This window comes from Triticum aestivum, chromosome 6A (assembly GCF_018294505.1).
Source record: "Triticum aestivum cultivar Chinese Spring chromosome 6A, IWGSC CS RefSeq v2.1, whole genome shotgun sequence".
Classification (NCBI taxonomy): Eukaryota; Viridiplantae; Streptophyta; class Magnoliopsida; order Poales; family Poaceae; genus Triticum; species Triticum aestivum.
The window spans coordinates 75,277,973-75,349,095 of NC_057809.1; the positions used below are offsets into that span (position 1 = coordinate 75,277,973).

Here is a 71,123-nt window from a genome sequence, read left to right on the forward strand (position 1 = left end):
CCACTCTGGTGCGGATCTCACTCTGGTTGATCTACGTGGTTCAGTAGTATCTTGTCCTGAAGTTTCATGATCATCATCATTAGCTTCCTCACTAATTGGTATAGGTGTCGCAGAAACAGTTTTCTGTGATGTACTATTTCCAATAAGGGAGCAGGTACAGTTACCTCGTCAAGTTCTACTTTCTCCCACTCACTTCTTTCGAGAGAAACTCCGTCTCTAGAAAGTTTCCGAACTTAGCAACAAAAGTCTTGCCTTCGGATCTGTGATAGAAGGTGTATCCAATAGTTTCCTTTGGATATCCTATGAAGACACATTTCTCCGATTTGGGTTCGAGCTTTATCAGGTTGAAGCTTTTTCACATAAGCATCGCAGCCCCAAACTTTAAGAAACGACAACTTTGGTTTCTTGCCAAACCATAGTTCATAAGGCGTCGTCTCGACGGATATAGATGGTGCCCCTTTTTAACGTGAATGCAGCTGTCTCTAATGCATGACCCCAAAACGATAGTGGTAGATCGGTAAGAGACATCATAGATCGCACCATATCTAATAAAGTACGGTTATGACGTTCGGACACACCATTACATTGTGGTGTTCCAAGTGGCGTGAGTAGTGAAACTATTTCACATTGTTTTAACTGAAGCCAAACTCGTAACTCAAATACTTTACTCTACGATCAGATCGTAGAAACTTTATTTTCTTGTTACGATGATTTTTCACTTCACTCTGAAATTCTTTGAACTTTTCAAATGTTTCAGACTTATGTTTCATCAAGTAGATATACTCATATCTGCTCAAATCATCTGTGAAGATCAGAAAATAATGATACTTGTCGCGAGCCTCAATATTCATCGGACGCATACATCAGTATGTATGATTTCCAACAAATCTGTTGCTCGCTCCATTGTTCCGAAGAACGGAGTCTTAGTCATCTTGCCCATGAGGCATGGTTCGCAAGCATCAACTGATTCATAATCAAGTGATTCCAAAAGCCCATCGACATGGAGTTTCTTCATGCGCTTTACACCAATATGACCTAAACGGCAGTGCCACAAATAAGTTGCACTATCATTATTAACTTTGCATCTTTTGGTTTCTATGATTATGTGTATCACTACGATCGAGATCCAATGAACTATTTTCATTGGGTGTGTAACCATATAAGGTTTTATTCATGTAAACAGAACAACAATTTATTCTCTTACTTAAATGAATAACCATATTACAATAAACATGATCAAATCATATTCATGCTGAACGCAAACACCAAATAACACTTATTTAGGTTCAACACTAATCCCGAAATTATAGGGAGTGTGCGATGATGATCATATCAATCTTGGAACCACTTCCAACACACATCGTCACTTCACCCTTAACTAGTCTCTGTTTATTCTGCAACTCCCGTTTCGAGTTACTAATCTTAGCAACTGAACTAGTATCAAATACTGAGGGGTTGCTATAAACACTAGTAAAGTACACATCAATAACATGTATATCAAATATACTTATGTTCACTTTGCCATCCTTCTTATCCGCCAATCACTTGGGGTAGTTCCGCTTCCAGTGACCAGTCCCTTTGCAGTAGAAGCACTTAGTCTCAGGCTTAGGACCAGACTTGGGCTTCTTCACTTGAGCAGCAACTTGCTTGCCGTTCTTCTTGAAGTTCCCCTTCTTCCCTTTGCCCTTTTCTTGAAACTAGTGGTCTTGTTAACCATCAACACTTGATGTTTTTCTTGATTTCTACCTTCGTCGATTTCAGCATCACGAAGAGCTTGGGAATTGTTTCGTTATCCCTTGCATATTATAGTTCATCACGAAGTTCTACTAACTTGGTGATGGTGACTAGAGAATTCTGTCAATCACTATCTTATCTGGAAGATTAACTCCCACTTGATTCAAGCGATTGTAGTACCCAGACAATCTGAGCACATGCTCACTAGTTGAGCGATTCTCCTCCATCTTTTAGCTATAGAACTTGTTGGAGACTTCATATCTCTCAACTCGGGTATTTGCTTGAAATATTAACTTCAACTCCTGGAACATCTCATATGGTCCATGACGTTCAAAACGTCTTTGAAGTCCCGATTCTAAGCCGTTAAGCATGGTGCACTAAACTATCAAGTAGTCATCATATTGAGCTAGCCAAACGTTCATAACGTCTGCATCTGCTCCTGCAATAGGTCTGTCACCTAGCGGTGCATCAAGGACATAATTCTTCTGTGCAGCAATGAGGATAAACCTCAGATCACGGATCCAATCCGCATCATTGCTACTAACATCTTTCAACACAATTTTCTCTAGGAACATATCAAAATAAACACAGGGAAGCAACAACGAGCTATTGATCTACAACATAATTTGCAAAATACTACCAGGACTAAGTTCATGATAAATTTAAGTTCAATTAATCATATTACTTAAGAACTCCCACTTAGATAGACATCCCTCTAATCCTCTAAGTGATCACGTGATCCAAATCAACTAAACCATGTCCGATCATCACGTGAGATGGAGTAGTTTCAATGGTGAACATCGTTATGTTGATCATATCTACTATATGATTCACGCTCGACCTTTCGGTCTCCGTGTTCCGAGGCCATATCTGTATATGCTTGGCTCGTCAAGTATAACCTGAGTATTCTGCGTGTGCAACTGTTTTGCACCCGTTGTATTTGAACGTAGAGCTTATCACACCCGATCATCACGTGGTGTCTGGGCACGAAGAACTTTGGTAACGGTGCATACTCAGGGAGAACACTTCTTGATAATTTAGTGAGAGATCATCTTATAATGCTACCGTCAATCAAAGCAAGATAAGATGCATAAAAAGATAAACATCACATGTAATCAATATAAGTGATATGATATGGCCATCATCATCTTGTGCTTGTGATCTCCATCTCCGAAGTACTGTCATGATCTATATCGTCACCGGCATGACACCATGATCTCCATCATCTTGATCTATATCAATGTGTCGTCACGTGGTCGTCTCGCCAACACTTGCTCTTGCAACTATTGCTATCGCATAGCGATAAAGTACAGCAATCATTGGGCGCTTGCATCTTATGCAATATATAGACAACCATAAGGCTTTCGCCAGTTGCCAATAACTTCAACGAAACATGATCATCTTATACAACAACTTATAACTCATCACATTTTGACCATATCACATCACAACATGCCCTGCAAAAACAAGTTAGACGTCCTCTACTTTGTTGTTGCAAATTTTACGTGGCTGCTACGGGCTTTAGCAAGAACCAATCTTACCTACGCATCAAAACCACAACGATAGTTTGTCAAATAGACTCCGTTTTAACCTTCGCAAGGACCGGGCGTAGCCACACTCGGTTCAACTAAAGTTGGAGAAACAGTCACCCGCAAGTCATCTATGTGCAAAGCACGTCGGGGAAACCGGTCTCGCGTAAGCGTACGCGTAATGTCGGTCCGGGCCGCTTCATCCAACAATACCGCCGAACCAAAGTATGACATGCTGGTAGGCAGTATGACTTATATCGCCCACAACTCACTTGTGTTCTACTCGTGCATATAACATCAACCATAAAACCTAGGCTCGGATGCCACTGTTGGGGAACGCAGTAATTTCGAAAATTTTCCTACGCACACGCAAGATCATGGTGATGCACAGCAACGAGAGGGAGAGTGTTGTCTACGTACCAACGCAGACCGACTGCGGAAGCAATCACACAACGTAGAGGAAGTAGTCGTACGTCTTCTTCCTGATCCGACCAATCCAAGCACCGTTACTCCGGCACCTCCGAGTTCTTAGCACACGTTCAGCTCGATGACGATCCTCGGGCTCCGATCCAGCAAAGCGTTGAGGAAGAGTTCCGTCAGCACGACGGCGTGATGACGATCTTGATGTACTACCGACGCAGGGCTTCGCCTAAGCACTACAACGGTATGATCGAGGTGGAATTTGGTGGCAGGGGGCACCGTACACGGCTAAGGAACGATCTCAAGGATCAACTTGTGTGTCTTGGGGTGTCCCCTGCCCCCGTATATAAAGGTTGGAGGGGGGAGGCTGGCCGGCCAAAGGAGGGAGGCAGGAGGAGTCCTACTCCTACCGGGAGTAGGACTCCCCCCTCCAATCCTAGTCCAACTAGGAATCCTTTAAAGGGGAGAGAGAGAGAGGTGGCCGGCCCCTCTCCTAGTCCTAATAGGACTAGGGAGAGGGGGGGAGGCGCAGCCCTATGTGGGCTGCCCTCTCACCTTTCCACTAAGGCCCATGTTGGCCCATTTGGCTCCCGGGGGGTTCTGGTAACCCTCCCGGTAATCCGGTAAAATCCCGATTTCACCCGGAACACTTCCGATGTCCAAACATAGGCTTCCAATATATCAATCTTTACGTCTCGACCATTTCGAGACTCCTCGTCATGTCCGTGATCTCATCCGGGACTCCGAACAACCTTCGGTACATCAAAATGCATAAACTCATAATAACTGTCATCGTAACGTTAAGCGTGCGGACCCTACGGTTCGAGAACAATGTAGACATGACCGAGACACGTCTCCGGTCAATAACAAATAGCGGGACCTGGATGCCCATATTGGCTCCTACATATTCTACGAAGATCTTTATCGGTCAGACCGCATAACAACATACGTTGTTCCCTTTGTCATCGGTATGTTACTTGCCCGAGATTCGATCGTCGGTATCCAATACCTAGTTCAATCTCGTTACCGGCAAGTCTCTTTACTCGTTCCGTAATACATCATCTCCAACTAACTCATTAGTTGCAATGCTTGCAAGGCTTAAGTGATGTGCATTACCGAGAGGGCCCAGAGATACCTCTCCGACAATCGGAGTGACAAATCCTAATCTCGAAATACGCCAACCCAACATCTACCATTGGAGACACCTGTAGAGCTCCTTATAATCACCCAGTTACGTTGTGACGTTTGGTAGTACCACAAAGTGTTCCTCCGGTAAACGGGAGTTGCATAATCTCATAGTCATAGGAACATGTATAAGTCATGAAGAAAGCAATAGCAACATACTAAACGATCGGGTGCTAAGCTAATGGAATGGGTCATGTCAATCAGATCATTCAACTAATGATGTGACTCCGTTAATCAAATAACAACTCTTTGTCCATGGTTAGGAAACATAACCATCTTTGATTAACGAGCTAGTCAAGTAGAGGCATACTAGTGACACTCTGTTTGTCTATGTATTCACACATGTATTATGTTTCCGGTTAATACAATTCTAGCATGAATAATAAACATTTATCATGATATAAGGAAATAAATAATAACTTTATTATTGCCTCTAGGGCATATTTCCTTCACGCTAGCGTTTTTCATAGGTTCTCACCGTAGTGAAGTGGATGGATTATAGTACTTTTTTTGGCTAAACAAAATAACTCCGCTTTATTCAGCGCCCACAAACCCTAGCCGCCAGCTCCCGCCGCCGCCGCCGCCAACCCGCCGTCGCCTCATTTTCCGCGCCGTTTTTTTTATTTTTTTCGAAAAACCGTTCGATATTTCCATCGGTTTTTTTTCTAGTTTCGGTTTTTTTAAATAGATCGGTTTTTCCAGTTTATTTAAATAGTGAGCATTCGTCCGTTTGTCTGTTCTAGCGAACGTTTGTCGTTTTTCTTCTTCTCGGATTAAATCCGTGATTTTTCTGATCGCGATTCCTGATCCGATTTTCGTTTTAGTATAACTTTTCGCTCGTTTATCGAAATCAGGCGATTCAAGCGCCTGGAGTTTCGTCTTGAAACCCTCTATCCGTTTAACCAACTTAAACAAGATTTTGCTACTGTAAAATTTTCCCTAGATCCAGATTAGTAGAACGAAGTTGTTTTCTTTTGCTGTTTGACTTTCGTTGCTTCGTTCGATTTGATTCTTTTTTGCCAACCGGAGTTCTTAAGTTGAACCTTCTGGTTAGATCTCTTATTTGCATTTTACCCGTGCATTAGATGAGTACTTATTGTATGCTTGTTTGTTTGTCTGTGATAGAATACCCGGAGTGCGCCGTGTTACGGCATATCTCTCTCAAGGTAGTTTTGGTGATTGATGACAACATGTTTGCGGACTAATCTTGTGCGTTGAATTATTCACAGATTCTCCCCTGGCACGAGATGCTTTCTTCCCCTCGGAGTGTATTTCAAGACGGTGTAGCTCTTACGTTTCTTTCTCGGTGGACTAGTTGCGTAGAGGGCACCGTACTATCAAGAGGGGGTCCGCTGGGGTTTTGGATGGGTGGAATCATCACATACACATCAGCTTCTCACCCTCCCAGCTTTTCCTAACCATTGAAGAGATCTCTCCTCTCTTTCTTGTTCTGTCTGGGTCTATGCGGCAGTACCGCGCACCCAGCGGTACTACCGCTGAGAAGCCACAAGCGGCAGTACCGCTTCGCAGCGGTAGTACCGCCGTGGCTCCACAGCAGTAGTACCGCTGGGGGCCTGGCACCTCCGCCTGTCCTCAGCTTTTTGAGAGATCCCTTCTCTCTCTCGCGCGCGCCCCAGCGGTAGTACCGCACTGCCTGCGGTACTACGGCCGAAGGGTCACAAGCGGCAGTACCGCTCCACAGCGGTACTACCGCCCTTGACCCCACTGCCGTAGTACCGCTGGGTAGTCTGGCTCCTACCGCCTCGATTCGAGAGGTCTTTTTCTCGTGTCGGGTTTTGCGGCACTAGTCACGGTTGTAGTGGCGGTAGTACCGTTCCAGGAGCGGTAGTACCGCCCTACCACCGCGGTAGTACCGCATTTGGGTCCGTTCCCTACTAAGTCTCCTCAGCGCGGCAGTACCGCTGGTTGGCGCGGCAGTACCGTCGCCTGGCGGTAGTACCGCCCCCTCTCAGCGGTAGTACCGCCCTGTGCGGGGCTGGTTGGTGGGGGGCAACGGGATTGTTGCCCCCACTATAAAAGGGAGTCCCCTTCTTCCTTCTCACTTACCTCTTCCTCCCCCAAGCTCCATTTATTGCTCAAGCTCCATTAAATACTCCAAGCTTCATTTCCGCCCGATCTATCTCTCTAGCCAATCAAATTTGTTGATTTGCTCGGGAGTGGTTGAGAAGGCCCCGATCTACACTTCCACCAAGGGATTTTCGATTCCCCCACTCATCCCTAGCGGATCTTGTTACTCTTGGGTGTTTGAGCACCCTAGACGGTTGAGGTCACCTCGGAGCCATATTCCATTGTGGTGAAGCTTCGTGGTCTTGTTGGGAGCCTCCGATTAAGTTGTGGAGATTGCCCCAACCTTGTTTGTAAAGGTTCGGTCGCCGCCTTCAAGGGCACCAATAGTGGAATCACGGCATCTCGCATTGTGTGAGGGCGTGAGGAGAATACGGTGGCCCTAGTGGCTTCTTGGGGAGCATTGTGCCTCCACACCGCTCCAACGGAGACGTACTTCCCCTCAAAAGGAAGGAACTTCGGTAACACATCCTCGTCTCCACCGGATCCACTCTTGGTTATCTCTTACCTTTACTTGTGCAAGCTCTTTATTGTTTCTACCCTTGCTTGCTTGTATGCTTGTTGTTATTGCATCATATAGGTTGCTCACCTAGTTGCACATCTAGACAACCTACTTTGATGCAAAGTTTAATTTGGTAAAGAAAAGCTAAAAATTGGTAGTTGCCTATTCACCCCCCCCTCTAGTCAACCATATCGATCCTTTCAATTGGTATCAGAGCCTCGTCTCTTTATTAAGGACTTTACCGTCCAAAGAGTATGGTTGATACCGTAGACGGTGTGGAGGAACACTCCGGTGTGAATCCGATCTCGTCTACGGGAGATGGGGGAACTTCGGTCTCTCGTGAGGAGTTCAATGTGGCCTTGGAGACATTGAAAACCTCCATGACGACCGAAGTTGAAAGCATGTTTACTAAATTTCTTGAGGGGCTTAAACTATCCACCGCACCGTTGAAAGTGGGTGATCCCGCCAACAAGGTGTCGGATGCTATCCCCGACAAGGGGGAAGCTAGTAGTGAAAAGGCTCCTTCTTCTAGTGGCAAGAATGGCACCGGCATCTTTGCCCATGTGGAACCACCACTTGTTTATGGTGGACCGGTTCCTTCCACTCATTTGAATCATGCCGGTCCTCCCCCTAAGATTGTGAAAAATGAGGATTTTGATTCTTGGGTTTACCGCTTTAAACGTCATTTAAATCATGTGAACACTAACCTTTGGAGAATCATTGAAGAAGGTTTCTATCCACATGATCCAAGCAACTTCACTCCTCGAGAAGCCGCGGACAATCAATTCAATGAGAATGCTCTCTTCATCATTCAAGATGCAATTCCACCCGAAGACCTACCTCATCTTCGTCCCTTCGCCTTGGCCAAAGATGCATGGCATTGTGTCGTGTCTCTCTACCGGGGAAGCGCAAGCATTCAACGCTCCAACTATGAAGTGGTACAAGATGAGGCCGATGAGTTTGCAATGAAGGAAGATGAAGAACCTCGTGAGCTTTATCGGAGAGTAACCAAACTCGCGGTCTCACTACGAGATCACGGGAGCAAGGACACGGATGACAATTGGATCAAGCGCAAATTCCTCAAGGCAATGATGCCCTACCACAAGGCCATGTCCTCCGTCATTCGTCAAAGACCGGACTTCCACACTTTGACCTCAAGCGAAGTGTTGGATGAGTTTGTGGCCATGAACATTTTGGACAAGACCGCCGACAATGCGGTGCTCCGTTCTCAACGGGCAAAGAAGCCTAACCTTGCATTGAAGGCCAAGCTCACCGTGGAAGAAGAAGAAGAGGAAGAAGAGGAGAGCAACCCCGAAGATACGAAGTATGCATATCATGAACACATGGCACTTGCTTCAAGGCAATTTTGGAGCAAGAAAAACTCGAGGCCCAACTTTAGCAAAAACAACTCGAGTGGCACAAGGGGCAAGCAACGTGTAAGGACTTGCTACAATTGCGGCAACGTGAGTCATTTCGTTGCGGAATGCCCGTATGAGAAGAGGGAAGACAATGGTGGCAAACTCATCCGAAAGGACAAGGCCAAGTCGTTCCCCAACAAGAACAACTTCACCAAGAAGACTCCTCCCAAGGCTTTGGTTGTGCAAGAAGAGTACAATGAGGATGATGACGATGATGAAGATGATGAGTCGGTTGCCATGGCCTCCGTTGCCATTGCAACAACGTCACGGGTGTCTCTCTTCGACTCACCCAACGAGAGCATCACCGCCAAGTGCCTCATGGCTAAAGCCACCAACAAGGTAACCTCCAACATCAAAACTACCATCATTAATCATCCTTCCCCAACGGATAGCATTAATGAACTTGAGGGAGCTAATGTGGAGGCTAACGAGTTTGAGGCCTTTATGGGCAAACTCAAGGGAAAATCCAAGAAGCACTTTGTTGCTCTCTTGGAACAACTTGGTGAGGCCAATGACATGATCGAGGCTCACGAAGACACCATCTCTAAGATGGAAGGGCATAGTCGTGACTATGCCGATGAGATTTCGGATCTTTCCAATGCTCTTGAGGAAGAGCGTGGTCTTCGTTTGGCTCTTGAGGAGTCACACAACGTTGATCATGCTAAGTTAAAGAAAGATTATGATCATGCCCTCATTGTTTCTCGTGTGCTAAATTCCGAGAAGGCCAAACTCGGGGTTGATCTTGCTAGACTCAAAGAGGAGTTTGATATACTTGACAAGGCCCACAAGGCCTTGAAGGGTATTCACGCTAGTCTCAAGGAGTCTCATGATCAACTCCAAGTGAAGCTAACTAAGGAGAAAGCAACTTTTCCTCATATGGTTTTAATTGATAATGCAAATGCTACTAACCCGTGTTGTGAGCATATACATCTTGTTGAGGAAAATGCTAAGTTGAAGGAGCAACTTGAGAGAGGTCTTGCGACTTGCATACAAGGCAAGAAGAACCTCAACGATCTCTTGATCAACCAAAAGGGAGGTGTGGCCAAGGAAGGGGTTGGGTACGTGCCCGACTCCAAGAACAAGAAGAAGAATGACAAGACCAAACGACCTCCTCCCCTCATGCAAACCTTTGTGAGGGAGGGAGAGAGTGCCCCCGAGGAGAAGAAGAAGAACAATGTCAAGAAGGGCAATGTCACCCCTCCCAACAAAGCCGGCGATTTTAATCCTTCTTATGTGTTATGCCGTGCTAGTGATGGGCATGTTTATGCCAAATTTGTTGGTTCTCTTCATGAGTACATTGAATGGTCTATTTGGGTTCCTAAGACCCTTGTTACTAACATCAAAGGACCCATTACAAAATGGGTACCTAAAACCAAGCATTGATCTCTTGTAGGTGTTTGCTTCCGGTGGTGGATCATGGTTGCTCGATAGCGGAGCTACAAATCATATGACCGGAAGCAAGGACTTGGTGGTGGACGTGCACAAAGTTCCATCTATGCCCACCAATGTCGAGTGGGGTGACGCCTCATCCTCTAAGGTATTGGGACTTGGCAAGGTGGTCATCTCTCATGATCTCACGATCGAGAAGGTCATGCTTGTTGAGTCCCTTGCATACAATTTACTTTCCGTTCGTCAACTTGCAATCATGGGCTTTGCCACTTTCTTTGATATCGATACCGTGGCCCTCTTGTGGAGCAAGACTCTTAAAGTAGCTTTGTTGGGCATGTCGAGAACGGTCTATATGTGATTAACTTTTCGGAGCGACCCACTAAGACCGCGACATGCCTAATGGCTAAAGTTGATGTGGGATGGCTTTGGCATCGCCGTTTAGCCCATGTCAATATGAGATCTTTGCAAAGTCTTCTCAAGGGGGACCATGTCCGTGGACTAACGAATGTTAGTTTTGTTAAAGATCGTGCTTGCAGTGCCTGTATCGAAGGAAAGCTACATGAGAAGGCTCACCCTCCCACGACTATCATTTATTCAAAGAGGCCCTTGGAGCTCCTTCACATGGATCTTTTTGGGCCCCCATCCTTCGATAGTCTTGGAGGTAGGAAGTATTGCTTGGTGATTGTGGATGACTACTCAAGGTACACATGGGTGTATTTCTTCAAGAGGAAGAGCGAGACCCAACAAACCGTCATTGACTTTGCAAATGAAGCACAACGTCAACACAATGCAAAGATCTTGACAATAAGAAGTGACAACGGCACCGAGTTCAAGAACTACACCTTGGATGAATTTCTTAGTGATGAGGGAATCAAGCATCAATATTCCGCACCATACACCCCTCAACAAAACGGTGTTGCGGAGAGGAAGAACCGGACGTTGATGGATGCGGCAAGGACCATGATGGCGGAGTTCAAGTCTCCATACAACTTTTGGGCCGAAGCCATCAACACCGCGTGTCATGCATCCAATCGGCTCTACCTCCGCAAGGGCTTGAACAAGACCCCATATGAGATACTCACCGGTAACAAGCCCAACCTCAAGTACTTCCGGGTATTCGGGTGTAAGTGTTTCATTCTCAAGAAAGGTGTTCGGTTGTCTAAATTTGAGGCTAGAGCTTATGAGGGCATATTCGTTGGTTATGCTACAAACTCTCATGCTTACCGTGTCCTCAATAAATCCACGGGACTTATTGAGGAGACGTGTAACGTGGAGTTTGATGAGAATAACGGCTCCCAAGTGGAGCAAAGTGGCACTTGTGATGTAGGTGATGAAATTCCTCCTCAAGCCATAAGAAGAATGGGTGTTGGTTTCATCCTACCCATTGAGGAACCCCTTGTGGCCGAAGGAGAAGGACAATGCTCCACTCAAGTGGAGCCATCACCAACCCAAGGCCCACACGCTTCCGAAGAACAAAGTGAAGGCCCTCAACCTCATGAACAAGACCAAGGGCAAGATCATACTCAAGACGGTGTTGACACACCAAGTGATGCCCAAGGTCAAGTTCTCTCCCCCGAGCAAGTTCAAGATCAAGAACAAGCTCATGACGGCGCTCAAGATGATCAAGTAACCGCTCCTCAACTCACCACCGAGGAGGAATTAGAGCGTCGTGCCGCCAAGGTTGCTTCCAAGCTCTCCACCAAGGATCATCTCATGACGAATGTGCTTGGAAGCTTAAGAAAGGGGGTAAGCACTCGTAGACAATTAGCAAATTATTGTGAGCATCACGCGTTTGTCTCTTGTGTGGAACCCCACAAGGTCTATGAGGCGCTAGAAGATCCGGATTGGCTCAATGCCATGCACGAAGAACTCAACAACTTCGAGCGCAACAAAGTGTGGAGATTGGTGCCAAGGCCAACGGGGAACCATAATGTCATTGGAACCAAGTGGATATTCAAGAACAAGCAAGATGCCCATGGGATTATCATTCGCAACAAGGCTCGTTTGGTAGCACAAGGCTACTCCCAAGTCGAGGGTATCGACTACGGTGAAACCTTTGCTCCCGTTGCTCGTCTTGAATCCATTCGCATGTTGATTGCATATGCTTCTCATCATAACTTTAAGTTACAACAAATGGATGTGAAGAGTGCTTTTCTTAATGGTCCCATTAATGAATTGGTTTACGTCAAGCAACCCCCCGGGTTCGAGGATCCCTACTTTCCCGATCATGTGTATCAACTCGATAAGGCACTCTATGGCCTTAAACAAGCCCCACGTGCGTGGTATGACCACCTTACCGAGTTGTTACAAGACCGTGGTTTTGAAGTTGGGCTAATCGACCCCACTCTTTTTACTAAGAAGGTCAAAGGGGAGTTGTTTGTGTGCCAATTATATGTTGATGATATTATCTTTGGTTCTCCTAACAAAGCTTTCAATGAGGAATTTGCCGCTCTCATGACCTCAAAGTTCGAGATGTCCTCCATGGGAGAGTTGAAGTTCTTTCTAGGGTTCGAAGTGAAGCAAAGAAGAGAAGGAACCTTCATCAATCAATCCAAATACACCCAAGACATGCTCAAGAGATTCAAGCTAAGTGACGTCAAGCCGGCCTCCACTCCAATGCCCACCAAGTGCCAACTTGACTTAGATCCCAATGGTAAAGTGGTGGATCAAAAGGTATATCGTTCCATGATTGGTTCCTTGCTTTACCTTTGTGCATCTAGACCGGACATCATGTTGAGTGTGGGAATTTGTGCACGGTTTCAAGCCGCACCTAAGGAAAGTCACTATGTGGCGGTCAAACGAATCTTTCGATATTTGGCTCATACCCCAAACTTTGGCTTATGGTACCCAAGAGGATCAAACTTCAAGCTTGTAGGGTACTCGGATTCCGATTGGGCGGGAGACAAAGTGGATAGGAAGTCCACTTCCGGAGGGTGCCAATTCCTTGGTTGCTCTTTGGTAAGTTGGTCTTCCAAAAAGCAAAGTTGTGTGTCTCTCTCGTCCACTGAGGCGGAGTATGTTGCCGCCGGTAGTTGTTGTGCACAACTTCTATGGATGAGGCAAACTTTAAAGGATTACGGTGTCACTTGTGACAAAGTGCCTCTTTGGTGTGACAATGAAAGTGCCATCAAGATTTCTCTCAACCCAGTGCAACACTTCAAGACGAAGCATATTGAGATTCGGTATCACTTCATCCGGGATCACATTAGGCGAGGAGAGATCGAGCTCAACTATGTCAACACTCATGACAACCTTGCAGATATCTTCACGAAGCCCTTGGATGAAGCAAGATTTCGCGAGTTAAGGCATGAGCTAAATATCATTGATTCGAGCAATGTTGCTTGAACCCGCGCACACCCTATCACGCTCAACTTGTTGTCTAGTTTAGGTGTAGGCATGGACATAGGGGGAGTGTTGTTCTCTCAATGAACTCTCCCTCCCCCCATTATGCATAAATTGATCAAGTCTTTCACTTTAGCCATTGTTGATGGCACTTGTGCTTAAAAGACGAGTTTTGGTCATGGGCCCAAGGTTAAAATCTTCGCGGTGCCATACCTTTTGACTCAAACATAGGTGGCCTCGGCCACCGCCCTCTTGTGAAGAGGTGTGTCTTGGTCGTTTGCTGGTGTGTTTGCCGTTGTTTTGTCGTTTCGTCGAGCTAAAGCCGTGTCTGTTTAGTTGCCGTGGCATGCTGGGCGGTACTACCGCTGGTGGTGCGCGGTACTACCGCTTATAAGCGGTACTACCGTCCCCCAGCGCGGTACTACCGCTAAGGGATGGGACCAGGGGGTTAAGTCGGGGCAGGGGGAGGTTTCTTCTCCCCCATACCCATTCACTTCGCCCCTCTTGTCTCTTCCTCTCTCCAGCCTCCTCTCGCCGCGGGAGGGCTCCGGCGGATCTCAGTCTCCGGGGCGTCCCTCTCCATTTCCCTTGGTGGAGTCGATTCCCACCTCGTCCTCTTGCCATGGATGCCGGTATTGCCCCCGTTCTTTCTTTCGTTTTGTTTCCTTTTTAGTTCTTGTTTCTTAGGGGCAATGGTGGTTGCATCTCTAGATTTTTGGCTAAATCTAGGCTTGAGTTGGTTGGAGAAAGCAACTAGACTATCTCGATTAGAGTTTGGTAGGATTATTTTTGAATTTGGTAGGCCGGTAGTGCCGGATCTGACCACGGTAGTAGGAACCCGCTGTTTCACTGCCTCGTGCTAAGAAACTGATGTTTCTCCGCCTCAAGCGGTACTACCGCTCTCTTGGAGCAGTACTACCGCTTGACCTAGAGCGGTACTACCGCTCTCTCTGGGGCGGTACCACCGCGGGCAGGTCACGGTACTACCGCTGCCTGCCATTTTCCATCATTTTCCTGCCTTACCTTGATCTTTTGTTGAGTTTGTTGGCTTCTGCTCGTTCTTTCTGGTTGTTTCGCGTTGTTCTTGTGTTTGGCTCCAGGTGATGACCGTTCCGAGCAGCAAGGTCGCCGTATCAACCCCGGGCGTGCCACATCAAAACGCTACCGCACCTTAGAGCCTGCCGGTGGTTCCTCGAGCACCCAACCGCCTCCAGCAAGTGCTTCTGCAAGTGTTCCTCCACCTCCTCAGCAATCGAAGCGAGCCGCCAACAAGCCAAAAGGGAAGACTGTGACTGAGATGACCAACAAGGAGTTTTGGGAGAAGCGTCGCCGCAACCCCTATGCGGTGGACCAAGAACCCACTTTGGTCAACCACCCGTTCTGGAACCGTTTTCAGTTTTCCATCTACTTTGATGTGATCAAGGCCAAGAAGAATCTTTTTGTTGATGTTCGCTCCATTGACACTGATGCTATGGAGAAGGATCCGGAGTACTTTGGCGAAGCTCTTCAGATGTGCACTCAGCTAAACATTCTCAGGATCATGCAATTCAATAAGGATTTCGATGCGGATTTGGTCGCTCAATTCTATGCCACCGTCCATCTTGGGACGGATGTCGACAGGACTCTGACATGGATGACCAATGGCAACCTGCTTTCTGTCAAGTGGAAGGCTTTCATGGAGTTGCTTGATGTGGTGGATACCGGGCTTGAGACTCCTGTCGGTTTCCGTCCTCACCGCAATGCTACATCCACCCACAAGCAAGCCCTTTGGCCCTACTGCACTGTGAAGATTCACCCAGTAACTGAGAAGAAGACCTATGAGCTGTCTCCGTATCTGGACATTCTTCATCGCATATTCCGTGAGACTCTCTTCCCTCGGATCGGGAATCTGGATATGGTCCACTCTTACCTCGTGGACATGCTCCTTTTCTGTCAGCGTGAGAAGGAAGCAAGCACTGGAGAGAGCCTGGATATCTCTCATGTCATGTGGTCTGAACTTCTATCTGCCGTGTCTGAGCGCAAGTGTCCTATCTATGGTCCATTCATCATGAGGCTCATTGAGAGGGCCTGGGCACAGACTTATCCCAGAGTGTTGCTAGAGACTGGAGACTTGGTGTCTCACGAGATCAAGCGTCTGAGGAAGAAGGACAACTGGACAGCGCCTCACACAGGGGGTCCATCTCCTACTGCTGCCACGGGGGGTCTGTCTGCTGATGCTGCTACTACTGCTGCCATGGGGACCGAGGGTGTGGCTGTTACTGATGATCCTGAGGAGAACTTTGGCCCCTCTAGTGCAGAACCGTCGTGGGCACAGAAGCTTAAGCGCAAGATGAAGAAGTTTTTCTGCATGGAGTCTCATGGTCAGTACATGACTCATGTGGCGGAGAAGCATGCCAGGACACGCCACAAGGAGCTCATGCGTCAGATGGGAGCAACTGTTGTCAGTGGGTCTGAGGGTCAGATCACTTAAGAGGAGGACTGGATTCATTAGAATTGCCACTGGACCGACTCTGATGCCGAGCAGTTTTCGACCCACGATGAAGATGCAGAGATGTGATGTTCGAGCTCTTCCTCCTCCCATCACCTAGAGTCGTAGTGTCACTCTATGCCCTTTTTGGTGTCTCGCTGCCAAAGGGGGAGAGAGTGTAGGGATTTGCTTCTTGTGTCGTGCTTTGAGTCGTCTTGTGTTTTCTTGTGTGTTCCTTCTTTGGTTTGGTTTGGTGTGAGACCTAAGTCCTAGTCATATGGTGTAAGACATATGCTCCCTATCGCTACCTTATTACTTATGTCATTTCAGAGTACTGTAGTTTATTGTGAGATGCATGCTTGTCCTGTTTACTCTCTTCTCTCATATATTTTGTGCTTAGTATTGTTGGACTATAAAATATAGGGGGAGTGTTGCTCCGAATGTGTGTGTCGTGCCTTCTCTAGGTGCACACATTCTGGGGGAGCCCGTCTATATTTTGTAGTTCTTAGTTTTCTTTGTTTCATCTCTTTTCCTTGCGCAAATCCCTAGTTGTCATCAATCCACCAAAAAGGGGGAGATTGTTACGGCATATCTCTCTCAAGGTAGTTTTGGTGATTGATGACAACATGTTTGCGGACTAATCTTGTGCGTTGAATTATTCACAGATTCTCCCCTGGCACGAGACGCTTTCTTCCCCTCGGAGTGTATTTCAAGACGGTGTAGCTCTTTCGTTTCTTTCTCGGTGGACTAGTTGCGTAGAGGGCACCGTACTATCAAGAGGGGGTCCGCTGGAGTTTTGCATGGGTGGAATCATCACGTACACATCAGCTTCTCACCCTCCGAGCTTTTCCTGTCCATTGAAGAGATCTCTCCTCTCTTTCTTGTTCTGTCTGGGTCTATGCGGCAGTACCGCGCACCCAGCGGTAGTACTGCTGAGAAGCCACAAGCGGCAGTACCGCTTCGCAGCGGTAGTACCGCTGGGGGCCTGGCACATCCGCCGTGTCCTCAGCATATTTGAGAGATCCCTTCTCTCTCGCGCGCGCCCCAGCGGTAGTACCGCACTGCCTGCGGTACTACGGCCGAAGGGTCACAAGCGGTAGTACCACTCCACAGCAGTACTTCCGCCCTTGACCCCACTGTCGTAGTACCGCTGGGTAGTCTGGCTCCTACCGCCTCGATTCGAGAGGTCTTTTTCTCGTGTCGGGTTTTGCGGCACTAGTCACGGTTGTAGTGGCGGTAGTACCGTTCCAGGAGCGGTAGTACCGCCCTACCACCGCGGTAGTACCGCATTTGGGTCCGTTCCCTACTAAGTCTCCTCAGTGCAGCAGTACCGCTGGTTGGCGCGGCAGTACCGTCGCCTGGCGGTAGTACCGCCCCCTCTCAGCGGTAGTACCGCCCTATGCGGGGCTGGTTGGTGGGGGGCAACGGGATTGTTTCCCCCACTATAAAAGGGAGTCCCCTTCTTCCTTCTCACTTACCTCTTCCTCCCCCAAGCTCCATTTATTGCTCAAGCTCCATTAAATACTCCAAGCTTCATTTCCGCCCGATCTATCTCTCTAGCCAATCAAAATTGTTGATTTGCTCGGGAGTGGTTGAGAATGCCCCGATCTACACTTCCACCAAGGGATTTTTGATTCCCCCACTCATCCCTAGCGGATCTTGTTACTCTTGGGTGTTTGAGCATCCTAGACGGTTGAGGTCACCTTGGAGCCATATTCCATTGCGGTGAAGCTTCGTGGTCTTGTTGGGAGCCTCCGATTAAGTTGTGGAGATTGCCCCAACCTTGTTTGTAAAGGTTCGGTCGCCGCCTTCAAGGACACCAATAGTGGAATCACGGCATATCGCATTGTGTGAGAGCGTGAGGAGAATACGGTGGCCCTAGTGGCTTCTTGGGGAGCATTGTGCCTCCACACCGCTCCAATGGAGACGTACTTCCCCTCAAAAGTAAGGAACTTCGGTAACACATCCTCATCTCCACCGGATCCATTCTTGGTTATCTCTTACCTTTACTTGTGCAAGCTCTTTATTGTTTCTACCCTTGCTTGCTTGTATGCTTGTTGTTATTGCATCATATAGGTTGCTCACCTAGTTGCACATCTAGACAACCTACTTTGATGCAAAGTTTAATATTGGTAAAGAAAAGCTAAAAATTGGTAGTTGCCTATTCACCCCCCCCCCCCTCTAGTCAACCATATCGATCCTTTCACGCCGCTTGTTACTTCGAATCTCTAGGTTTCGCGGATCATCAGCAAGGCAAGTAACACTTTGATCATATTTTTCCTACTACCCAGTTTTATTGCATTAGATCAATCCTCACACATTGCATGATTAGGATCTAATTAAATTGTGGGATGGGAAGTAGTTGAGGTAGTACCTATTACCTGTTTATTATCAAACCTTTGGGAGTTACTTCTACGTTTACTTATTATGCCAAGCTATGCTAGTAGACGTGGATTGGGTGAGTGATATCCATGAAAGATGTGAGTTTGTTAATTAATGGTTTATCTAAGGTGGCAACTTAAACACACATCTGGGTGGATTGAGGCACCTGGGTATTCCAGGACTTGCCTGTTTTCTTTTGGACCGCCACCCAGGCTCAAAGGGATCATGAGACTATTCATACTAGAAACTTCCGTGTGCAGCCACAAGCTATTATGGGCTCTAGCATAGTTGACTAAGTCGTGTGAACTCTTACAGTGGTAGACTAGCAGATGTAGGGGATGTAGGTGGTACGGTCTACCCGATCGTAAGGTGCTAGCGCTTCTGAAAGACTATGTCTCGGTCATCGGTCTTCTCAAACACCATGTAGTGCGAGAAACCAAACGGAGGCGATCGAGTCTTGTGGAGAAAAGTGCGCAAACCTCTGCAGAGTGTAATAAACAAATCATGATTAGCCGTGTCCCCAGTTATGGACATCTTGAGTATCTAGTACCTGGATTATCATGTGAATCTCAACATGTTACTCTAAATTAATTTTGTTGGGTTATGTTTAATGATGATGTTTAATTGGGATTGAGAATGCTGTCAACCATTCTCAATGTTTAACAACTACCATGATAGTAATTAAATTTTATTCCTTTGAAGTAGGGAAAAATTGGCTTTACGCAAAACTGTAACCATAGAGCTTTCCACCAGCCAAATATGCATATAGTATAGCTGTTTCATTCCATTACTCTCTATGTGTTACCTTGCCAGCATATTCCATGTGCTGACCCGTTTTTGGGCTGCAACGTTAATGTTGCAGACTTTTCAGACGATGATTAAGGAGTTTTAGGTCGTGGTTCTATACTCAATGATGCCGCTGGAGTTGATGGACTCACTTATCTTCCAAGCCTTCCGATGTTATCGTTATTATATGGCCTTAAGCCATATTTATTGTAATAAGTTCACTTATGAGACACTCGATGTAATAAGTGTGTGATTGCTACTCTGCTATAAATCCTCCGAGTACTATGTGGTGTCAGCATTACTGATCCAGGAATGACACCGGAGCACAGAGATCAGACTGTTTGAGGTCTGGTCACTACAATGGTCTTGCATAAGGAATAAGAATTCAAGTACCTCCTCACCCGCACAATCAATAGCACAAGCTATTTTAATCAGCTCATTCATTCCCAACTTCTTCCAAACCTCCTTCGCTTTCTGACAAAGAAATAGAACGTGATTTGTATCTTCTGGCCCATTCGAACATGATGGGCAGATTGGCAAAAAATTTATGTGTCTATTTGCAAGCGTAACCTGGCACGGGAGAGTTCCATGCAACGTACGTCAAATAAAGATCTTTACCTTTGCCATACATGAAAATTTCCAAATCTTAGACGAGATAGGGTTAACATTGGTTCTACCCATACCATTTGTATATTGCAATTTTTTTCCCACGTTGATGATTCCATTCCACCAAATAAGCAGATCGAACAGTGAACAAATCATTTTTTGTATAGCTCCAAGCAATGAAATCCGACATACTATGCATAGAGAGGGGAATAGCTGAAGTCGTCGAGCATCATTTGTCCACAATGTTTGCCTCACCAAATCTTCATCCCAAAAGTTCGTGACTGGATCAATAAGATCAGAGACCTTGGACAGAAGGTGCCCTCCTCTAGGAGTAATAATTTTCCTATTTGCACAATTCGGGATCCAAACATCTTTTTAAATATCGATATTTTGTCCATTTCCAATTCTCCAGATATAACCATTTTTCAGTGAATTAACTCCCGCCATAATGCTTTGCCCATAAAAGAAGTGACCTTTTTTAAGCTTGCATTCATCAAATCGCCATCAGAAAAATATTTAGCTTTCAATAGATGGGCACATACAGAATCCGGATTATCAAGGAGATGCCATGCTTGTTTAGCTAGTAATGCTAGACTGAAACAATGAATATCCTGGAATTACATACCTCCTTGATTTTTGGGACACACATCTTCCACCAAGCCATCCAATGCATCCTCTTCTGATTGTCCTCGTCTCCCCACCAAAATTATGACACCACGTCAATGATTCCCTTGCAATTTTTTAGGAATTTTAAAGATGGACATGGCATAGGCGGGGATAGCTTGCGCAATAGATATGAGCAAAATTTTCTTCCCTCCAACGGATAATAATTTCTCTTTCCATCCACTAATTTTTTGTATAATACGATCAATCAAGAATTGAAAACACTCACTGTTGTCCATACCCATGTTGGCAACCCAAATATTTGTCATTGAGAGCTTCAGTCATAATATCCAGAATCGGACAAATTTGCGCCATGTCTTCCACTTTTGTATTGAGGCTAAATAAGATGCTAGATTCTTGAACACTCACCATCAGCCCTGAGGCGGCACAATAAGAGTCCAGGACTGATTTTAAAGCTTCCGTGTTCATGGTATTGGCTCAGATAAGAATCAAAGAATTATCAGCAAAGAGGAGATTCGAATTGATGGGGCATCTCTGTAAACCTTTATTCCAGACATGTTTCCATTCTCCTCCGCATGAGCCAAGAGAGCAATCAGGCTCTTCGTACATAACAAGAATAAGTAGGGGAATAGAGGGTCTCCATGTCTCAAACCTCTCGTTGGCTTAAAACTCTTAGTTTCCTCTGTATTGAAGCGAACCCGGTACTCCACGATGGATACACATTGCATAACTAAGTTCACCCAGTTTTCTTGAAATCCCAGTGTCAACATAATCTCCTTCAAAAAAGGCCACTCCACTCGGTCATATGCTTTGTGCATGTCCGGTTTTAGGCGCCAACTAGGGGTTCAGGCGCCCACGCAACCACACTCTTGGGTCCGGCCCAAAACGCGCGCTCCCTGGCTCCCTCCTGGCTCGGTCACGTCGCTTCACAGCTGATGAACACGGTTGATCATTCAACCATTGACTTTAGAAAAAAACATGAATTAAAAAATGTACATGATTTTTTTTTAAGTTCACAAATTTGAAAAAGTTCATCAGTTTTGAAAACAGTTCATCATAATTGAAAAAATTTCATTGATTGATTTGCAAAATAATCATTGAATAAAAAAGTTCATCAATTTTGAAAAAAAAAAGTTCACAAATCTGTCAAAAATTTCATTGATTTTGAAAAAAAAAAGAGTTCATAAATTTGGAAAAAATGGAGTTCTTTAAAAAAATTCGCAAAAAAACATCTAATTTTTAAAAACAAGAAATTCTTTATAAAGAGAAAAACCCAAGTAAAACCGTAACTGAACCACAAACCAGGAAAACTGGTTTGGGAAGCTTCCCAAAACTAGGCTTTCACGAACGTGAGAAAAGAAATAAAAGGCCTGGCTGGCACGGCCCAGATGGCCAGCCTGGCTGGCACGGCCCAGATGGCCAGCTCTGTTAGCGACGCAACAGCTGGACCAGCACGGTCCGGCCCAGGAACCCTCTCGTCACTCCCTGTTGTTGTTGTGTGACCCCTCCAACGAAACCCCTGTCCCCATCTCCTCCCACCCCGGCGGCCGCACCCCCGCCCGCCATGGCTCCTTCGGCGTCACACCTCGTCGACGAGCTCCTGGAGGAGATCTTCCTCCGACTGCCCACCCCGGCCGCGCTCGCACGCGCCTCAACCACCTCCCCCCGCTTCCGCCGCATCATCACCGACCGCTCCTTCCTCCGCCGCTTCCGCAAACTCCACCCGCCGCCGCTCCTCGGGTTCGCCGACGAACGTGCAGGCTTCCACCCCGCCGAAGCGCCCCATTCCTCCGCGCCGCTCGCCCGTGCCCTCGCCGACACCGCTGATTTCACCTACTCCTTCGTCCCCAAGCCCAGTAATGACCACTCCTGGCGTCCCTGCAACGTCCGCGACGGCCGCGTCCTCCTCGAGAGCAGCCGATACGGGACCTTCAGAGAGCTCGCGGTGTGCGATCCGTTGTCACGGCGCTACGTGCTGCTTCCGCCCATGCCCGAGCACATGTCAGTCCAGGAACAGCGCCCTTGGGAATTCAGGTCCATCCTGGCTCCCATTGCCGAGGAGGATGAGGATGAGACGTCGTTCAAGGTGATATGCTTTGCGGACTATGAAACCAAGCTGGATGTGTTTGTCTTCTCTTCAGTCACACGCCAGTGGTGCATTGCTGCATCTCCCAGCTGGATTTCTTTGGGCGCGGACCGCCCATGGGGGCTGCGCGTGGTGTTTGGGGAATCCCGTGGCTTCTCCTGTTTTGACTATGTACGTGGCTGCTTCTACTCGGCGTCGCCATGGAAAGACAGGTTGCTCGTGCTGGACACACGGACAATGGAGATTTCCACTGTCAATGATCGCACTGGCTACCATATGCAGCTCAGATGGCTCCCTGGCCAGGCAGAAGGAGTTTCTGCCAGAGACAATGGGCTGGGCAGACTCCGCCCTGCTCAAGTAAGAAGTCTGCCTGCCATTGTAGTGGGTAGAGAAGGAGCACTTGAGATGTTTTCTCTTGTCGGGGATCACAGTCCAAATGGATCGTTTCATCTCTATCACACAGCTCAGGATACTAACAGTGAATCTCCCAAGGAATGGCAGCTGGAGAACATTATACAGTTGCCTGGCCAGTATGATTATTTCACCTTGGGCGCGGCTGAGGGATTCTTATTCCTTGGAGCCACTTCAGAAGACCAGTTGGATATTGATGAAGACTCACCAGTGTGGTTGTCGAAGACTGACTGGGATGTAGATTATTTTTCGCTGGATGTCAAGACTTCTGAACTTGCAAAGGTTTGTAGGAGGAGGAGGGAATTCTTCCACTATGAAGATGTTTACTGGTACTTTGGCTTCCCTCCATCTTTGTCAAAACCAAGTATATGAAGCGGTAAGTCCATTTTTGCTCATGTTCGTTGTGCTTTGCTGCCCTAATTGTTCATGCAGCAAAATATTGTTTTATGATATTATGATAACTTATCAAACCAGGGAAGGTGGCCATGATTTCATTTGTCTCCATCTTGTTCAGCAACTGCCATGTGACCGCAATTTCATTTCATTCCAGCAAAGACATTGTAGGCCTTGGGAACATGAGGCTTTAATTTACCATTCAGATCTTTTGTTTTTGCTACCTTTTGTCTGTATCGCTTCCTAACTGGAACATGATGGCTCTTGGACTCTTTGAAATAGTGACCGAACAGCTTATGTGCTTTGATTCTTTAATACTGTATTTTCAGTTTTGCATATCAGGCCTTAGCCTACCTATGGTAGCAAATCTATTGCATATTGTGAGTTTCTTATTAGAGTTAACTAAAACACATCTGCAGGGACAAACACATTTGGAGTCTCTTGTTTGGGCTATGCGATGCTTTTGAGAAGAAATGGAGGATATACAAGATGGTGATGCAAATATGCTGGCTAGATATAGTACTCGAGCCCTGGTATTATTTATCAGGAACTATCCATTATGTACTTCACTATATATGTCCGTGTGCAGCATATTTCAGCGAGACATGTTGTAGGAGGTGAATTTGTATATGTACTTTGTTGTAGGCAAGCTTAATTTTATCGAACTCTAATATGTAAGAGTCATGTGTTGGGAGAATGACACACCCTAAACCTATTTGTGGTGGTGTGTTCACATGCCTGGACCTAGTTGTGGTTGCAGCCACAAACAATATGCTTCTGCTCGCTATGTTCATCCAGCTTCCATGCATCTGATGATTCATGACTGTTTTAGTTATTTTTGCTGATGCTGTTTTCAGTGTTTATGTGGGGTACTTTTTTGAAGTCATTTTCAGTGTTTACCTTTTCAGAGTCAGGAATGCAAATTTGATAATGTCCTGTTCAAGTATATTTTGAAGCAATCCACAAAATACTCATTGTCACTCTGATTTTAGGCTGGCACAACACACTCCACTCTGCCAAAAGTATTAAATTGTGTGTTGCATTCGATGACAATAGCAAATGCAGAAGTTCCAATGATAAAAATTCTGTGAACAGTCTAAAATTTTGCATACTGAACCTGAAACGTTAAGCCCTAGAAATCAACCACCTGATTGAACAAGTCCAAAATCTTTTAAGCACCGACAATTGCCTCTTGAGTTATTTTCATCCAAGAATCACTGACAAGTTATGAACATTCTACAAAATTAATACATGCAGAAGGTAGATGACAACAAGTCATGAACATTCCAAAGAATTTTGAGCTATCTACATATCTCAAGCAAATTTCGCAGCCTTCCTTGATGACCAACAAAGATTTTGAGCTATCTACGTATATCACCAATATAGAACATCTCAGTGCCAGTTCACCTTGGTGAATCCCATCCCCAATATGAAATATATCAGCTCCTTTTTCCTCACTGTAATGGAGTCGAGACCAACTGGCGAGTTTTCTCCTTGATCATGTTTGAGATTGGCTGCCAGCCCATCAGCCATGGCTTCCTACTTGCAGGGAGCGCAAAATTGAGCTCAAACATCTCCTTGCTGATGTTCCCACCCTCACAGAAGCCAACCAGCCGGGCCACTATGTCGGCGCTCTCTTCAATGTGCGCTTTGTCGTTGGGATCTGCCCAGAGCTTGTTCACAAGCTGCAGCTTCCGCTGCTTCGCCTCGAGGGGGACTTGCCATTTGATGAAGAGGCGCTCCCGCTCCTCTTCTGTCAGCCTTGAGCCCATCCTTCTCGCAAGAAATTCTCGCTCATTCCTCAACGCCTTCATGCTGCAGCAATGCACAAATGGATGGAATTTGTAAGAAGTAAGAAAACCATTTTGGAGACAAATAACACCTACACGGGACGAGTTGAATGATGTAGGTAACAAAGCAGGGTAGAACAATATCACCAAAAGACACTAGAAGCATGTCGGTTTGTCATCGTATTTACCTTGAGGCTAGAGAAACTGCTGGGTCATCACCAAGTGCAGCAGGGCTTGCGTCACCGACCTCAGCGAAATGCTGCTGCAGCCATGTCAATCTTCTGACTTCAACCTCGATGTATATCTGATCAGCCATATCCCCTCTGAATAACAGGTAGAACTGGGTCCTGTGTATGATTGATACATGACAGAGATCCCACAATTGTATAATGTGCTGCATCTGCTCCTTAAATAATATCTCCCATGATTCAGGACCATCCTGTTGAGATCCAGCATTTTCAACTGGATCTTCATCCATCTCATTTGCTTTGCCTTCGTTAGATTCCAACTCCAATACCTGTAAGAACATTCCAAGAGAACATGTTTTAGCAGGGGAATAAAGATAATTTCTCGACATAACAAATTGAATGTGTGTGCAAGATCAAGTGAGATCAGAAACCAGAACCTGGCAGACAAGTAGCTGCTTTTGGTACTGAAGTTTTGCCACTCTCTCCTTCAGTTCAGTGACATAATCCCTAATACTTCTCACGTTTTCTTCGGCGGCATTTTGGAACATCTTCTGCATTCTTTTCATGTTCACTGAGCTGGATCGCCTGTAGCGTGGAGTTTCATCGCGTGATGATAAATCCCCAGTGTCTCCACTCTTGGTGGGAGTAGCCTTTTCTGAACCCTCGTGGGACACCTTGTCCCCCTCTGGAGCCCTATTTTCAACTTCCAACTCCAAAGGCGTGCTAGAAGAATGGGGAGAGCAAGGTGCTCTTATCAGATTTGGTCTGTTGCTTATACCCAGTGGAAGAAGCGTCCTCTTCTTCTTTGATCTGTTGGAGTTCGGAGTAGTCTCAACATTTGGAAGTGACATCACCAATTTATCAATAGATCTCTGCACATTTTCTAGTTTTGCCTCAAGTTTGGCAATGTCACTGTCCTGCAGATGAAGTCTAGTAATTTCATCTTTCAAATCAGACCCATTTCCTTCATCTGTAACCATCTCAACATCTCTGTTCTCAGATCTAACAGACTGCATCTCCCTGATTTCTGCCTGAAGTTTAGCAATAGTTTCTGCTGCATCTTGGTTCCCATGCTTGTGGCATTCAACCTCCTTGTGCAGTACATCAATTGCTCGGTTCGCTTCAACCTCAAGTTGTTGTTGTAGCTGCTCAAGCTTGCGAATTTCATGCTTTAACATAAATGGAGCAGTGGATGATTGTCTAACCGAGCTCCTTATCTTAATCTTATTATTACTTGGCTCAGAGAACGTGAGGCACTTTCTGGTCTTTTGTGGTGAGTCAAAGGGATTCCACCCCTGCAATGAAAGCATGGATTTGGATAATATTTAGTTTACAGTTGCAAGTCAGAACTTCAAAAGTTCTGGAAGAAGAAAGGAAGAAAGGGCCTTACTGGCTGGTTATCACCCGTCCTTTTTTGTATTTCTTCAAGTGCTAACTGTGCGCTATCTCGTTGCTTCCGTAGCTCTTCCATCTCCAGTTCCATCTGCATGGTTGTTGAGGACCAGTTACAAATGATAATGTTCTTATTCGATGAATTCTGAAAAGTCAGAGTATTTCACCCTTGGTCAGAGACCTTACCTGCTTAATCTTTCTGGCGAGGATATCAGAGGAAGAGGAGGCACGGTCAGGGGTCCTCAGTTCTGCTTCTAGCCTAGCAACTTCTGTCTGTAGATGCTTAACAAGTTGCTTATCGGATACAACCTGTATGGGCAATGGAGTGGTGAGTTGACTTCAGCAACTAAAGGTAAGACAAAGAAATGCAGTCTCACTTGACTCTTACCATGTTAACTTTTGCAGTATTTGTGACCTCCTTGGCACATGTCGCAAAGAATAAAGTATTCCTAGATTGTTCTGCATGTGTTAGGGCTGGGCTCATGGTGCAGATGATGGCTGTTCTTGCATTTCCACCCAAAGAAAGCTGCAGAATACGGGTGAGCTTTGAATCCCGGTAGGGTATGTGGCCACTTCTCTTCTCTGAGCTGCAATGCAAGTTTACAATTATTTCTTTTGGAGTTCCAATAACGATGGCCTGTTCTCACTAGATTTTTGCTATTTAAATCGAGAAAACCGATATCAATGACATGCAATACTTTTACACACATAATGTGAATGACATTTCAGCAATTATATGCATTCTAAAAGAAGATGTAGCCACTTCTGAAACATGAAAAACATATCTGCTTAGCAAGAATATGTTCATCTTAATAATTTCAGCAATTTTATATTGTAATAATTAGAAGTGCAAAACCTTAGTGTTTCACTTAAAATAGTAGCTTAGCAACAATATGTTCTGTCTGATGCAGTTCATGAGCACTTGTGCTGTGCACTCTCTTGTGAAACTCATTAGGAGGCAAGTGCCCACTAATTTGCTGAGAGGCGCTACATATCCAACAGATAACAAATATAATTCATACTAATGAATTAGTTGCAAGTAATTTGGGGACTCATTTCATGATAGTGCAGAGAAGACGCTACTAACAGTAAATACATCTGATCCAAACCAATGATGTACAAGTGGAAATTTTGTTTTTGAGAAATCCAAACCTTAACTTTCGGATGACAGTAGTCAAAGTCAACAAGCTGCGATTAATATGGCCGCCTTCTTTCAATCTTGCACCAATTGCATGTGTTTGTGCAGCACGCTCGCTTCCAGCAAGGTCAACAAAATTCTGCGAACAAAGCAAAAGTTAATTTGAACGGATTGACCATAATCAGCATACCATTCTCCAAAAGCAGCAAAGTAAGCATACCAAGTTAGCAACAAAAGATTTAACACAGCCTGATGCTTCACGGAGCCTACTCTCCACAGTCTGGATATACATATACACAAAAGAAAGGTTAATCATCTCCTCTGTATGCTTTCCTCACAAAGATCGAATCTAAACCAGAATGGTTCTTCTTATACATACCAGCCTAATGATTTGGTGCGAACGTGAACTTGCGTCGTTTAGTGCAGTTTCCCCAACCTGTCTTTGTTCTGCAGTTATTTGGAAGCTCATTAGGTAACTATCACTACACTATCTTCTTCTTTTCTAAGATGGTAGGCTATGCATATGTAGCAGTACCTTCACAAATGCCTATTAGATGCCTTAGATGTTGGCTATCCTTGGCGATTTCTTCATCCAACTTCTCCACGATGGTTCCTTTCTGTTTAATCATATATACATATTATTTCATTGCTGCTGCATGAAATAGGACTTATAGTGTATTAATTCGACAAGATTGCAAACCTCAGGATCATCTAACAAGCGAAGGGGACCAGAGTCAGGTCGTAGAAGATCCTTCACATTCTCATTGTATATTTCCATAGCAGATATCTTGATAATAAATTCCCTTTCAGGATTCTAAGCAATCAACAAAAGCAAGAAAAAGTCATGGTTTGCTTCAAACTTGTTAGAAAACATTCTTGGATAACTGCTCAAAATGATTTGCTTCGACAGATCTGCACAACTGAGCCTATAAAAAAGACAACTACTCACGTTGTCGATGTGTTTGTAAATGTCACGGACAGCGCTCTCTGTCACACCTCTCATGGTGAATGTTTTGCCACTGCTTGTCTGACCATAAGCAAAGATTGTGGCTGCAAAACCAAGACAAGGAAAGGGTCACTCACAGATCGACGTTCCACTACAACCAAGCTACAAAGTGAGCAGCAGTATACCATTGATGCCTGTCAATGCAGACATAGCAACATCCTTAGCTCCATCTTCATAAACCAAGTCTGTCTGGCATGCTGGCCCAAACACCTTATCTGCAAAGAGATACAGGAATGAATTGGTTATTCAGAAGGTCACTTTTACGATACAGAATTGCTTCAGCTATTCAGTGATGAATCGTTGGACAGTGTACCAAAAGTGTAGGAGGTGGGTGCTGCCCGGTCCTGTGACGGACCCGTGTATAAGATTGTCTGACTGTCAGCGCATTCCCATGCCACCTTCTGGTCCTTCATGGCCAACTCCCTCTTGCTCAATGGTCGCACCCTCACAGTGACAAGGATCTTCTCCTCCTGGGCTCTGGAGCTGCCACCAGGGGTAACCATTGGTGTGCGTTGAATCTTTGATGCAGGGGTGCTTGGTGTTGGGGGTCTCGATGTACTCATTTTGTAAAATCCCCGAGGTCCTTCAAGTCTTCAATGTGAAGTGGACCCAGGAAGGATGTGCAAAATAGCAATTATCCAGCTTCCTCAAGAAACTAGTCTGGGAAGGGACACCAGGATCTGCAACAATGCAACAATGGTCAGGTTCAAAATTCCTAGAACAATAAGATTAATATCATATAAAATGAAGTGGCAGCTCATTATCATTCATCATAAACAAAAACATTGACAAATTGCCAAGGAAATTGAAGACCTTGTTGGGGGCCTGAGAAATACTTTTACTTCCGGAAGTAGTATGACACATCGATCTAGCTAGCTAGCAGCAGTTCGATATTTCAAAAAAAAAGTGTCTGATCGTTCGAAAGGGAACGCCAGATTCAACTACACAGCAGTTCAAGCACAGATCCGGCTTTTCTCCATTTCAAAGAGCGACGATTACATGAAGCGAATCCAAAGAAACGAACTAATTTACAAGCAATCGGTCCTAACCACGTCGCACGGCACGGGTCACGTTCCCATGCCGCCTAATCAAATCACCCAATCCGTCGTGGTTATTAAACAGAAACAAAAGGACCGCCCAATCAACCACCGGGGGGAAAAGGAAACCTAATTAATAGCACACTACGCTTATTATACAGAAACCAAAAAGCACTTCCGGCAACTAATTTCCAAATCTGCAGCGCCCGCGGACGGGGGGAGTCGGAAATGCCGGCAGCCACTTGTTCATCGGTCGAGCGCACGGCATCTATGACGGCCGCCGGCTCCGCCGCAGATCGGAGCACCGGGCGGCCTCAAGAGGGCTCCACTTGCCGTTCCCGGGCGCAGAAGCCAGATGGGGCACAGACGAATTGGGGGGAAAGTCTGCTGCGGGTCAGGCTCCGTCACGAGGGTAGAAACCACTCACCAGAGCAGCGATCCGAGGACGCCCGCCGCCACCGCCGGTACCGGGGCGCGAGGCGAGGACGAGGAGTGGGACGGCGGGGAGGCTTGTGCTGCTCCCGCTGGCGGTGCGGCGCTCCCGTTTGAATTCTCCGGCTGGGGAGAGAGAGGGGGAGCGGGGTGGGGTGTGGGGTGAGTGAGTGAGGCGAGGAGGCCGCAACGGCACTTTGGGTTTGGGAAGGTGTTTCCGCAACTCGCCGCTTCTTGATGGCGCCGCGGGTGCCGCTGGCAGTGGGGCCCGTTCGCCGTTCGGTTTGACCCCACGTGCTTCCCGATGGGGTTGCTCCTAGGATACCAGCCACCTGGCTCGTGGACCCCAAACGAGGTCCAACGGTCGACTCCACGGCTTTGAATTAATCACGCTGAATTCCATTTACCTCGTTCTTATTACACCAAATTAAATCTCATTGAGTGTTTTGACTCTTCCCCACTACATCAAGTATATTTTCGACTTACTGCCTCCGTCCTGGTTTAATAGCCATCCTCGTATTTTGGGTCGTATTTTGACCATGATTTTAATTAACTATAAAAAAAATACCCCCTCTGTTCCTAAATATAAGACCTTGTAGAGATTCTAATATGGACTACTACATACGAAGCAAAATGAATGAATCTACACTCTAAAATATGTCTATATAGTACATTCGTATGTAGTTCGTATTAAAATCTCCAGAAAGACTTATATTTAGAAACGGATGGAGTATAAGTTACACATAGCAAAAATAATGCCATTGGAAACTATACATGCAAATACGAATCTAACAATATTTTTTTATGACATGCATTAACTCCTACTAGTCAAATATGTGGTCAAAGTTTAAGCCAAACTACAATGGGGATTACCAAATTCAAACTAAGGTAGTACCGTCTCTAGACCGATTCAAATTGGTCCAAAAATATTCAACTCGATGGAGCATTTTTGGACCAATTTGCATTGTCGAGTATTTTTAGATCGATTCAACTCGATCAAACATTTTTGGACCAATTTGAACCGGTTGAGCATTTTTAGATCGGTTCAATTCATTCAGGCAATTTTAGACTCAATTTATCCAATTAAGCATTTTTTAGATTAAGTCTATTCTCTGGAACCTGGTTGAGGAGAGTCGGACATGGGGCCCGGTTATGTTCGGTTTGCCTCATGTTAGTATATATAATTACTGTTAATTAAAGTAGGATTTATATTCCCATTTTTAATGGTTCAAGTAGTTATTGTTATTCTCTAACTAGTAAATGTGTACGTGCAATGCATGTTGATATTAGGGAGAGAGTTAGTTGGATGATGATATTAAGTAGGATGTCAATTACTCTAAAACGATCAAGATTCCCCTTACAAAAAAAACAACGTCAAGGTGCACACACTACCATCCGTTGGCCTCCTTTTTAACACTCAAAACCTCTATTTCATTTGCGACCAAAGTGACATCCTTCACAATAGGAGGGATGATTTATGGCGGAGCATCATCAATCCAAACACTAGGAGAAGAAAAAAAATAGCTAGTGAGGCAAGCTCATGTGCTACCATATTAGCTTCCTCAGCATATGATAACATTCATGAAAGATCGCTCCTCCATTGCCGACAAAGCTACTCCCTTTTTCATCGCCTTAATGACATCCATATTGTCAGAATTTACCAGCAATGTATTGCACCCCAAAGATTGAGGAAGGTTAAGCCCGATTTTAAATTTATAACTTCCGTAGATAATACATCCAAACACCATTCAACAGGATTTCGCATCCCATAAACTGCCCTGCTGAGTCACTACTTCGGTCTAATTGTGGCATCTTTGTTGAAGATTTGGGTTGAGGGTCTCAAATGCAAATTTTAAATACAATGGAGGTCAATTACCAAGAAGTACAAAGACTAAATTGCAGAGTGAACTATGTCTAAGGACTTAAACAGAACTAATCTACACGATATGGTAAGCCTGAGAACATATAACTGCGAAATATAGTTGTGAATATATAAATGAGGTAACGTTTGAGGAATCAAATGCAAAACAACCAAAGAAATTAGGTTCTCCATCCTTGGCGGGATTTGATGATCCATTGATTCTGTTTGCTTGGTGGGAGCATGTGTTAGTTCATTTAGGAGTACAGGCTAGTACGACTTGGGAGCACATATTAGTTCACTTTGGGAGCATAAATTTGTCCGGAAACAGTTCATCAAAATATATATCATGGGATCTAGTTTTGAAGATTTCGACATGAGAAATGTGATGGTGTAAACGGTTTGTAACTTTGCATTGCCTGGTTCACGGGAATTTTCATTTTAAAAAAGCAAGTTTACGAATAAAAAGAACAAGCAACCAACCTCCCATGGCAAAAAGTACAACTTAACCAGTAATTTCGGTAAGAGTAATGCTACACGTACAGACGAGTTACAAACTTTTACAAAAAGGATTAATTTGATTGGTCAATAGGTGGCGAGACGGCCCACTCCCCTTGAAAATTGGGAGGAAGGGGGGCAAGTTTATGATTGGTTAGTAGATGAAAAAAATCCTAATCAGCGTGTAATTATGTGTAACTCTTTGTATGTTTAGCATTATTGTTTCGGCAATCTCCGCGTAAACATGAAGGAGATTCAGTCCACGCGATCGATCGGAAACACAACAACACACTACATGCATGCATCCCCTCTTGCAAACTAAACACGCATCACATTTCTTATTATTCGAACCAAACAAAGAGGACTACGTACGTGCGTACGTAGCTACATACGTTCATCCGCGCACATACAAAGATCACATGAACTAAACCGGAGATTTATTTTATTCGAGAAGTACCCTGGAAGAAGCTAGCTTCCAGATCATGGCTCCTGCTTGCTAGCCAAGCCATAGCCAGCTAGCTAGCTAGTTGTGCACCTCAGTGCGGTCCATGGCCTCCGGGACGTCGTTGGCGGCCCGGCAGCACCGGATGCAGTCGCCGTGGTACCCACGGCGGCAGCAGCCCCACCGACCACACGGCCCGTAGCCGCCGCCCCCGCGGCCCGGGTACCCTCCGCCTCGGCCGCCGCCACCCCAGCCGTCCTGGACGCCGGCACCGTTGGTGTCCACCTTCCCCTCCTTGTCATCTGCACGCGATCACACATATAAGAAGTTATGAACACGTACGCACGCGAATGCTGAAAATTATAAGAGGTGAAGAGCAGGGAAGACAATGGAGCTCACGAGTTTGCTCGGAGGCCGCGGCGGCGAGGAGGACGGCCGACGCGAGGAGAACGGCGAGCACGAAGAGAGCCTTGGTGGACGCCATTACCGGTCGATCTAACAAGAGCTAGCTAGATGGTGCAGTGAAGAGTGGAGGATGCGTTGCTCGTTTGTGGAGAGTGATGAGGAGGGTGAGGCTATTTATAGCGTCAAGCGAGGGCACAGGTAAGCATGGGAACGGGAAGAGATGAGGAGTGGGCGAACGTGCATGCATGCAGCGATCAGATTCACGTGCATGCAGCGACCAGGCAATGCGAAGTCCTTCGACGGTTCGTGCAGATTCATATGCGCATCGTTGTGCACACACCAACACACGTATCCCTTACTTTGTTCCCCATGCGGATACTATACTTACTGACAATTTTTTAAATAAACTCATCATCCTCTGGGTCAACAAACTCCTCATCGGACGAATCCATCGTGTCTGTACAAATGTGAGAAAAAGTCTAATAAACGGTTCGGAGATTTATGACCTGTTCGGCAATCCACCAGCTCCGAAAATCTACGGAGTGGCTGTTTGCTCGCTTCAAGATTTTGAACTACAGCTCTGTCCGCTCCCGGAGCAGAGCTGTGGAGCGGAGTGCCACCAAACAGGCCCTTAATCAAGCAAATGGTGAGCGAGTTGCATGATGGCCAGAGTAGGGCATACCGGGGTGGGTGGGTGTGCGTGTGTGGGGGGGGGGGGGGGCACTCCGGGTAGGGGTAGCGGAGCCTAGGGTGGTCGCAGAATGGGGAGGGCGTAATGCAGACACAGACAGAATATGAGAGGAAAAAGGCGGGCCAGGGCGAGGGAATGGGGTTTTAGAGGCTTTCGGATAGCCCGGACAAATGGATTGTGTACAATTACACCGGCTTTTCTTCATTCGAGCGCTATCTGAACTGTTCGCCTGACCATATGAAACAATTTAGGGGTTCGATTGGAGAAGTTCTTACACGGTCATTAGGTGCTACTTGCCAATTTCAATGAGTACCAATTAACGACGTAGCTCGCATTGTGTCCGACGATTTTGTTACGTGCTCTCCCAAGTTAAATGGAATAAATGTGTTCCGTTTCAAAAAATAATAATGAGAGTGAATTCTACTTTTTACCCTGTAGTTGTACATTTCTGACACATATTACCTCATTTAGTGAAACTTCTATCGAAATATCAGACTTTGGAGACTTTTAACACGGTTTTACCTTGGTTTTGCATTTTTCTAGATAGGAAAGGCTTGTTGCGTCAATGATTCGTAAAAAATATGTAAAGATCGAAGGGCATCATTGACGATCATCTTCAGACTTTTCTTGTCCATCTGTTTCATTCCTCCTCCTCATCCACATATTATTGGACCTCGAACGTCACCTCACACCTTGCCTGATGGACACATGTCAGAAAACAACGATTTGAAGCTTCCAAAAAGGGTATTATAGACGAATTTTCACTCGATCGGATAATTAGTGTCCCAAATGTACAACTACAAGGTAAAAAGTGGAATTCACTCGAGAAAAAGGAAAAATCAATGGCAACAAATGGCGTACTGTACCCCCATGTACGTACGCGATCACATGGAGCACACAGCGGCACTGGTCCTACGACTACGAGCACACATCGGAGTGTCGGAGAGAGACCACTTCCCTTTGGCATCTCTGAATCGAAGTTTGAATTGGGTTGCCCCGCCTGCCTGCTTCTGATTCCCATGTTCGAGCCCATCATCCGTTGTCCTATCTGCACATACACGCATAACTTGGGCTGCTGCGGTGTCATTCAGCGAACCTACCCAGCTCACCAGGCTGCAAAACGAACCAGCTCGAACTCTGAAAAATACATTGATTAATAACCAGTAAAAAGTTCGGCTCGGTTCTTTTGTTTTGCTGGTTTGGCTCGGTAACAATTGTATCATGCTAGGAAAATTAGAATTATGCAAGGTTAACCTGTGTGCAACTGAGAAGGACTGAAGAATTGAACTACTCTTTCCGTTCCTAGAGAATTCAATAAGAGATTACATACGGAGCAAAATAAGTGGATCTACACTCTAAAGTATGACTATATACTCCCTCCGTAAACTAATATAAGAGCTTTTAGATCACAACTTTTTAATGATCTAAAAGCTCTTATATTAGTTTACGGAGGGAGTACATCCGTATGTAGTTTGTACTGAAATTTCTAAAAAAGACTTGTACTCCCTCCGTCTCATAATGTAAGACGTTTTTTGACAGGGAGTATATACAACATGTGTAAGAGAGTGATGCTCGTGTTCGGTTAGCCAAGTTTATACTGTACTTGCACTTGATGAATGTCTCGATGGCGCTGAATAAAACAACCATTCAACAGCACCAGCTACCAACTGTTAGTCGACCATTACTCACTAGTCACTACTGCTCACTGTCAGCAGAGCAAACGCTCGAGGACTGTTGCTGTATCACGTGTCAGGATATGATACTCTGCGGTAGTCCTGAAGCCGCACAGTCAAGGAAATTTTCAACTAGATGGATCGCCAATCCTGCATGGAGAAGGACTCTGAACCCGCACATGCCATAGCACCATCGCAATTTATATACACAAGTAGAGAGGGACTCCTGATGGACAATTTAAGTGCTCCAACCAAGTTAAAAGACAAGCAAAATCGGCTCGTTTTCCGCCATATAGCAAGGAAGCAACCTTGACATCAGAAGCAGGGCAACGGAAGGGCTCTGGCGTGATCAGTCAGTAGGAAGAAGTTGAGTGTTTGATTTCCAACAACGTCGGAGCGCTCAATCGCGGGGCTGCAGCCTTGATATGTACTCGTCATACAGCTTCGCTGCTCCCTCCAAATCGCCGAGATCAGCGCAGCAGTCGGCTATCGCGCCGTAGGCCTCGGTGCAGCCAGAATCCTCGCCGGTCTCCTTTGATAGCGCCAGAACCTTGTAGTACCAGCTCATTGCTTCTCTGTACTGTCCCAACCTTTGCAGTGATGCGCCTAAGACAATAAATACCAAGCAAAATGAGGCGTCACAGTGGTTTGTTTACCAACAAACAATTAAGGTTAGTCTAAGCTGTCTCTAAATGAAGCACATGGCAGAAATCTGAACAAACACACACACATGGAAAAGGTAGGTACATACAGATGTTCAAAGGGGACAGAGAAATGGTAATGTTTTCCAAGGGCATCGAATTTCTGTTATGTAAAAATGGAGAGTGCATCAATTCTAGGTCGATATAAATCTTGCTACTATACTTCAAATCAGTACTTGCTTAAAAGTAATTCCTGGTATATGCAAAAGTGAATGCCCCAAATTATGAAAGCAAACATACATGCAGATAAGATAATAATCCTCTCATGCACAGCTAAAGTGCAGAATCCCCATCTATTGGGACAAATAGGATGATGTTTTACTTACAAGTTTATTACTCTACGTGCAATTGCTCATTATGATTCCGTGCACTACAGAATCTATTCAAGTATGGAGCAGGAATACAATTGCTTGCAGGAGTAACTTAAACGTAAGGATGGGGAAAATGCAACCTAGCTGAAACAAAATCATACATTACACTTATTTCTTGGGATATTCAGACATTCTGCTATTCTACAAGTTAGTCACCAACACTGTAGCGGCCTAACCACAGAATTATACTTACAATGGTGGAGGGTCAGTATTAATTAAATGCACTTTTGTTTATCAGTGAACAAAAACAATGTGATGCATGATTTTGATTATCAGGAACGGGAAGAAATAAACCTAATCCCCGCGCAGCTTTCTTCTCCTCAAAGCGATCCCCTATGCTTTCTGCAAGCTCCAGAGCCGTCTTGAACTCCACTACCGCCTTATCAAGGTCCTGATTCCTCATATAATTCTTCCCATTTTTCAAATTTACCACCAACTGCTGCTTCCTGGGATCAACAATAACCTCAATTTCTCCTGCTCTCCCTACAGGCGCATAAGTAAGGCCAGGAGCAAACGATTCAATCTGCGCCTGCCTTCTAAGAGCAGTATTAATCTGACGAAGTTGATTGTTCAATCGCTTCAGTTCGTCCTTTCTTTGCCGTGCTAATAATCCTAGAATGTAACATCGGAGAGGGAAAAAAAAATAGCACAGCATGAAACGTCTCTCTTCATCAACTATACATAATAGATACTATCAGTTATGCCTGTGGGCATTGGTTTGAGCGTCTTACCACCCACGGCAGCTCCTATTAGAGCGACGGCAATGAAAATCGGCATATTGGCAAAAGAACTAGTTGGTTGACATGTCTCAGCTGATGCCTCAAGAGGCATTATGAGCATCGACATTGTTGAAAGAACAGCAGTTTTCAGCAGGCTAGCATGCGCAGTTTTCTGCAGGCATAGATTATACAGGCAGATAGTAAAGCACAGTCAATAGCAGAGCTGCATCACAACGTAACGGAAAAAACAGAGTAACAACTAACAACATAAGTAAAGAATGTACATTCTGAACATGATTGTGATTCACTCTTGAAATGCTACCACTAAAAGTTGCTTCAAAATATGATGGCTGTGTTCGCTGTGCTCCCACGCAAGAACATGGCGCGTCTCCCTCGGGCGGGAGAAACCTCGTTTATTTTAGCTGCCCAGCAGAATTTTTTTTTTACCAATGCCTGGAATTGGAGTCCCTATCTATCCCACAGTCCACAGCCATGTTCATAGACTCTCACCAAGAAACGCAATGCTCTATTTGGGTGCTTGGGCATCAGTTCACTAACTCTACAGTTTACACCATGACTGAATTCATTTGGTTATCTTGAGTCCATAGCAACCCAAACCCCAAAGAATCGTTCGTACCTGGTGATCAGCAAGGATTAGCCCGAGCGCGCGCGTCATCTGCCACGCCTCCCCATTGCTGGCATCGAGGTGCGCGAAAACGCCGCCGCCACCGCCGCGAGCCCGATGAAGGGGCAGGGGACCGAATCGGAGCGGAACCGCCGCGTCTGCTCCCACATGGAGACGGCGGCATGAATAAATCGATGCGACGCTATCAGAGTGGCATATATGTATAGTAGAATCGGGAGCGTTAAGAGTACGAGGGGCTCACCGCAGAGACGGCCGACGCCGGCGACACGGACGGGTAGAAGAAGAGAGGGACCGGGAGGGCGTCGGTAAGGGTGGCCGGCGCGGCGGTGGGCTGCCGCGCCCCGGTAAGAGGCCGCCGCCTGCATCGCCGGCTCCGGCGGCGCCTCGCGTTGGCTAAGCGGCCGTAGGTGTGGAAGAGTGGGGAACTGGGGGATGGTGGTGTCACGTGACACGCGCCTGCTGAATTGGAACGGCTTGGGAGGTGTGAATGGGCCCGTGGGCTGTGGCACATAGTTTCAGTTCTACCTCCGTCTTTGACTTGCTAGCCGGATAATCCTATTCGAACGCTTTTTTTTTAAGAAACACTAACTTTATTAATAGTCATAACAATTACAGGTACACTGATGTGAACCTAAGATCAAAGAAATACAAAGTAACTCTTATGGCTAAGACTTACAATAAAATCTCTTGTAAACACCTTATTTGCGGTATCAATCTTTGCTCGAAAAAGTACTCCAAAGACTTCAGTAAAGAGTCCGCAATTAGACGCATATAGGTACCTACTTAGCGACCGAGCGCATAAACCCGCAGGCGTTATGTACATTTTGGGCCGGCTCGTTCACTTTTTTCGGTTCTGTACCGGTTTTTTGTGTGTTCTTTCTTATGGTATTTTTTCGCCCTTTACTTTATTTTTCAAGTTTTTGTATTTTTCCCTGTTTGTTCTTAATTTTAGTTCCATTTTTACTTTTTATTAATTGTTTATAAATCATAAATATTTTTCAGATTCGCCGACCATTATTATGAAATCATGAACTTTTTTCAATTTGTGAACATTTTTTTTACAAATTTATGAATATTTTTTTGAAAACCCGGAACATTTTTTGTGAATCGGCAAACATTTACTAAAATTGGGGAAATATTTAGGAAATTCATGAAGATTGTTTTTCTTTGAAGAATTGTTTTCAATTGCATGATTATTTTCTATATTGATAAACTTTTTCTGTAATTCATAAACATTCTCTGGATTTTCAAATGCTTTTTCAGAAATCATGAACATTGCCGAATTCACAAACATCTTTTAAAATTCACTAGCATTTTCTTAATACACAAACATTTTTCCAAAATCGTGAACATTTTTTCAAAATCGTGATCATTTTTTGAATTTGCAAAAAATGAGCACACGGTCATTTTATGATTTGTTGCATAAAAAAAGGCAGTTTAGAACTTTTTGAAATATGTAATTATCTCTACTACTTAAGAAGAACGTAAGGTTCCCATTTCACCTTTATTCCCGCCACCCCTTCGTCCAGCCTGTATGATAATCAATCACCTTAATTTACTTACCTTCTGAACCAATTTCACTTTTTTTTGAAACGGAGGCAAAAGATTTGCCTCGTCGATTAATTAAGAAGAAGAGAATTTCCCGGTTAATTAACAGAAAACCGGACGAAAACCGATACATATAGATCATATGCGGACTACTCGCTAAGAAAGAAACTCCATGGCCTCACGGTCAACCCAACAAACGTACCTAACACGCAACAACCACAAACCCTCGCACTTCTATGTCGCAAAGAAACCCTCAACAAAACCAATGTTGAATACATCAGACGCCAAGAAATCCACGTAGACGAGCCACTCGGAGATGGAGAACGAAGAGACTGAGTATCCTCCATTAAGCAGCCGCAGACGCCTTATCAATGGCGCCACTCTTCTTACCTATGTTTCTGAGAGCCTTCTTCACCTTCTTTATTTTGCCTATAGAAACCTCATCCACTAGGAGGCAAGCAATCACATTGCGAGACCCAGGACAAGTTGCCTCCAAGGAGGCGAGCAAACGGTCAAGCTTTTTCACGAAGACCACCTCGTCAATACGTGCCAACATAGCGTCACTGTCAAAAGATGGGCGACCGAATAGGCTTCGGCGCCTCAGAAGTAGCTGCCAAAGCATCTATCTCATCAACCTCGGCACCCACGGATGCCACCTGGGCAACAACCTCAGGTGAGAGAGCAACAACAACGTCCAAACCTCCACGGTCCACATAGGCGAGTGGCTGACTGGGCTCCAACGACAATGGTGAGGTCGCAGTCGGCATCGCCAAGTCCCCTCCAAGCGACCCCATCTCCTAAGGAAGCACCGTCGAAATAGGCGAAGTGGGTTTCCCACAAAGTTTCTGCAACTCAGGCATAATCTGCAGCACCGGAGCCACGACCTCGACAACGGCTTCCCTCCCAGAAGCAATCGACACGACGGGCAACGGCAACCGACAAGATGTAGCACAAGGGGAGAGATCTCCATACATGCCTGCTTCCCCATCGGTAGAACCAACCAGGATCTCAGGGGACGAGAACAAATCAGGGGCAACCCCAATCTGAAACTCAGGCAGCGAAGACACATCCGGCACCACCTCAAGTTTGGCGAGAGTGGCCTCCGCCCTCACCAAAACACTCCCGACTCGCGCAACACAGTCACGAAGCTCAGTGCGAAGCAGCTCAGTCTCCTCCGCCAACCCGACTTGTTGAGCCGAGACAAACTGGAACTGCACGTCTGTCATGGAGACATCACTGGTGGATGGAGGCGGTGGAGCATGACATTGGGCCGGTGAAGCTTGGTGGACATGCTTCTTAGCACAGCAGAAGCGGGCGATGTGCCCAGATCGAAGGCAGTTCGTGCATCGGATTCGATCCCTGCAGGAGTGTGCATAGTGACCTCAACAGAGGCATAGGAAACACATGTCTCTCAACCACGCCGGCGGAGGATGCCACATATTGATAGCAGGGCGATGGAAAGGAACGGAAGTCGAGCGGCGCCCTCTCGAGACAAGCTGCCATCCCGCCAATGCATTTCCACTTGGAGCTTGAGACACAGGGGCTTCCGGCGATGCCTCGCGGTCGAAACATCCTCTCCAATCTCCCCCAACCTGGACGCACTGGAGGCGCCTGAATGACGTGTCCGTCACCCGCAACAGCATCGTGGGAAGTTACAGCAGTGGGCACTCCGTTGTCCTCGTCCGAAACGGGGCCATCAGAGGCAGCTCCCTGAAGGCTGTTGTATCCAGCAGCAACGACGGCCGGCGTGGTACGCGTCGGAGTTGCCAGGACCAGATCGGACCGGGTCGGCATCTTGGTTGTGGAGGGAAGCTTGCGTGAGGCAAAGCGTCCCCGCACTGCCGGGTCGGCCTTGCGGGAGGCGAGGTAGGCTGCAGCGACGTCTTCGGCAGAGGGTGACAACGGATGGGCTGGGGCAGCGTCGACAGAAGGAGCCTGAGAGGCCAGTATCGTTGGAGCGGGAGCGTCGACAGGAGCAACCGAGGTGGCCTCCACCGCCCGAGCGGGGTCGCTGGCAGGAGGAGCCGGAGAGGCCCGAGCGACTGCCAACATTGTAGCGGGGAGGACATCGGCCAGAGGGGCCGTGGCGGCCGCCGACGTTGGAGCGTGGGGAGCCATGACAGCTTGACGGACGGGGAGGAGAGCTGGCGGAGGAGAGAGAGCACGCGACGGGGATTCCGAATCTGGTCTCGCTGGACGCGGAGCAGGCCAGAGCCAGGAGATCAGGCCGGCGACGGCCGCGCGGCCACGCGCGCGAGCGCTTTCGCCATAGCTCCACCGAGATTTGTTTTACCTTGTTCAATTCCACTTTAATATACTTACTAAACTTCTGATCAAAATACAAGGTAATTCACGGGCAGAATTTAATGAACATTTATTTACACAATCGTATTATTATTGACAGGTAAATCACAAGCTAACGTACTAGAATATTTCTATCCCATTGTAACGTATGGGCATTGTTCTAGTTTAAAGAAGAAAAAAAGGAAAGCAAAAAAACAGGGCGCCACACACATGAACCGGCCAAAAGAAGCGCGCGGGGGAAGGGGGGTGTGCACTGGCACGTTCGCCGATGCCTTGCGTGCCAAATAGGAGGTCCCTTACTGGCCCGCTCGTATTTTGGGTCATATTTTGACAATGATTTCAACTAATATAATATAAGTTATGCGTAGCAAAATTAATATCATTGAATACTATCTTCAATTATGAATCCAATAATATTTTTTTTTCTATGACATGCATAAACATTTTTCTAGTTAAATATGTGGTCAAACTTTTTTTTACGGGAAAAAATGTGGTCGAACTTTGATCCAAAATCCGATAGGTATTAATACCACGTAAGGAAATGGAGGACGTAGATGACATAGATAGTTGAGAAAGAGAGAGTGTATTTTCACTTCCGTAGAAAGTCTCCTTTTTACGAAAAGGATTAAAATCTATTATAAAAATTCATCGGAAGTACAAAACATCTCAAACATAATAAAAATTAGAAGAACGCCCGTGTGTTGCAACAGGACCACATTAATTTTAAGAGTTTAATATTAATATCATACATATCAAGTGACACTGGCGATCTTTTTGGCCATCAAATCCTCACACACACACACTCTCTTCCTCCCTCTTCCTCACTCTCTCCTCTTCTCCTTCTCTCTCTCTCTCTAACACACACACACCCATCTTATTAGGTAAGGGACCATAATTCATCTATTTCACACACACACTAGTGCATAACAATATGGATCATGTGTATTATATTTGCCACCACAACTAAGGGCCCGCTTCCAAATGCGTCTGCGCGCCGGCCACCCACGCCGGGTCCTTTAAGTGCCGCTTCCACCGCACCAACTCCCAGGACCACGGCAACGGCCAGGGCCAGGGAAGCCGCCCTTCTTCACCCCCTTCACTGGTCACGGCCAACACGGTGCCGCGGCACCCGGCCTCGCCGTCCTCGTCCTCCGGCACCATCGTGACCCAGTGACGTAGCGCAAGCATCGGCCTCGAGAATCAAGAACTGTAACACCCCAAGAATCATGCTACAGTAACTCCACACTAATGATTCCAAGTAATCATCATTATGCCCTAAGAAAAACAATTAATAAATATTTAAACCTCAAATTCAAATTTAAAGTTAAGTTAAATTATTATTTATCCAAACAGAGAATAAGAAAATGTTCGAGTTGTTGCATATATTCACTGAGTAATTTTCATGTAGAAAAGAAAATCATTTTAATCACCAATTTAATCCCAAGTAAAATATAAAGGACCCGACAACAACTAAAATCGCCATTTCAAAATAAACAAATGTTTATGTATTTCCAAACCACTTGAAATCTTGTGTGCTAGCTCAAAAAATTGCCTACTATTTATGTGACATGTTTTGGAATCAGAAAAACTAATTCAGTATTAAATTAAAAATACAAAATGGTGGATAAAATGCAAAATAGAAAAATTAGAAAGAAGGAAAAGAGGCTAAGTGCGCACGGTGCACTAGAAGCCTAGTGCTACAGTAGCACGGCCCAAGCCCACCATGGCCTTTTCCCCCTTCCTCTGTTCTCTGTACAGAAGAGGAGACAGGGGCCATGGCGTGGCGGCCATCCCACGGTGCCATGGCCGGATGGCCACCACGTCGACTCTCCTCGGCCAAACCCTAGCTCGCCCTCATCCTTTCCCCCTTCTTTTCCCCATCGGCTCCCTCCTCTTCCTCTCGAATCCGAGCTCAAACAAATCATGGTGACCGCTGCCTCACCATCGTTTCCGCGGCCACCGTCGTCGCTGTCGCTCGGGATTACGCCCAGGAGGTTCGCCTCGCTCGACCTCGTCCGTTCTGGGCAGCGGAGCAAGCCGGGCCGCCTCTACGCTCGCCATCGTCGTCTTCTTCGTCGCATACGTCGTCGTCCGTCGTCGATTACCGCCGTTCCGGTCAACCCCGACTCTCCCGACCTAACCATCCGCATCACAGTGAGATGCTCCTCCCTATCCCCCTCGCCTCGCTGTCGATACATCGCCGTAGACCCGTGCCCGCCCGAGGCCGCCATGGCCGGAGTTCCGCGTCCGTGCGCGCACAGCCACTCCTGGCCTGCTCGCGTTGCCCCTCCTACCGCCGCCCGTCGCGAGCGACCACGCATGCGCTCGTCCGCCTACACTGCCCGCGCTGCACCTTGCCTGCCGCCGCTCGCCGTTCCCAGCCGCTGCTCGTTGAACTGCTGCGCTGTTGCTACTGCTGATGCCATGCCGCTGCCGTTTGCTGCTGCTAATGCTGCTTTGACGCTGCTGCTCTTCATGCTGCGTTAGCTACTGCTGCTGCTGATGTGCTACTCTACTACCGCTCCTAGCCACTACTGCTGAAGTTTGCTGATGCTTGCTAGATGCAGTTGTTCTGCTCCTACGGCTGACCATGGCCATGGCCAGTGTGTGCGTGAGTGCGTAGTGTGTAGGCACCACAGCCCTGTGTGGCCGGCTATGCCACACCCTGGCCATCCTTTTAGTTAGTTTAATTAGTAGTACTATCTAATTTGTACAATAGTAGATGACATGTGGACCCACTAATGGTTTAGAGAAAAACAAATTTAAAATAATTGTCTAAGTCAATGACATGTGGCCCCATACACTGTTCATATATTGACTAGTCAACCTTTGATTGGGTCAACCCAATCCCAGGCCTCACCATCATACACTATGCTAGAATAGCACTAGGAGACAAAATTATTTTACTGTTTAATTTTGAAATATAAATAAATTCAAAAAATAATTAAAACTTTGAAAATTAATGGAAAAATAACCGTAGCTCGTATGAAAATACTTTGTACATGAAAGTTGCTTAGAACAACGAGACAAATCTGAATACGTAGTCCGTTCGTATGCCACACATCCCTAGCATAGCAAACATGCAACCTCCGCCTCCGGTTTGACTGTCCGAAAACGTCAAACACTGGGAATACTTTCCTGTATGTTTTCCCCCTTCGCCGGTATCACATATCCTTGCGTTAGATCACCCCTGGCACCGCGTATTGCCTTGGTATATTTTGTGATGCTTTGTTTGCTTCGTATTTACTGTTTCTTCCCCCTCTTCTTCTCCGGTAGACCCCGAAACCGACGCTGATGCCACTGAGTACGACTACGTCACCGACGACCCTTCTTCCTGTACAAAAGAGCTTCCAGGCAAGCCCCCCCTCCCCCCTTGATCAACCAGATATCTCCCACTCTTTTCTCTCTTATTCTTGCATTAGGTTTGCTACCGTTGTTGATTCGATAGCTCCTATTCTGTTGCATAGCCTGTCATTGTTGCTACTATTGTTACCTTTACCTGCAATCCTAAATGTTTAGTATATGATGCTAGTTTTCCATCAATGGCCCTATATTCTTGTCCGTCTGCCATGCTATACTATTGGGCTGTGATCACTCGGGAGGTGATCACGGGTATATACATACATACTATACAAGTGGTGATTAAAGTCAGGTCGGCTCATAGAGTACCCGCATGTGATTCCGGTGTGGGGGCTGAAAGGACAGGTGGCTCCATCCAGGTATGGTGGGCCTGAGTTCCCGACGACCCCCGACTGTTACTCTGTGGCAGAGGGACAGGGCAGGTGGAGACCACCTAGGAGAGAGGTGGGCATGGCCCTGGTCGGCATCCCCAGTTACTTCAAAATAACACGCTTAACAAGATCTTGGTATTTGATCTGAGTCTGGCCACTGGCCTATACACACTAACCAACTACGCGGGAACGGTTATGGGCACTCGACGTCGTGGTATCAGCCGAAGCCTTCGTGACGTCAACAACTGAGTGGCGCGCGCCGGGTTGGACCGCGTAATGCGACTTCCTTTGTAATGGAGGTTGCCAGGTCTGCTCACCGTCCGCGTACGCAACGTGCAGGTGTGCAATGGGCGATGGGCCCAGACCCCTGTGCGCATAGGATTTAGACCGGCGTGCTGACCTCTCTGTTGTGCCTAGGCGGGGCTGCGACGTGTTGATCTTCCGAGGCCAGACATGACCCAGAAAAGTGTGTCCGGCCAAAAGGGATCGAGCGTGTTGGGAAATGTGGTACACCCCTGCAGGGAAGTTTATCTATTCGAATAGTCGTGTCCCTCGGTAAAAGGACGACCCAGAGTTGTACCTTGACCTTATGACAACTAGAATCAGATACTTAATAAAATACACCCTTCCAAGTGCCAGATACAACCCGGTGATCGCTCTCTAACAGGGCGACGAGGGGAGGATCGCCGGGTAGGATTATGTACGCGATGATACTTGATGAACTTACCATCTACTCTCTTCTACATGCTGCAAGGTGGAGGTTGCTAGAAGCGTAGTCTTCGACAGGACTAGCTATCCCCCTCTTATTCTGGCATTCTGCAGTTCAGTCCACACATGCTACCCTTTTCCATTTGATACCAATGCATACATATGTGGTGTAGCTCCTTGCTTGCGAGTACTTTGGATGAGTACTCACGGTTGCTTTGCTCCCCCTTTTCCCCATTTCTGTACCCGGTATTTGCGACCAGATGATGAAGTCCAGGAGCCAGAGGATCCCGAGGATGATTTCTACATGGAGTTCGGTTTCGAGGAGTAGTTAGGAGGTCCCAGGCAGGAGGCCTTGCCTTTTCGATCTGTATCCCCGTTTGTGCTAGCCATCTTATGGCAACTTGTTTAACTTATGTCTATACTCAGATATTGTTGCTGAAGGAAATATGCCCTAGAGGCAATAATAAAGTTATTATTTATTTCCTTATTTCATGATAAATGTTTATTATTCATGCTAGAATTGTATTAACCGAAAACATAATACATGTGTGAATACATAGACAACCAGAGTGTCACTAGTATGCCTCTACTTGACTAGCTCGTTAATCAAAGATGGTTATGTTTCCTAACCATAGACAAAGAAGTTGTTATTTGATTAACAAGATCACATCATTAGTTGAATGATCTGATTGACATGACCCATTCCATTAGCTTAGCACCCGATTGTTTAATATGTTGCTATTGCTTTCTTCATGACTTATACATGTTCCTATGACTATGAGATTATGCAACTCCCGTTTGCCGGAGGAACACTTTGTGTGCTACCAAACGTCACAACGTAACTAGGTGATTATAAAGGAGCTCTATAGGTGTCTCCAAAGGTACATGTTGGGTTGGCGTATTTCGAGATTAGAATTTGTCACTCCGATTGTCGGAGAGGTATCTCTGGGCCCTCTCGATAATGCACATCACATAAGCCTTGCAAGCATTACAACTAATATGTTAGTTGCGAGATGATGTATTACGGAACGAGTAAAGAGACTTGCCGGTAACGAGGTTGAACTAGGTATTGGATACCGACGATCAAATCTCGGACAAGTAACATACCGATGACAAAGGGAACAACGTATGTTGTTATGCGGTCTGACCGATAAAGATCTTCGTAGAATATGTAGGAGCCAATATGGGCATCCAGGTCCCGCTATTGGTTATTGACCGGAGATGTGTCTCGGTCATGTCTACATTGTTCTCGAACCGTAGGGTCCGCACGCTTAAAGTTACGATGACAGTTATTATGAATTTATGCATTTTGATGTACCGAAGTTTGTTCGGAGTCCCGGATGTGATCACGGACATGACGAGGAGTCTCGAAATGGTCGAGACATAAAGATTGATATATTGGACGGCTATATTCAGACACCGGAATTGTTCCGGGTGATTTCGGAGAAAACCGGAGTGCCGGAGGGGTTACCGGAACCCCCCAGGGAAGTATTGGGCCTTAGTGGGCCTGAGGGGAGAGAGAGGGCTGCAGCCCAGGAGGTGGCGCCCCCCCATGGGGAGTACGAATTGGACTAGGAGGGGGGGGGCGGCCCCCCTTTCCCTCTCCCTCTCCCTCTCTTTCCTTCCCCCTCTCTCTTCCTAGTTGGACTAGGAAAGGGGAGTCCTACTCCCACTAGGAGGAGGACTCCCCCCTCCCTTTGGCGCACCCCATAGGGCCGGCCGGCCTCCCCCTTGCTCCTTTATATACGGGGGCAGGGGGGCACCCTAGTACACACAAGTTGATCTTCATGATCGTTCCTTAGCCGTGTGCGGTGCCCCCTCCACCATATTCCACCTCCGTCATATCGTGGCGGTGCTTAGGCGAAGCCCTGCGATGGTAGAACATCAAGATCGTCACCATGCCGTCGTGCTGACGGAACTCCTCCCCGAAGCTTTGCTGGATCGGAGCCCGGGGATCGTCATCGAGCTGTACGTGTGCTAAGAACTCGGAGGTGCCGGAGTAACGGTGCTTGGATCGGTCGGATCGGGAAGATGTACGACTACTTCCTCTACATTGTGTCAACGCTTCCGTTGTCGATCTACAAGGGTACGCAGATCACACTCTCCCCTCTCGTTGCTATGCATCACCATGATCTTGCGTGTGCGTAGGATTTTTTTTTGAAATTACTACGTTCCCCAACAGTGGCATCCGAGCCTAGGTTTTATATGTTGATGTTATATGCACGAGTAGAACACAAGTGAGTTGTGGGCGATATAAGTCATATTGCTTACCAGCATGTCATACTTTGGTTCGGCGGTATTGTTGGACGAAGCGGCCCGGACCACCATTACGCGTACGCTTACGCGAGACCGATTCTCCCGACGTGCTTTGAAAAGAGGTGGCTTGCGGGTGACAGTTTCTCCAACTTTAGTTGAACCGAGTGTGGCTACACCCGGTCCTTGCGAAGGTTAAAACAGCACCAACTTGACAAACTATCGTTGTGGTTTTGATGCGTAGGTAAGATTGGTTCTTGCTTAAGCCCGTAGCAGCCATGTAAAACTTGCAACAACAAAGTAGAGGACGTCTAACTTGTTTTTGCAGGGCATGTTGTGATGTAATATGGTCAAGACATGATGCTAAATTTTATTGTATGAGATGATCATGTTTTGTAACCGAGTTATCGGCAACTGGCAGGAGCCATATGGTTGTCGCTTTATTGTATGCAATGCAATCGCGATGTAATGCTTTACTTTATCACTAAGCGGTAGCGATAGTCGTGGAAGCATAAGATTGGCGAGACGACAACGATGCTACGATAGAGATCAAGGTGTCGCGCCGGTGACGATGGTGATCACGATGGTGCTTCGAAGATGGAGATCACAAGCACAAGATGATGATGGCCATATCATATCACTTATATTGATTGCATGTGATGTTTATCTTTTATGCATCTTATCTTGCTTTGATTGACGGTAGCATTATAAGATGATCTCTCACTAATTATCAAGAAGTGTTCTCCCTGAGTATGCACCGTTGCGAAAGTTCTTCATGCTGAGACACCACGTGATCATCAGGTGTGATAGGCTCTACGTTCAAATACAACGGGTGCAAAACAGTTGCACACGCGGAATACTCAGGTTATACTTGACGAGCCAAGCATATACAGATATGGCTTCGGAACACGGAGACCGAAAGGTCGAGCGTGAATCATATAGTAGATATGATCAACATAGTGATGTTCACCAATGAAACTACTCCATCTCACGTGATGATCGGACATGGTTTAGTTGATTTGGATCACGTAATCACTTAGAGGATTAGAGGGATGTCTATCTAAGTGGGAGTTCTTTAAGTAAATTAATTGAACCTAAATTTATCATGAAACTTAGTACCTGATAGTATCTTGCTTGTTTATGCTTGATTGTAGATAGATGGCTCGTGCTGTTGTTCCGTTGAATTTTAATGCGTTCCTTGAGAAAGCAAAGTTGAAAGATGATGGTAGCAATTACACGGACTGGGTCCGTAACTTGAGGATTATCCTCATTGCTGCACAGAAGAATTACGTCCTGGAAGCACCGCTGGGTGCCAGGCCTGCTGCTGGAGCGACACCAGATGTTATGAACGTCTGGTAGAGCAAAGCTGATGACTACTCGATAGTTTAGTGTGCCATGCTTTACGGCTTAGAATCGGGACTTCAACTACGTTTTGAACATCATGGAGCATATGAGATGTTCCAGGAGTTGAAGTTAATATTTCAAGCAAATGCCCGGATTGAGAGATATGAAGTCTCCAATAAGTTCTATAGCTGCAAGATGGAGGAGAACAGTTCTGTCAGTGAGCATATACTCAAAATGTCTGGGTATAATAATCACTTGATTCAATTGGGAGTTAATCTTCCAGATGATTGCGTCATTGACAGAATTCTCCAATCACTGCCACTAAGCTACAAGAGCTTCATGATGAACTATAATATGCAAGGGATGAATAAGACTATTCCCGAGCTCTTCGCAATGCTGAAAGCTGCGGAGGTAGAAATCAAGAAGGAGCATCAAGTGTTGATGGTCAACAAGACCACTAGTTTCAAGAAAAAGGGCAAAGGAAAGAAGAAAGGGAACTTCAAAAAGAACGGCAAGCAAGTTGCTACTCAAGAGAAGAAACCCAAACCTGGACCTAAGCCTGAAACTGAGTGCTTCTACTGCAAGCAGACTGGTCACTGGAAGCGGAACTGCCCCAAGTATTTGGCGGATAAGAAGGATGGCAAGGTGAACAAAGGTATATGTGATATACATGTTATTGATGTGTACCTTACTAATGCTCGCAGTAGCACCTGGGTATTTGATACTGGTTCTGTTGCTAATATTTGCAACTCGAAATAGGGACTACAGATTAAGCGAAGATTGGCTAAGGACGAGGTGACGATGCGCGTGGGAAACGGTTCCAAAGTCGATGTGATCGCGGTCGGCACGCTACCTCTACATCTACCTTCGGGATTAGTATTAGACCTAAATAATTGTTATTTGGTGCCAGCGTTGAGCATGAACATTATATCTGGATCTTGTTTAATGTGAGACGGTTATTCATTTAAATCAGAGAATAATGGTTGTTCTATTTATATGAGTAATATCTTTTATGGTCATGCACCCTTGAAGAGTGGTCTATTCTTATTGAATCTCGATAGTAGTGATACACATATTCATAATGTTGAAGCCAAAAGATGCAGAGTTGATAATGATGGTGCAACTTATTTGTGGCACTGCCATTTAGGTCATATCGGTGTAAAGCGCATAAAGAAACTCCATACTGATGGACTTTTGGAACCACTTGATTATGGATCACTTGGTACTTGCGAACCGTGCCTCATGGGCAAGATGACTAAAACACCGTTCTCCGGTACTATGGAGAGAGCAACAGATTTGTTGGAAATCATACATACAGATGTATGTGGTCCGATGAATGTTGAGGCTCGTGGCGGATATCGTTATTTTCTCACCTTCACAGATGACTTAAGCAGATATGGGTATATCTACTTAATGAAACATAAGTCTGAAACATTTGAAAAGTTCAAAGAATTTCAGAGTGAAGTTGAAAATCATCGTACCAAGAAAATAAAGTTTCTACGATCTGATCGTGGAGGAGAATATTTGAGTTACGAGTTTGGTGTACATTTGAAGCAATGCGGAATAGTTTCGCAACTCACGCCACCCGGAACACCACAGCGTAATGGTGTATCCGAACGTCGTAATCGTACTTTACTAGATATGGTGCGATCTATGATGTCTCTTACTGATTTACCGCTATCGTTTTGGGGATACGCTCTAGAGACGGCCGCATTCACGTTAAATAGGGCACCATCAAAATCCGTTGAGACGACGCCTTATGAACTGTGGTTTGGCAAGAAACCAAAGTTGTCGTTTCTGAAAGTTTGGGGCTGCGATGCTTATGTAAAAAAGCTTCAACCTGATAAGCTCGAACCCAAATCGGAGAAATGTGTCTTCATAGGATATCCAAAGGAAACTATTGGATACACCTTCTATCATAGATCCGAAGGCAAGACTTTTTTGCTAAATTCGGAAACTTTCTGGAGAAGGAGTTTCTCTTGAAAGAAGTGAGTGGGAGGAAAGTGGAACTTGACGAGGTAACTGTACCTGCTCCCTTATTGGAAAGTAGTGCATCACAAAAAACTGTTTCAGTGACACGTACACCAGTTAGTGAGGAAGCTAATGATGATGATCATGAAACTTCAGAACAAGATACTACTGAACCTCGTAGATCAACCAGAGTGAGATCCGTGCCAGAGTGGTACGGTAATCCTGTTCTGGAAGTCATGCTACTAGATCATGATGAACCTACGAACTATGAAGAAGCGATGGTGAGCCCAGATTCCGCAAAATGGCTTGAAGCCATGAAATCTGAGATGAGATCCATGTATGAGAACAAAGTATGGACTTTGGTTGACTTGCCCGATGATCGGCAAGCAATTGAGAATAAATGGATCTTCAAGAAGAAGACTGACACTGACGGTAATATTACTGTCTACAAAGCTCGACTTGTCGGAAAAGGTTTTCGACAAGTTCAAGGGGTTGACTACGATGAGATCTTCTCACCCGCAGCGATGCTTAAGTCTGTTCGAATCATGTTAGCAATTGCCGCATTTTATAATTATGAAATTTGGCAGATGGATGTCAAAACTGCATTCCTGAATGGATTTCTGGAAGAAGAGTTGTATATGATGCAACCGGAAGGTTTTGTCGATCCAAAGGGAGCTAACAAAGTGTGAAAGCTCCAGCGATCCATTTATGGACTGGTGCAAGCCTCTCGGAGTTGGAATAAACACTTTGATAGTGTGATCAAAGCATTTGGGTTTATACAGACTTTCGGAGAAGCCTGTATTTACAAGAAAGTGAGTGGGAGCTTTGTAGCATTTCTGATATTATATGTGGATGACATATTACTGATTGGAAATGATATAGAATTTCTGGATAGCATAAAGGGATACTTGAATAAGAGTTTTTCAATGAAAGACCTCGGTGAAGCTGCTTACATATTAGGCATTAAGATCTATAGAGATAGATCAAGACGCTTAATTGGACTTCCACAAAGCACATACCTTGACAAAGTTTTGAAGAAGTTCAAAATGGATCAAGCAAAGAAAGGGTTCTTGCCTGTGTTACAAGGTGTGAAGTTGAGTAAGACTCAATGCCCGACCACTGCAGAAGATAGAGAAAAAATGAAAGATGTTCCCTATGCTTCAGCCATAGGCTCTATCATGTATGCAATGCTGTGTACCAGACCTGATGTGTGCCTTGCTATAAGTTTAGCAGGGAGGTACCAAAGTAATCCAGGAGTGGATCACTCGACAGCGGTCAAGAACATCCTGAAGTACCTGAATAGGACTAAGGATATGTTTCTCGTATATGGAGGTGACAAAGAGCTCGTTGTAAACGGTTACGTTGATGCAAGCTTTGACACTGATCCGGGGTGTTTACATTAAACGGTGGAGCTGTTAGTTGGTGCAGTTCTAAACAAAGCGTCGTAGCGGGATCTACATGTGAAGCAGAGTACATAGCTGCTTCGGAAGCAGCAAGCGAAGGAGTCTGGATGAAGGAGTTCATATCCGATCTAGGTGTCATACCTAGTGCATCGGGTCCAATGAAAATCTTTTGTGACAATACTGGTGCAATTTCCTTGGCAAAGGAATCCAGATTTCACAAGAGAACCAAGCACATCAAGAGACGCTTCAATTCCATCCGGGATCTAGTCCAGGTGGGAGACGTAGAGATTTGCAAGATACATACGGATCTGAATGTAGCAGACCCGTTAACTAAGCCTCTTCCACGAGCAAAACATGATCAGCACCAAGACTCCATGGGTGTTAGAATCATTACTGTGTAATCTAGATTATTGACTCTAGTGCAAGTGGGAGACTGAAGGAAATATGCCCTAGAGGCAATAATAAAGTTATTATTTATTTCCTTATTTCATGATAAATGTTTATTATTCATGCTAGAATTGTATTAACCGGAAACATAATACATGTGTGAATACATAGACAAACAGAGTGTCACTAGTATGCCTCTACTTGACTAGCTCGTTAATCAAAGATGGTTATGTTTCCTAACCATAGACAAAGAAGTTGTTATTTGATTAACAAGATGTGATGCCCCCGATTCAATCGTACACTAATCATGCACGCAAATGTGTACGATCAAGATCAGGGACTCACGGGAAGATATCACAACACAACTCTAAAAACATAAATAAGTCATACAAGCATCATAATACAAGCCAGGGGCCTCGAGGGCTCGAATACAAGTGCTCGATCATAGACGAGTCAGCGGAAGCAACAATATCTGAGTACAGACATAAGTTAAACAAGTTTGCCTTAAGAAGGCTAGCACAAACTGGGATACAGATCGAAAGAGGCGCATGCCTCCTGCCTGGGATCCTCCTAACTACTCCTGGTCGTCGTCAGCGGGCTGCACGTAGTAGTAGGCACCTCCGGTGTAGTAGGGGTCGTCGTCGAAGGTGGCGTCTGGCTCCTGGACTCCAGTATCTGGTTGCGACAACCAGAAAGAAAGGAAAGGGGAAAGGGGGGAAGAAAGCAACCGTGAGTACTCATCCAAAGTACTCGCAAGCAAGGAACTACACTACATATGCATGGGTATATGTGTAAGGAGGCCATATCAGTGGACTAAACTACAGAATGCCAGAATAAGAGGGGGATAGCTAGTCCTATCGAAGACTACGCTTCTGGCAGCCTCCGTCTTGCAGCATGTAGAAGAGAGTAGATTGAAGTCCTCCAAGTAGCATCTCCAAGTAGCATCTCCAAGAGCATCGCATAGCATAATCCTACCCGGCGATCCTCCCCTCGTCGCCCTGTGGAAAAGCGATCACCGGGTTGTCTGTGGAACTTGGAAGGGTGTGTTTTATTAAGTATCCGGTTCTAGTTGTCATAAGGTCAAGGTACAACTCCAAGTCGTCCTGTTACCGAAGATCACGGCTATTCGAATAGATTAACTTCCCTGCAGGGGTGCACCAACTTACCCAACACGCTTGATCCCATTTGGCCGGACACACTTTCCTGGGTCATGCCCGGCCTCGGAAGATCAACACGTCGCAGCCCCACCTAGGTAAAACAGAGAGGCCAGCACGCCGGTCTAAACCTAAGCGCACAGGGGTCTGGGCCCATTGCCCATAGCACACCTGCACGTTGCGAGGGCGGCCGGAAGCAGACCTAGCCTAGCAGGCGTTCCAGTCCAATCCGGCGCGCGCCGCTCCGTCGCTGACGTCTGAAGTGCTTCGGCTGATACCACGACGTCGTGATACCCATAACTACTCCCACGTAGATGGTTAGTGCGTATAGGCTCGTAGCCAACTCAGATCAAATACCAAGATCTCGTTAAGCGTGTTAAATATCAGCGAACGCCGAACAGGGCCAGGCCCACCTGTCTCCTAGGTGGTCTCAACCTGCCCTGTCGCTCCGCCACAAAGATCCACACAGAGGGCCGTCGAGACAAAGGTCCTTTTAGCCCCCAATCCGTGAATCACTCGCGGGTACTCTTCGAGCTGACCCGACTTTAGTCACCATCTGTATAGTATGTATGTATGTATAGTATATACCCGTGATCACCTCCCGAGTGATCACGGCCCAATAGTATAGCAAGGCAGACCGACAAGAATGTAGGGCCAATAATGATAAACTAGCATCCTATACTAAGTATTTAGGATTGCAGGTAAGGTATCAACAAATGTAGCAACAATGTCAGGCTATGCATCAGAATAGGATTAACGGAAAGCAGTAACATGCTACACTACTCTAATGCAAGCAATATAGAGAAGAGTAGGCGATATATGGTGATCAAGGGGGGGGGGGGCTTGCCTGGTTGCTCTGGCAAGAGAGAGTGGTCGTCAACTCCGTAGTAGTACTGGGTAGCAGCGGCGTCGGTCTCGGTGTCTAGCGAAAGAAGAGGGGGGAGAAACAATAAATACAATGCAGACAGATGCATAACGATGCATGACAAAGCAAAGCGTGATGCTAGGCGTGCCCTAACGCGGTATGAGGTGATACCGGTGAAGGGGGGAAACATCCGGGAAAGTATCCCCGGCGTTTCGCGTTTTCGGGCAGAGGAGCCGGAGGGGGAAAGTTGCGAGTTGGATAGGTTAGGGATGCGTGGCGGATGAACGGGCTGCGTATCCGGGTTCGTCTCGTTGTTCTGAGCAACTTTCATGTACAAAGTATTTTCATCCGGGTTACGATTTATTTTATATTAATTTTAAAAGGTTTAAATCATTTTTAGGATTTATTTAATTACTTAATTCTAACATTATCCAAAACAGTACATGCTGATGTCATCATGACATCAGCATGATGTCAGCAGTCAACAGAGGTGTTGACTGGGTCGCTGACGTGTGGGTCCCACATGTCATAGGTATAATAACCAAATTAACCTATTAATCAGTTTAATTAGATAACTAGGTACCTAATGTTTAATTAGTTTAATTAAACATGATTAATTAAGTTAATTAATTAATTAATTAACATTTTTACTTACTTATTACTAATTTATTTATTTTTAATTAATTATATATATTTTTATAAACCGTTTTCGTTCTGGGTCTAGGCCCACCTGTCATTGGCACATGGGGGTGGGGCCTAGCTTTCATAGGCCCAGCGGCCTTAACAGGCGCTGGGTAGACGGGTTTCAGGCGCTGGGGCTGACGCCCATCCCGTTTGGGCGCGGTAGGGGAGCGGCGGCCACGATGGGGCGGACAGGGCTCCGGCGAGCCACCGAAGAGGCGGCGACTGGCGCTGGGGTGAAGGGCAACGGCCCTGTGGGCACCGACGGTCGTGGTCGCAGCCGGAGCAGGGCGGCGCGGGTAGTGGAGAGGGCTGTCGCGGCAGATGGCACACGGCAGCGAAGCAGCAGTAGCTGCAGGCAGTGGTGGCGAGGCGAGTTGCAGGGCGAGGGCAGTAGGGAGGAGGCCACACGCGGGGCACGGGCGATGCGGCGCGTGCGCAGGGTACCAACGAGGAGGGTGGCCGGAGTAGGGCGTGTGCGGGGCGCGGATGGCGTGCAGGTGACGCAGCGCAAGGCACGACCGACGAGCAGAGGCACGTGGGCCTGCGCGAGCGCGCGGGCGGGGGAGAGCCGTGGTCGGCGTGGTGGCGGGGGCGCGCGCGCGGAGGCGCGGCCAGATCCGGTGACGGGAGAGAGGGGAGGGGCGCAGCTCACAGGGGGGATGTAGGGGACGGGGCAATGGGGCTCGGGGAGGATGCCAGGGACGTCGTCGGCGTGGAAGCAGACCGGTGGGGGGGTGTGGTCGAGGCAGAGCGATCCGGCGAGGGAGGTCCGGCGGGGTGGCCGCGAGGTCCAGCGGCGTCAGAGGCGGGGCGGCGTCGCACGTATAGCAGTGGGGATCGATCCCCCCGATCCAATCGGGGGCAGAGGAGGGGAGGTGGATCGAACCCCTCCCCGATCCAGATGGGGATCGAGAAGAGTGGGGGAGGAGACATGGGTGTGGGGGGGAAATGGGGTGCGGTAGCTAGGGTTTCGGGAGTGGGGAGGGCCATATAGGCCAGGGGGGACTAGGCCGGCCAGCTGGGCCGAAGCCGAGTGGGGGGCCTTCTCTCTTTCCTTTTCTTTTCTTTCTAGTTTTAGTTTTCTGTTTTCTTTTTATCTATTTTCCTTTCTGTTTAATTTCATTTTAAACTACGTAGGCATTTTATAAAAATGGGTTTGTTGCACCATAATTATCTATGTAATATCTAGTACAAACCGAACAATTTTATTTTAATGTTTGAAAACTTTTATTATTTACCAAATTTTGAATTTGAATTTGAATCGGTTTCGAACTAACTCAAGATTAGCAACTATAATCGAGGTGACGTGGCATCACTAGCAGAGGATCACTGTAGCTTAATTACCCGGGCGTCACAATTCTCCTCCACTACAAGAAATCTCGTCCCGAGATTTAAGAGGGGGACTAGGGGGGAAAGGTCTGGTTACGAAATCCTAACAAATCTTCTCGTCTTTGGTTGCTCTCCTCGAAGAGGTGGATCCATAGCATTGATGTATTCACTCCTATGCCTCAATGCATCATGATGAAATCATCGTCCTTCCTTCAGGAACTCCATCGTACTTACGAAAATTATAAGGGTTAACTTCGGAAGAACAGGCCTCTACAAGGTTGCTTAGCCTGTAGATAACAATAGGGAAGGTGGCGGAAAGTAACTCTCGAACTAAAACTTAAGAATGTATCGTGAGCAAAGTAAGAAGGTACAACAAGGAGTTCCAAGCGGATAGACAATCGTTCGATGCCGGAAAGAGTGCGAAAGGGGTTCAAAGCATCAAGATTAAGTATTGCATCTGATACCGGAACAGATCACTAGGAAGGTGGCTCGCGAATTACACACAAAGCCAAGCGTGAGTATTGACTTTGGGAAAGGGGGTACAGGAGGGTCAGGTTTCGATCCTGTGGAACTGTGGGTTATGGGCCCACCATGTGGGTTAAAAGTAGGAAAAGGCAGTGACGTCTTGCACAATCATGTAAGCAAGGCATGTTAGAGGATAGCCTGACAGTTATGTCGGCAACAATGTCGGTACCAAGGGCGAGGGACGAAGAGAACCATCTTCCTGCTCGTTGAACGAGGCGGACCAATAGGCAAAGTTCTCGTCCATCGGTGGTTACCGGAATGTCATCACCAAAATAACAGGGTCTTTCTGACAGAATTGTACACCGAGGTGTTTACATAAGTAGGAGAATATTACTGCTTAGATCTCATAGATCACAAGAAAGGTTAAACCAAACAATGGAAAGGAAGATATGATTATCGGATTTAACCAGATCAATGGAAAGGAAAAATGTGTTTAAACACATTTTCCAGGGGTATTTCCTTCCCAATGACAAGCAGATGATATCCATGACAGGATAGTAGGTAGAAAACCATTTTAGGTAAGGGGAGAAAAATTTCATGACATTACCCATACAATGGTGTTTGGATAATTGATAAAGAGAATTTAGCATTGTGCTTCAAATGTTCTTGGTGATGAACGGAGTACCACAGACATGCTTCAGGTGGCAATGATATGGTGTTTCAATCAAGGGCCCGACTTCGGATACACCAATGATCCATCAGGAGTAACTTATAAAATAAGTCCTACCACTTCCTCCAGGAGGAATGGTTATCCTTGCAAAAGAAATCATAATGATAGGTCCTCCAGCCAGGGGGGTGCTAGGCATGACATCATGTTACCGGGCCATCAAAGGACAAACAACATAACTCCTGGAAAGTTGTCCCAACCATCATATCTGACCGAGATTCAGATCCAATTGGTGTCATGATGCCTCAGACTCAGGATGTCCGAGAAGAAAAGGCGCAACACAAATCATTGAAATGGCATTGCAAGATTCTCGGGAAATGAACTATGGGAGCGGGTTCCTGAAACAATAGTTCATCATAAAACCAAGGAGAGGTGAGGAGGTGGCTGATTGACTCAGCGACAATTCATTGAGATTTTCAAAAGATGGATTTCCACAATAATGTGAACAAGAAGATGAAATTTGTCAGATCAAATGGTATAGTGATGTATGCTCGAGGAAAACATACACAATTAAACATTGGTTGAAAGGTGCACCCGAAATATGGGTTGGGTTGCACGACCGATGTCAGAATGGTGATTCAATAGTCAATAGCCTAAGAATGAACTTTCGACCATTAACTTCAAAAAAAAATAGGGTTGCTAGAAGGAAAGAATCCAAACAACACCGTTCACTTGTTGGAATTAACACGGGGACCAAGAAAGAATGGTGATGGTGAGGAGTATTTCTATGTCAAGAATTCTCAAGAGGTGGAACAAATCTCAGAACATTCTTGACATAAAGGATGGTAATACTCCAAGGTAAAGAAGAACAATTGCTGGATAGCAAGGAACTCAAGGTATAACACCAAACATGAACAAGCTTGTGTTGGTGGGAGGGCAATAAAGTGGTCGATGATAATACAATTCATCGAGGGAAAGGATGGTATTTCTCATCATGAATTCAATTGATATCCTGGATGAGCTCGGAATGTTGATGATCACGACACCTTTGTCGCGAGAGTTCATGAAGATGTAATCGATCGGTAACGACATCAAGTCAAGTAATGATGAAGTGAAAGGTTATTGGAACCAAGGGTACGACACAAACTCGAAACCAAGCTTGTTGTTCAAGGCGAAATGATATGACGATGAGGATCGACGTAAGGTTAGTTCATCGTCGAAAATTGGTGCTCCGAGAATAAGGACCAGGTAGCACAGTTAGAATCGCCACGACAATGATATAGCCAAACAGGCTAGGAATGGCATGATCGGGTACAAACTCGTACTTATAGAAGCTTACTGAAGAGTTGTTGAACCGAAGAGCGGACTCGGTTCAGTTATCGGTGTCTTTGAGTGTTCAATAACTCAGAGCCCGCGAAAAATTGGAATCAGTGGGAAGGTAGCACTTGATGAAGAACTCATAAAAAGTTATGCAGTTCCATGATAATCTCAAGATACCAGGGGGGTAATACTCGACACAAGATCAAAGTAAAGGTTGGACTGGTGTATTGATCCATAGAAGACAATTGTTTTAACTTGTCCGAGAAATGAGATCAAAGAAGAACAATCATGGTCGGAACCACGGTTGCAAAAGGCTAGATCCTAGATATAAGATGAACTTATACCAAAGGAATAATTTATTTAAGAGAAGCTTTAATGATAAGATCTACATCGTGTCCACGGGCATGAACACAAGTTCAAGGTCGACTCCCACTTCTCCAATGCATAACCTTTCATTCACTTCTCACGTTCGATGAAGTTGTAGTGTTGAAATTTTATCTGGTGAAGCACCAGAAGAGTATGACTCGTGAAAACTTTCGGGTTCACACGGTCTAGAGAAAGCATATGTTCAACCCTTAGTGGCTTCTTAGAAACATATACCACAAGTTTCAAGAGTAAATAACACAAGCCCGAAAGCAGAGTATGGTTGGCCAAGCGGAGGATACAACTTAACAAAGGCATTAGGTATCAGGGGAAGAACTCACAAAGTGATCAAATGTGAAGGACACTGCGGATAATAATCCAACAGTGGATATGGCGATCCACAATGGGGCTGATATGAGTATCGATACCCAATCAGAGGAAGAAAGATTGCAAATGCATCGGTTTATAGAACAGCTGAATAGTTCAACGCTTAATTAGCAAAGTAATTATGATTTTCAAATCAAGGGATCAGGAGCAAATTCTCTGATCAAGAATGGATAAGCTGAATAGAATTAGGGATACAATCAACGACAATTGGACTGGTCGAGAACCAATTCCAGTTAAAAGAATGGCAGCTCAGCCGGAAAGGTAATTTATAAGGATCAATGATGATTGCGCGTATTCGCAAACATATTGAGTCAATAGACCCAAAATGATAATGACAAGGAATGTCAATAAGACTATGAGACTTATGGGATTAACCATAATGTGAGTCAAGCAAGAATTTCAAGAGCCAAAGGCTCCAGAGGATTTTCGGAAGATCGAATAGCATTTTGAAGACTTTTGTGAAACTCATGAACAACCGGGGATGAGCGGATACTCGATAAGTGCAAAAATTAACCGTAGGGGTATTCAGGTGACAAAGAACAGCAAGGCAGTAAGCTCAAGGGATTATCGACACAACGACGAGTTTTTCAGGGTATCTTGTAATAACAAGACCACTGGGGATGAAGGTAAGAATAACAAATGCAAGTAGTTATCCATAAGGGTTTGCGGTGGAAGGTGAATTGCAAACGTGATGAACACAAGTTCTCGGGTTAACAGCGGAGAGTATCTTCAGGGTCTTCTGGTGCAGCAGACGATCATTAGTAATAAGGGGCTCTCCGGGTGAAAGTGATAACGAGATCCTAATGTTAGATTTAGTAAACTTCATTTAACCCGAATAGAGGAGAGATCAGAGTCCCAGAGTAAAGGTCGAGGAGTAAAAGATCCTACTACCACCCAATGGCGACGTGTGCCCGTAGGACACACAGCCATGTTAGTAAAAGTTTTTGCAATGTCTAGACTCGACTTCAGCCAAGGAGTGTGGAAGGGGGATTCCTACAGGCAGTTGGCTCTGATACCAACTTGTGACGCCCCCGATTCAATTGTACACTAATCATGCACGCAAATGTGTACGATCAAGATCAGGGACTCACGGGAAGATATCACAACACAACTCTAAAAACATAAATAAGTCATACAAGCATCATAATACACGCCAGGGGCCTCGAGGGCTCGAATACAAGTGCTCGATCATAGACGAGTCAGCGGAAGCAACAATATCTGAGTACAGACATAAGTTAAACAAGTTTGCCTTAAGAAGGCTAGCACAAACTGGGATACAGATCGAAAGAGGCGCATGCCTCCTGCCTGGGATCCTCCTAACTACTCCTGGTCGTCGTCAGCGAGCTGCACGTAGTAGTAGGCACCTCCGGTGTAGTAGGGGTCGTCGTCGAAGGTGGCGTCTGGCTCCTGGACTCCAGCATCTGGTTGCGACAACCAGAAAGAAAGGAAAGGGGGAAAGGGGGGAAGAAAGCAACCGTGAGTACTCATCCAAAGTACTCGCAAGCAAGGAACTACACTACATATGCATGGGTATATGTGTAAGGAGGCCATATCAGTGGACTGAACTGCAGAATGCCAGAATAAGATGGGGATAGCTAGTCCTATCGAAGACTACGCTTCTGGCAGCCTCCGTCTTGCAGCATGTAGAAGAGAGTAGATTGAAGTCCTCCAAGTAGCATCTCCAAGTAGCATCTCCAAGAGCATCGCATAGCATAATCCTACCCGGCGATCCTCCCCTCGTCGCCCTGTGGAAAAGCGATCACCGGGTTGTCTGTGGAACTTGGAAGGGTGTGTTTTATTAAGTATCCGGTTCTAGTTGTCATAAGGTCAAGGTACAACTCCAAGTCGTCCTGTTACCGAAGATCACGGTTATTCGAATAGATTAACTTCCCTGCAGGGGTGCACCAACTTACCCAACACGCTTGATCCCATTTGGCCGGACACACTTTCCTGGTTCATGCCCGGCCTCGGAAGATCAACACGTCGCAGCCCCACTTAGGCAAAACAGAGAGGCCAGCACGCCGGTCTAAACCTAAGCGCACAGGGGTCTGGGCCCATCGCCCATAGCACACCTGCACATTGCGAGGGCGGCTGGAAGCAGACCTAGCCTAGCAGGCGTTCCAGTCCAATCCGGCACGCACCGCTCCATCGCTGACGTCTGAAGTGCTTCGGCTGATACCACGATGCCGGGATACCCATAACTACTCCCACGTAGATGGTTAGTGCGTATAGGCTCGTAGCCAACTCAGATCAAATACCAAGATCTCGTTAAGCGTGTTAAATATCCGCGAACGCCGAACAGGGCCAGGCCCACCTGTCTCCTAGGTGGTCTCAACCTGCCCTGTCGCTCCGCCACAAAGATCCACACAGAGGGCCGTCGGGACAAAGGTCCTTTCAGCCCCCAATCCGTGAATCACTCGCGGGTACTCTTCGAGCTGACCCGACTTTAGTCACCATCTGTATAGTATGTATGTATGTATAGTATATACCCATGATCACCTCCCGAGTGATCACGGCCCAATAGTATAGCAAGGCAGACCGACAAGAATGTAGGGCCAATAATGATAAACTAGCATCCTATACTAAGTATTTAGGATTGCAGGTAAGGTATCAACAGATGTAGCAACAATGTCAGGCTATGCATCAGAATAGGATTAACGGAAAGCAGTAACATGCTACACTACTCTAATGCAAGCAGTATAGAGAAGAGTAGGCGATATCTGGTGATCAAGGGGGGGGGGGGGCTTGCCTGGTTGCTCTGGCAAGAGAGAGTGGTCGTCAACTCCGTAGTAGTACTGGGTAGCAGCGGCGTCGGTCTCGGTGTCTAGCGAAAGAAGAGGGGGGAGAAACAATAAATACAATGCAGACAGATGCATAACGATGCATGACAAAGCAAAGCGTGATGCTAGGCGTGCCCTAACGCGGTATGAGGTGATACCGGTGAAGGGGGGAAACATCCGGGAAAGTATCCTCGGCGTTTCGCGTTTTCGGGCAGAGGAGCCGGAGGGGGAAAGTTGCGAGTTGGATAGGTTAGGGATGCGTGGCGGACGAACGGGCTGCGTATCCGGGTTCGTCTCGTCGTTCTGAGCAACTTTCATGTACAAAGTATTTTCATCTGGGTTACGGTTTATTTTATATTAATTTTAAAAGGTTTAAATCATTTTTTAGGATTTATTTAATTACTTAATTCTAACATTATCCAAAACAGTACATGCTGATGTCATCATGACATCAGCATGATGTCAGCAGTCAACAGAGGTGTTGACTGGGTCGCTGACGTGTGGGTCCCACATGTCATAGGTATAATAACCAAATTAACCTATTAATCGGTTTAATTAGATAACTAGGTACCTAATGTTTAATTAGTTTAATTAAACAGGATTAATTAAGTTAATTAATTTAGTTAATTAATTAATTAATTAACATTTTTACTTACTTATTACTAATTTATTTATTTTTAATTAATTATATATATTTTTATAAACCGTTTTCGTTCTGGGTCTAGGCCCACCTGTCATTGGCACATGGGGGGTGGGGCCTAGCTGTCATAGGCCCAGCGGCCTTAACGGGCGCTGGGTAGACGGGTTTCAGGCGCTGGGGCTGACGCCCATCCCGTTTGGGCGCGGTTGGGGAGCGGCGGCCACGATGGGGCGGACGGGGCTCCGGCGAGCCACTGAAGAGGCGGCGACTGGCGCTGGGGTGAAGGGCAACGACCCTGTGGGCACCGACGGTCGCGGTCGCAGCCGGAGCAGGGCGGCGCGGGTAGTGGAGAGGGCCGTCGCGGCAGATGGCACACGGCAGCGGAGCAGCAGTAGCTGCAGGCAGTGGTGGCGAGGCGAGTTGCAGGGCGAGGGCAGTAGGGAGGAGGCCACACGCGGGGCACGGGCGATGCAGCGCGTGCGCAGGGTACCAACGAGGAGGGTGGCCGGAGTAGGGCGTGTGCGGGGCGCGGCTGGCGTGCAGGTGACGCAGCGCAAGGCACGACCGACGAGCAGAGGCACGTGGGCCTGCGCGAGCGCGCGGTCGGGGGAGAGCCGCGGTCGGCGTGGTGGCGGGGGCGCACGCACGGAGGCGCGGCCAGATCCGGTGTCGGGAGAGAGGGGAGGGGCGCAGCTCACAGGGGGGATGTAGGGGACGGGGCAATGGGGCTCGGGGAGGATGCCAGGGACGTCGTCGGCGTGGAAGCAGACCGGTGGGGGGGGGGCGTGGTCGAGGCAGAGCGATCCGGCGAGGAAGGTCCGGCGGGGTGGCCGCGAGGTCCAGCGGCATCAGAGGCAGGGCGGCGTCGCGCGTATAGCAGTGGGGATCGATCCCCCCGATCCAATCGGGGGCAGAGGAGGGGAGGTGGATCAAACCCCTCCCCGATCCAGATGGGGATCGAGAAGAGTGGGGGAGGAGACGTGGGTGTGGGGGGGGGGGAAATGGGGTGCGGTAGCTAGGGTTTCGGGAGTGGGGAGGGCCATATAGGCCAGGGGGGACTAGGCCGGCCAGCTAGGCCGAAGCCCAGTGGGGGGCCTTCTCTCTTTCCTTTTCTTTTCTTTCTAGTTTTAGTTTTCTGTTTTCTTTTTATCTATTTTCCTTTCTGTTTAATTTCATTTTAAACTACGTAGGCATTTTATAAAAATGGGTTTGTTGCACCATAATTATCTATGTAATATCTAGTACAAACCGAACAATTTTATTTTAATGTTTGAAAACTTTTATTATTTACCAAATTTTGAATTTGAATTTGAATCGGTTTCGAACTAACTCGAGATTAGCAACTATAATCGAGGTGACGTGGCATCACTAGCAGAGGATCACTGTAGCTTAATTACCCGAGCGTCACACAAGATCACATCATTAGTTGAATGATCTGATTGACATGACCCATTCCATTAGCTTAGCACCCGATCATTTAGTATGTTGCTATTGCTTTCTTCATGACTTATACATGTTCCTAAGACTATGAGATTATGCAACTCCCGTTTGCTGGAGGAACACTTTGTGTGCTACCAAACGTCACAACATAACTGGGTGATTATAAAGGAGCTCTACAGGTGTCTCCAAAGGTACATGTTGGGTTGGCGTATTTCAAGATTAGGATTTGTCACTCCGATTGTCGGAGAGGTATCTCTGGGCCCTCTCGGTAATGCACATCACATAAGCCTTGCAAGCATTACAACTAATATGTTAGTTGTGAGATGATGTATTACGGAATGAGTAAAGAGACTTGCTGGTAACGAGATTGAACTAGGTATTGGATACCGACGATCGAATCTCGGACAAGTAACATACCGATGACAAAGGGAACAACGTATGTTGTTATGTGGTCTGACCGATAAAGATCTTCGTAGAATATGTAGGAGCCAATATGGGCATCCAGGTCCCGCTATTGGTTATTGACCGGAGACGTGTCTCGGTCATGTCTACATTGTTCTCGAACCGTAGGGTCCGCACGCTTAAAGTTACGATGACAGTTATTATGAGTTTATGCATTTTGATGTACCGAAGTTTGTTCGGAGTCCCGGATGTGATCATGGACATGACGAGGAGTCTCGAAATGGTCGAGACATAAAGATTGATATATTGGACAGCTATATTCGGACACCGGAATTGTTCCGAGTGATTTCGGAGAAAACCGGAGTGTCGGAGGGGTTACCGGAACCCCCCGGAGAAGTATTGGGCCTTAGTGGGCCTGAGGGGAGAGAGAGGGCTGCAGCCCAGGAGGTGGCGCCCCCCCCATGGGGAGTCCGAATTGGACTAGGAGGGGGGGCCCTTTCCCTCTCCCTCTCCCTCTCTTTCCTTCCCCATCTCTCTTCCTAGTTGGACTAGGAAAGGGGAGTCCTACTCCCACTAGGAGGAGGACTCCCCCCTCCCTTTGGCGCGCCCCATAGGGCCGGCCGGCCTCCCCCCTTGCTCCTTTATATACGGGGGCAGGGGGGCACCCTAGTACACACAAGTTGATCTTCGTGATCGTTCCTTAGCCGTGTGCGGTGCCCCCCTCCACCGTATTCCACCTCGGTCATATCGTAGCGGTGCTTAGGCGAAGCCCTGCGACGGTAGAACATCAAGATCGTCACCACGCCGTCGTGCTGACGGAACTCCTCCCCGAAGCTTTGCTGAATCGGAGCCCGGGGATCGTCATCGAGCTGTACGTGTGCTAAGAACTCGAAGGTGCCGGAGTAACGGTGCTTGGATCGGTCGGATCGGGAAGACGTACGACTACTTCCTCTACATTGTGTCAACGCTTCCGTTGTCGATCTACAAGGGTACGTAGATCACACTCTCCCCTCTCGTTGCTATGCATCACCATGATCTTGCGTGTGCGTAGGATTTTTTTTGAAATTACTACGTTCCCCAACAGTTGCTTCCGCTGACTCTTGTGTATTCGAGCTTATATATTCGAGCCCTCGAGGCCCCTGGCTTGTAGTATAAAGCTTGTATTATTTTAATTTGTGTCTAGAGTTGTGCTGTGATATCTTCCCGTGAGTCCTTGATCTTGATCGTACACATTTGCGTGTATGATTAGTGTACGATCAAATCGGGGGCGTCACAAGAACGCTCGACAACGGAGAGGGAAGAAAGATCATATACATGTCATAAGAAAGGGAGTTTATTTACTGCTCTCTCGATGTATTGTTTCCTTTGTTTGAAGATTGATTACCATCCGTGAGTTAAGATAAGGTTAATGTGATTGAGCGATTTTTCTGAAAATCAAATATTTGTTTTTTAATTAATGTGATTGAATGATTTAAGGTAAGGTTAATTAATTTAGATTTGATCTTTAGAGATTGTTCGTGATTGATTCTACATTACTAAATAACTTGCGCCAGTATGGAAAGTTCTGATCTGTTCATATTTCTTTCGTTGTGTGAGAGGGTGACGTGAAAATAAACCAATAAAGTGGGGGGAGGGGACGAAAAAAAATCTACGAAAAAAACCAGTGAAGGTGGGAGGAGGTACCAAAAAAACCATGAGAGGTGGGCCGAAAAAAAACTGAAAGCGAGACTACCAACTGCTCCATTAGGAGTAGAGATTACATCTAGATTTTGAGACCATCGAACGGCCACTTCCACCACCAAAACAAGCCATCGACGCGTCGTTGACACCGCTCCCATACCTGAGCCGGCTTGACCTTGTCAATGACAACCATGAAGTCTTCGTGCATGTGCCCCTGAGGACCAGCGCCCTGGAGGCGTAATTTGTGGTTGTTTAATCCTGGAATATACCTGAAGTATCTGACACCAAATCTCGAGGAGAGACCCTAATCTCATTGCCCCAAGGAAATGACAAGAATCAACGTCGTGACTCCGGCGCCTACGTCTAGACAAAAAAAACTCGAGATGGATCAAAGACCAGAAGACAAACTCAAAGAAGAAGCAACCCATTCGCCCAAGCGCCGCACCTGCGAGGACTAAAAATCTATAATCTAAACTTCTAACCATGGTGGATGGACCTGGATTGCCCTCCCCTCCACCGGCTGGTGGAGCAACAGGCAGAGGGGAGACGAATCCACAGGCTTGCATCGAGAGTTTGCTCTAGCCGCCAAGGGATAAGGAAGGAAATGCTAGACATAGAAAGTCCATATTAAATACACAATGATAGTTTTTTTATTGTACAGATGAGGTTTGAGATTTACACTCGATCACAACTAGTTGTGATTAAAAATCAAGGAAGACTACTTTTCATCTTTGAACTTTTCCAAAAGTTCACCTTTCTTCTTAAATCATTTGTTTAGGTCAAATATACCCTCAACTTTCTAAACCGAATGCTAACATGTTTTTTTATATTTTTCGTTCCTATGAACATCGTGTTATAAAAAGCCGTGGATTGCCCCACCCAAACTAGTTTAGAGTTCAAATGGCTGAATCCAATGTAATCGAACCACGATCTTTCAAAGGTCCAAAAAAATCTTCATCTCGTTGCTTCACGCACCCGTTGTTGATTTCCCCTCGAGCATTGCACATCCGCAGTGCCCAAATAGCACTGCATCGCAGCCGCCATTCAAGAATGGGCATCTCACCACCTACAAACAAAAAAAGCATGGCATAAGATAGAGTGAATTGATATTTTCATCCAGATGCATGGTCAAAAAAAGTAAGTAGGTTATCTTGGCATCCCACCTTTTTCTTCTTCTAGATTTCTTTGTACTTGTACTGGAATGATATATGGTTTTTATTCATTGGATGTAGAGGGCACATTTTTTTAAATAAAATATCTCCATGCCATCTACCACATCTACAAATTTTTATTCACTGTACCTGCTTATGTAGGTGCAAGAGGTTAGGGTTGGAGCTTTTAGATGGATGCCCTTAGATGTGTTCGACTGGGTTAGGCCCTGTTTTGGTTTCAAAAGTCTTTAGGTTTTGGTAAAGGAATGTCCATGTGAGCATGAAATCGTGTGAGAGATTGATTTAGAAACTAGTGTGTTTATTTCGAACCAAACTAAAATTAGAACGAAGAGTTGAACTTTCAGTAAAGTTCAGCGACGAATAGTAGACCTTTTCCGCTGAGAATAGACCATGTTATTTATGTGGGTTGTGTGTATTGCTGTCCATAAATAATATGGTTGTATGTTACAACATTAAAAATAGTAAAAATAACGCTAGGATGGCCTGCCAACCTTCCAAACCGGGTTCCCCCATCTCGCTGGCATGAGAAGGCACTTGAAGGCAGTGGCGACACTTACATGGAAACCCTAACCGACTTTCTTTGGCGAGCGGCGGGGGGGGGGGGGGGGGGGGGAGACAAGCGAGGATGTTAGTTTTCTAATTGCGTTGTTTCTGTTTATATTAGAGTATAAGCAAGTACGTAGCTGCTTCTAAGATGCCATGCCTTCTACACTTCTGTAATTAGTACTCCCTTTTTAAACTAATACAAAAGGAGCACTAGACACACAGTAGACACACAAAAACATTTAGCCTTGAAACATTTTATTTTTGGAGCTTGATATCGACCTGTCAATTGTTGTAAACTTTGTGGGCCGCCAATGAATTTCTTAGATCCAACACGCTGATCCTTAGAGACACGTGCACAAAATCTCTTAGTCGTTGTCGACAAGGCCAAGATGGATCCGACAGAGAAGCGGCAACAACGGCGTGTCGGCGGATCGTTCTGACGGCATTAGTGATCGTTCGGTGGTATAGAAATCTTGGTGTAATTTTTATTATGTTTTAGATATGCTTGGTACTTCTTGTGCACTTTTATAATAGAATCGATCCTTTTTGAAAAATAACAATTCTTGGATCATTCAACAAATTCACCACTGGCTTGTTTGCTGCTCTGTTTTTAGGAACATGTTTCCTTTTTTTTTCTTTTTAAGTTTTAGGAACAAATTTCGTTTCAGTAACACGAGTTCTCAAGCAGCAGCACACTCGCTAGTCACTCTCCCCCCGTCCCCCGACTGCAGCTAGGCTGTGTTTGATAGCAAATGGCGAAATAAGTTGAAGTAATTTTGCCAGTAGGTATGAGATACCATAGTTTCATCAAAACATAATATTTTAAAGTATTCACAATATATAAAACCTATTTGGTTGTTGTCGCATACCGCTGTAAATTTTGCTACCTAGCTATTGTGTTAGCAGTGCAAACAAGCGCAGCTAGCTGGCCATTTGAATATTTTTTCTGTTGCATTCAACTAATCTGCCATGCACATGCAGCTAGCTAGCATATAGCTTACCGTTAGCAGGGTAAACACGCCTAGCTGGCTTCTTTACAATTTCTGGTGCGTTATTCCCGGCAGCTAGCTAGGTAGCCTTTACCTTATCATACGCGTGCATAAAAACAGCAGAATGCAAAAACTGAACAGGCGGTACGTACCAACCATCCACCACAAGGTATGTACGTACCCAACCTAGCTAGCTTGTTTCTTTCCCTTGCTCTGTTTTAAAAAACAGTTTCGCTAGAACTTAT

General features: G+C 46.1%; 4 protein-coding genes across 4 annotated transcripts; 1 reads left to right on the forward strand and 3 right to left on the reverse strand.

The window, feature by feature from the left end:
• Positions 1 to 21,976: 21,976 nt before the first annotated feature.
• LOC123132130 (uncharacterized) lies at positions 21,977 to 24,167 on the forward strand. Its single transcript, XM_044551888.1, has 2 exons — positions 21,977 to 23,342; positions 23,779 to 24,167. The coding sequence occupies exon 1, from the start codon at positions 22,034 to 22,036 to the stop codon at positions 23,336 to 23,338; it is 1,305 nt and encodes a 434-aa protein (XP_044407823.1). The 5' UTR covers positions 21,977 to 22,033; the 3' UTR covers positions 23,339 to 23,342; positions 23,779 to 24,167.
• Positions 24,168 to 24,523: 356 nt separating this feature from the next.
• Positions 24,524 to 30,533, reverse strand: LOC123132132 (kinesin-like protein KIN-7A). Its single transcript, XM_044551889.1, has 15 exons — positions 30,338 to 30,533; positions 29,187 to 29,553; positions 28,999 to 29,088; positions 28,817 to 28,917; positions 28,568 to 28,681; positions 28,403 to 28,484; positions 28,247 to 28,314; positions 28,088 to 28,147; positions 27,882 to 28,006; positions 27,118 to 27,316; positions 26,916 to 27,038; positions 26,728 to 26,820; positions 25,775 to 26,632; positions 25,338 to 25,666; positions 24,524 to 25,174 (listed from the first exon to the last, which is right to left on the reverse strand). Exons 2-15 carry the CDS (start codon positions 29,434 to 29,436, stop codon positions 24,814 to 24,816), a joined length of 2,853 nt encoding a protein of 950 aa, XP_044407824.1. The 5' UTR covers positions 29,437 to 29,553; positions 30,338 to 30,533; the 3' UTR covers positions 24,524 to 24,813.
• Positions 30,534 to 33,009: 2,476 nt separating this feature from the next.
• LOC123130317 (late embryogenesis abundant protein M17) lies at positions 33,010 to 33,687 on the reverse strand. Its single transcript, XM_044550240.1, has 2 exons — positions 33,540 to 33,687; positions 33,010 to 33,442 (listed from the first exon to the last, which is right to left on the reverse strand). Exons 1-2 carry the CDS (start codon positions 33,622 to 33,624, stop codon positions 33,222 to 33,224), a joined length of 306 nt encoding a protein of 101 aa, XP_044406175.1. The 5' UTR covers positions 33,625 to 33,687; the 3' UTR covers positions 33,010 to 33,221.
• A 2,385-nt stretch (positions 33,688 to 36,072) lies between these two features.
• LOC123132133 (protein FLUORESCENT IN BLUE LIGHT, chloroplastic) lies at positions 36,073 to 38,790 on the reverse strand. The gene is made up of 5 exons (XM_044551890.1): positions 38,588 to 38,790; positions 38,338 to 38,483; positions 37,713 to 37,872; positions 37,276 to 37,593; positions 36,073 to 36,515 (listed from the first exon to the last, which is right to left on the reverse strand). The coding sequence occupies exons 1-5, from the start codon at positions 38,709 to 38,711 to the stop codon at positions 36,310 to 36,312; spliced, it is 954 nt and encodes a 317-aa protein (XP_044407825.1). The 5' UTR covers positions 38,712 to 38,790; the 3' UTR covers positions 36,073 to 36,309.
• Between the last annotated feature and the right edge of the window lie 32,333 nt (positions 38,791 to 71,123).

What these genes read in the sequence shown, in the direction of transcription:
- LOC123132130 (XM_044551888.1), top strand. Translation starts at nt 22,034, where the DNA reads ATGGCTCCTTCGGCGTCACACCTCGTCGACGAGCTCCTGGAGGAGATC.
- LOC123132132 (XM_044551889.1), bottom strand. Translation starts at nt 29,436, where the DNA reads ATGAGTACATCGAGACCCCCAACACCAAGCACCCCTGCATCAAAGATT. An exon ending in GCTTGTTAGATGATCCTGAG is followed by an intron (nt 28,485 to 28,567) that starts GTTTGCAATCTT and finishes ATGATTAAACAG; the next exon opens with AAAGGAACCATCGTGGAGAA. An exon ending in AATCTTTTGTTGCTAACTTG is followed by an intron (nt 28,007 to 28,087) that starts GTATGCTTACTT and finishes CTTTGTTCGCAG; the next exon opens with AATTTTGTTGACCTTGCTGG.
- LOC123130317 (XM_044550240.1), bottom strand. Translation starts at nt 33,624, where the DNA reads ATGGCGTCCACCAAGGCTCTCTTCGTGCTCGCCGTTCTCCTCGCGTCG. An exon ending in CGCGGCCTCCGAGCAAACTC is followed by an intron (nt 33,443 to 33,539) that starts GTGAGCTCCATT and finishes GATCGCGTGCAG; the next exon opens with ATGACAAGGAGGGGAAGGTG.
- LOC123132133 (XM_044551890.1), bottom strand. Translation starts at nt 38,711, where the DNA reads ATGCAGGCGGCGGCCTCTTACCGGGGCGCGGCAGCCCACCGCCGCGCC. An exon ending in CGGCGTCGGCCGTCTCTGCG is followed by an intron (nt 38,484 to 38,587) that starts GTGAGCCCCTCG and finishes ATGTGGGAGCAG; the next exon opens with ACGCGGCGGTTCCGCTCCGA. An exon ending in GAAAGCTGCGCGGGGATTAG is followed by an intron (nt 36,516 to 37,275) that starts GTTTATTTCTTC and finishes TTATTGTCTTAG; the next exon opens with GCGCATCACTGCAAAGGTTG.